Here is a 60948-nt window from a genome sequence, read left to right as displayed (position 1 = left end):
CGCAGAGTAGGCCAGCTTGTACTGTCATCACTCATGACAGATATTTGCATGGGATTGATGACAGAATGAAATCTGACAGAATTTGTGTCAGAAATCCTGGCAAGAAGTTGCTGCCAAACATAGTGTTGGGAACGTATAGGCAAGGCATGAACAACCCGGGTCTGGTGAGGCAGCATCCTTCTTGGCAGCCGGTGCTGGAGCTGCTGCCAGCCGGTTGCAGAGCTCCTTGAGAAGACCAGAAACACTCAGCCAAGCAGCGCCAGCCCGCCGTGCCAGAGCGCAACTCGCACAACCCAGGCGCGCTTCTCAAACCCCACGGTCCTGGACTGTCTGTATAAATAATGGTATTTTTGTTTCCATCGAGAGAGAGCAAGCTTCCAGCACTTGTTGCAAAAGCCTTGGGAGCGTTTTGGGGAGTTCCAGTTGCAACGGAGCCAAACAGCGCACCTGAAGAACTTCTCCACGGGGGGCACGGCAAAGCCTTTAAAGTTTTAAGGCAATTCTATCACTCTACAGGGTGCAGCTCACTTTTTTCAACGCTTCGGACTACTTTTGTGTATGAGGTGGTGGTCGGTTTTTGTTTGTTTGTTTATTTATTTATTTATTTTACAGCAACCAGCCGAGGCCGGCTTCCCGCCCCGCTCCCGTCACCCCTCTTCGCCCCGCCCCACCCCGTCCCGGCCGCTCCCATTGGCCGCTTCTTTTCCCGCGTGACGCGGAGCCGGGCGGCGGATTGGCTGCGGCGCCGAGACGGGCTTGGAGGAGGGATCGCTCGGCTGGGGGGTGGGGAGGGGGGGGGGTAGGGAATAGCCGTGCCGGTTGCCGTGGTGACGGAGCGGCCGTGCCCGGAAATGGGCGGCCGCCGGGAAGCGTCCGAGGAGCGTCGGCGGCCGGCAGGTACGTGCGTGCGCGGTCCCGGCCCCCCTCCACGCTTCCCCCCCCCCCCCCCCCCCCCCTTCCCTCGAGCCGGCCACCGGTTGCCGGGGTGATCGCCTTCTTAAAGGGCCCGCGGCGGCGGCTGCCCCCTCCTCGGTGCGTGGTGCTGGCGCTGGCGGGGTCCGCGGCGCGGCCTGCGCGGGAGGGATGGCCGGTCCCGGCGGCGGCGGCGGCGGCTCTGAGGGGTCCGGCGGCCCTCGCGGGCGGACGCCGGCGAGTGACGGCGCCTTGTGGTTCCCCCGGCAGGAGCGGGCCCGGGATGGCGGCCGGGGGCCCGGCGGGGGGCGCGCACAGCGTCTGCATGGTGTCGGACTTCTTCTACCCCAACATGGGGGGCGTGGAGAGCCACGTGTACCAGCTGTCGCAGTGCCTCATCGAGCGGGGCCACAAGGTCCTGGTGGTCACCCACGCCTACGGCCGCCGCAAGGGCGTCCGCTACCTCACCAACGGGCTGAAGGTCTACTACTTGCCCCTGAAAGTAATGTACAACCAGTCCACGGCCACGACGCTCTTCCACAGCCTGCCTCTGCTCAGGTACATATTTGTGCGGGAGAGGGTCACCATCGTCCACGCCCACAGCTCCTTCTCCGCCATGGCCCACGACGCCCTCTTCCACGCCAAGACCATGGGGCTGCGGACGGTGTTCACGGACCACTCCCTCTTCGGGTTCGCGGATGTCAGCTCGGTGCTGACCAACAAACTTCTGACGGTGTCCCTGTGCGATACGAACCACATCGTCTGCGTCTCCTACACGAGCAAGGAAAACACGGTGCTGCGGGCTGCGCTGGACCCTCGGATAGTCTCCGTCATCCCCAACGCTGTTGATCCCACCGACTTCACTCCAGACCCGGCAAGGAGGGATGACAGTACGATAACAATTGTTGTGGTCAGCAGGCTTGTTTACAGAAAAGGTAATGGGGGGATAAAATGTAAGTTTATTCTGGTTATTTTTTTCTGTAGGGTTTGGTAAGGAAGGTCTTGGTTAAGTGCCACTCGGGCTGTATCTGTGGTATGGATTGGATTTTAAATGGGAGTTGTGAGGTGACAGTTCTGAACTTTTGTATGTCTGCGCGTTCAAGAAGAAGAAATGTACGTTTCCGTTTGTGCATGCTGGGTTGAGAGGTGTATTTTGTAATATGGAGGATATTGGAAAACGGAATTTGTGAAATGGAAGGTTTGGCTTCTGTTAGGGATGTGATTTAGGCCCTGATCTATATATTCCATTAGAAGTGCTTAACTGTTTTTTATTTACTCAAACAACAGCAACTTAAGTGATTATTTTTTTCCATATTTGTCTCCTAATAGATCACAGGTTGTCTTCTTCTCAGGATTTTGTGATCATCAGTGTAACTGTCTTGAAGAGAATTTTTTTTTTTTTCTTTCTTTTGAATAGGCTTATAGCACTAGGCTACATCATGGTAAGTTCTAAAATCAAATACAATAACAGCTTACCCTAAATTTTCTACTCTTAGGTATAGATTTGCTGAGTGGTATAATTCCTGAGCTCTGTCAGAAATATCCAGAGATACATTTCTTAGTTGGAGGAGAAGGACCAAAACGAATCGTACTGGAAGAAGTCCGGGAAAGATACCAGCTACATGACAGGTTTGTTCTGTGCATATTTATGTCCCTTCAATGTACTTTAAGGGTGGGGAAGACAACGGCAACACCCTTTCTCCCTGTCCCCCTCCCCCCCAAAAAAACACCAAAAATTTGAGGCTGGAGAAGATGGGAACTGCTGAAGGCAAGGCAGATAGGGCAGACACTAACTGAAGGCTTATGGAATTGGACTGTGATCCTGCAAGTGAATTCATAGAAATAGACCCCGTATGAGCCTTCACTCGAGTCAGAGAAAAGCTGACTTAGGCATAAATTTATCATATTACCCTCTGAAACTGTGGTGCCTGGATCACATACTACCATACGGCATCAGCTGTTAGCTAGTTCGTGTTGCTGTTGCTTGTGAGCATTACTGCTCATAATTTATTTTATTATTTCAGTATGAAACTCTTCAGGGTAGTGCTTATCTAGTACGTGTTCTTGTGGTACTAGGAACAGGTTCCCTGGTGCTACTGTGTTACCAAAATGTTTGTTTGATACATATGCGTTTGTGTATTTCTTAGGGGTTTTCTTGTTCAAAGAGTTTTATGTAGCGAGGACAGGATTATTAATTTTCTATTTCATGGTCTCTGTTTTCTGTTACCATTCTGTACTTCAGTCAATGATTCTTCTGATAAAGTTGTTTCTTATTATCATTATTAGTTAGCCCTTTTCAGTTTCCCAGAATCTCTTCAAAATAATAGATCCTGATTGTTGTATCCTAAGTATCCTCCCCCTCCCCCCTGACTGAGATTGATCAGACCTCACATTGAAAATTCAGATAATATATCTAAACAAAGAAAGGATGACAAATCTTAATTAACTGCATGAAACCATGTTCTCTGATGGAACTAGAAAGCTCAGTAGCAACATTTTGAAGGCAGTTGCCATTAAAATAAACAGAGCAACTTCTCCCCCCACCTTTATTTTAAGATGTTTCTTTTAGTGTGAAAATGAGAAGCAGTCCTCTAAATTTTTGCAGAAACAAAGAAATAGAAAAAATGGAACAAAGGTATCTGTGTTCCTTCTCTCGCTACGTAAGTGTGAACCGTTGGTATATTTTTCAGAATATGTGTAACACTATACAGTATTATTACAGTCCAAATCTAGTGTTTATCTATCTTCCCTCTTTCCCCTCTCCCCTTCCACCCTTATATGCAGGGTACGTCTCCTAGGAGCCTTGGAACACCAGGATGTTAGAAACGTTCTAGTTCAGGGGCACATTTTTCTCAACACTTCCCTCACGGAGGCCTTTTGTATGGCAATTGTGGAAGCTGCAAGCTGTGGTTTACAGGTAAAAAAAGATCTCTGCTATCTACAACGCATGTATCCATTTTAAACAAAATTCATAATTTAAATAATATATGCTTGTAAGATTTTATTTCATCTGAGGCTCTGTCTTTACAAAGGTGAGCAAATATTATCCCCATTTACAGATCACCTGGAAGCTGAGACAGAAGGGTTAACCGAAACTGCTTAAGCTCCCAGAAGAAACTTGTGCAGAATTGGGAATAACATGTAGATCTGCTAACTCTCAGTTCTCTGAACTAACCAGACTGCCTCTCCAAAATGCTATTTTGTATGTACTTCTTTACAGAGTTTTGGGGTAGCTGATGTTCTTGAAGGTTTACTTTGATACTGCTTTAAGAGGAACTGCAGAAAAATGGCTCATGAGCATGGGTGTTTGATCAGTCAGGCATATTGAATTGCCAGACTAAACCACTGTACTAGAACTATATTATTCCTGCACCAAGAACTGACGTTTGTTTTCTTATGCGAACTGAGGATGTATTTGCCTTACCATTTACGGATTCAAGATAAGGGAGAGAGAGAAAACAGTAAAAGCTGTTTCTGCTAAATTTACAAGTCAGACTGACAATTCAAAGTTAAATCAACAGCCATAAAGAAATTAGTTTCTTACATTAAAATATAAAGAAACTTTTTTTAAAAGGTAGACTGATGAGAGGATCTAATATACCAAAAAAATGCACAGGACTTTTTTTTTTTTACTCCAATATCCTTTGAGTGTAGTTACTGCCTAGTTGTGATAGTTACTCCCCTGCCATCTGTTTTCCTCTCTAGATGTGAGGAAATTCTGCACCTTAGAGATGATTGCATAATGTGAGTTGTAGTAGTTTCTGATTTTGCTTTAAAAATAATGGTTCAGACTAAAATTACTGAACTTCTAAATAAATTATTGTAGAAAGCATATACTGAAGGTGGATGTGGTAAAACTCTTCTCTCTACTTAGAGAGAACAGTTTTCATGATGGACTATGGAGCAAATGTCCAAAATCTGGTTACACACATTTAGTTGTGTACTGTGACAAACACTTTTAGGAAAGATGTGTCATAAACTGCTCATTAGACCAAGTCTTCTGTTTGATCATGCCACCAAAGAAACATTCTGAACATTGTTAAAGGTAATCTGCTATGCTAAGTCTTTTCCAGGGCCTGGGCCTTTAGTTCTCATACAGGTAAAATGTCTTTGCCTTCATGGCAACCACTCTTCGTATTTTTTTTTCCTATTCTTAAGTGCTGCATCTAAACAGTGTAATAGCAGTATCATCACTTGATTTTGTTATGTAGGGTATGTGCTATTTCTTTTGTTTCTTTCAAAGGTGGTGAGTACAAGAGTTGGTGGGATTCCTGAGGTGCTTCCAGAAAATCTCATTATTTTATGTGAACCCTCCGTGAAATCTTTGTGTGGTGGATTAGAAAAAGCGATTGACCAGCTCAGATCAGGAACACTACCATCTCCAGAAACTGTTCATAATAAAGTAAAGACATTTTATACTTGGAGGAATGTAGCAGAGAGAACTGAGAAAGTATGTATAACCACACCTTTCAATTCTCTTGAAGTACATTTCTGAAACAACTGCTTCATTGCTACGTACATTCTCTATGTAACGTTTCAGTGTAATTTTTCGGTGTGTTTCCTGTCAAACATACATGGTTTAAAAAGGCTCAGAAGATACTTCCCCCCCCCCCGCCAAATACATCCCAAGATAGGTGGTTTTTTTCTGTTTGCACTTTTTTTTCTGTGCCATAACTACTGATAAATATTCTGAAGAATGGCCTAGAACTTTAGTTATATTTCTACTCATGTAGTTTTTCCAGCCTCCACATTAAATAATTTTTCTGACATAACTAGAAAACATGCTGTATAAGATGTATGAAAAGGGGAAGATGGAGTTCGTGATGAAGTTTTGTCTGCCACGTGCAAAGAAGTGGTTTAAAATCATGAGAGGTAGTTTAATGCTAATAAGCTGAACATAGCTGAATTTACATAAGCTATGGATGTAATGCAAATAAATTCTCACACTTCTGAAATCATATTTCAGAATTAGAACTGCGCTTCAGCGTAAAAAATCTGCCGGTAGTGAAAAACATTAACTGCAGTAATGTTAGAAACATCGAGATCTCCAGAGGCGTTTATGACTTCAGCCCCTACGTTTTAGGCAGGAGAGTAGCAGCATCAGGTGCCTCTTATTGCATGCAGTTGAAATGAAACATTTCAATTGCAAAATTTTTATAGAAGTTAGTCTAGATTTCAGTTTCCTTTATAGTCCCTTAAAAAAAACCCAAACCACACAACTCTGTGAAAGAAAAAGTTAGTATAATTGAAAGTAGTATGTGTGGAACTTATGTTGTACGAAGGACAGTTGTTTGTTAGCCCATTGTTAAGTTACCCATAGGATGAAGTCTGTAATGTTCTCAAAGAAAAAACTCTGTGTTCTTTAAGCCCTTTCTGAGTTGCGTGTAGTGGGCATTTATGTTCCTGTTCTGTGAAACCCAGGACTATACTTTTTTTTTTTTAATGGTTGTGGTTAATATGTATATTAAGTCACTAGTAGCACGTATTTGCTTTTCACATCCATCGAATTTTAAGAATTTTACTAAGAATTACTAGTGTTTCTTTAAATAAAGATCAGTATCCTATTATGATTTCCCTGATTATACAAATACAGCGATTTGGAAAATTGCCAACTCATTTATGAGTTCATCCATCTTTGAGTTGAAAATCTAGTAATTGCAAGTGCAGACTCTTTTCCTTTAGCTGGTGTGAAAATAAGGTTAGAACCCATTCAATTAATTGAAAAACCCCCAACCCTCTCTATATAATATTACAAGAGACACGAAGATTCTTTTATTAAAGAGCCTTCCTATTTAATGAAATACTCAAAACTCCAGAACATTCCTTTCCCTTTTTCTCCTTAAATAAATTAATGATTGTTCTAGAACAGTACTCATAAATCAACACTTAAAATCTGCAAAGCTTATTTGGAGTAATATTTGTCCCATGTAGTAGTTAGGAATAGATAATTTATTTTGCACACTGACAACAAAGTACTGTCTGATTTTTGAAGTAAAAGCAACATAATTTTAAGATCTTTCTGTCTCTTCTCACTTTAGGTGTATGACAGGGTTGCAGATGAAGTGGTTTTACCAATGGATGAGCGACTTAACAGACTAATGTCTCACTGCGGCCCAGTGACTGGGTATATCTTTGCTCTTTTTGCTGTTCTGAACTTCCTTTTCTTGGTGTTTCTGAGGTGGATGACTCCAGATTCCATTATTGATGTTGCAATAGATGCCACAGGTCCTAAAGGTGCATGGACTAAACAGTATTTTTTGGAGAAAAAAGGAAAAGTTAAAGAAGAACTTCCAAGCTCCTAAAATGCTCAAACGGGGAGGAAAGAACACATCAGTCACTAAAGGTTTTAACGGTTGCTGATAGAGACATTACTCTTCAAATTCTTCAGTTTCTTTCTGAAGTTCTTGGAAGGAAACTCGGTTAAATGTGCTACCTCAATTTAGGATTATGTTTTAATTTAATTTCGGATTCATGCAAATTTATGGACATCTCTTTTGCACTTAAAGTTGGGAGGAGACCATGGGTTTTTATGTGTGTCAAGAGCCTTTGAGGAAAAAAAATACAAGATTTTTCCTGACAACTTGAATATTACAGACAGTGACTGTAAACTTTAGTGGTATTTGGGAAAGAAAGACACAAAAATTATTAGTTTACCATACTCCCTGCTAATTCCTGAGATTTAATGTGATTTTTATTTTGAGACTTATTTAAAAATATTAGGTTAAAAACCCAACAAAACATACATTTTCTCTCCTAAGATGAAAATTATACTTGAAATTAGTCTTGTTCAGAGACTTAGTTCTAGCAGTTGTGTCTCAGTGACAGTGTTTTGCCTGTATAGAGTTACTATTTTGAAGTTCTTCCCTAGTCCAGTTGGTTCATCCGGTTGCTAAACCAAAACTCCATAGTAATTTTTTTATATTTTCAGAGGTGCTATATTTGTCCTGTTCACTTACATGCAGGAAAGTGATGTAAAGCTTATGGCATTTTTTTTTTAAAATAAATAGGTGAAGAAATTATATTATTTAGAGATAATACAGCCTTCAGAAACAGCTCAGGCCTGAAAACTCCTCCAGCAGACTATGCCAAAGTGTGAAGTAACGTGTGTGTGCTTGAGAGAGAGAAATCCATGAAGGGTTTAACAAGCACCATCATGCTTGCTTGCTCTCTCTTCCCTCCCACCCCCCCCTTTTTTTTAACTACTTTTTTTTTTTTTTTTTTCCCCTTACTTATCACTGAAATGGCATTTTAGTCCATCTCTGGGAGGGACAATGTTTAGTGAACTAAATCAGAGAAGCTGTCAGGCAGGTTCTGCAAGTGAAATCTTGGGAAGGTTTCTGTTAAATGGAAATAACCAATAGGTTTTATTTTCAAGCAGAGAAAAAAAGTATACCTTGGACAATAGGTGATACAACATACCAATGTGTGAGAGGGGGCATTTATCTCATTTATGTCAACCACCTCTAAAACCCTCTCCTGTCTAGTGCACTGGGTTGATTTCTTTTCCAAGCATCACTGAAGACTAAAAATCTTACAATTTTATGACTGAGTATTATGTAATGTTGGATACTGTATTAACATTAAAACTCTGCAATATGAAAGTACTGTTTCGAAACCCTTGAAGGGCAGTATTTAAAACACAACTTCTGTCAATATCATCTTGTTTCTGTAGAGATATAATTACCTTAGCATCTGACATTTTATAATTTCATTGAAAATATTTTCACGAAACACAGAAAAGTAATGTGAAATACGTACCATATACAAAGTCTGTTTACTTTTACTAGAATTTTTAGCTTTTGATATGTAACATACGTTATGAATTGTATTCCAATTTGAATTTTTTAAACTCTGCATTAAAAGTGGAGGTCAGCTAAAATGGTGCCACACAGACTGTGGATAAATTAGTGAATTTAAGGTAGTATTCTACTTTTCAAAGTTACTTACTCTTTTTTTTTTTTTTTTTTTTTTTTTCCCAAGCACTCAAGTCCATAACAGCTTTTTAAAAATACTGATTATCATTCCAGGGAAAAGTTTTATATACATATATAGGATATATATGTATATAAATTATATAAGTTTTATATATTAAAATAATTTTTTTTTTCTGGTTTATTTCCTTTTCGTTTCCTGCAACATCTACCAATACAAATTCAACAGGATTGTGAGAATCTATTCAAAATAATTCTCCTTTTTTTGGTGGAACACTGTGTACTTATGAATAACATAATAAAACCTCGTTATAGTCTTGTTTAGAAGACAAATTTACAATTTATCTAAAAGTTTAGTTGCATTTACATAAAGAATGGATATTTTTCATTAATATGGGGGAACATAGAATTAGAAAGTATGGGAATATACTCCATATTGCTGCTTCCTATCACTGGTGGTTGGAATTCTTATGAGAAAGATGGTTATTAAAAAACATCCTGCACAAGCTGCCACAAAAATTTAATCCATAACTGGTTTAACTACAACTAGGCTGTTTCTCAAGTAATGTAACTTGTATTACACATAAGTCTTTGTGGGACTGATTCACTTACCTGCCTTGTGCAGTAGAGTAAGGGATGATGTCACTGAATCATTTGCAGTTTTAAAAAGCATCAGTGGGTAAAATGGAAACGTTTAAAATAATCACAATAATAAAAACATCAAACAAGAGTAATGAGTGTATTTAGAAATTACTAAAATAACTAAAAAAAATCTAAAATGTTTCAGTTGTAGGTAACATTTGATTATTGTGAAATAGTAGGGAAATGTTACCAAAGAGAGAGTGATACTGAGTAATGCTTTGCATAGAGCAGAGCTGCTGGTGTGGAGGAGGAGGGAACACCCAAAAACCTTGTATACACAAGGTGTCTCCTCCTCAGTCCCCCCTTTCATAGAACGGATCATTGATCTGCAATAAAATTCCATCCTGCAGGCACAAGGAGAATTTGTGTTTCCAGTATATTACATGCAGACACTGTGATTTAAGGTGTAGACAGCATGCTGGCAATTGGAAATTGTATGTTAAACCAGAACAAGTATCAAGTAAAGTATGAATGTAGATTTGTCTTTCAGACTTTGTTTTAGTTGATGTGGATAGATCTGTAAGAAGGTAAATACACTGTAATGTACTTATTTTTGTGGTCAAATTTTTCTGCATCTTTTTAAAATAAACTTATTTTTTCCCCTTTTGATATTTATTTCTCTTTGCTAGTCTTTTTTTGTTTATATATATGTATATATGCTTAGGCTTATAAACAAAAACTTGTAGAAGTTCATCTTTTTGGTGCCCTAGTAAAATACAGATTTTATGTAAATCGACATAAGAACAATCAATCTCAAAAGAAAATGGTTTTACAAACTTTTTAAAATTAAAAAAAATATTTTTAATATTTTATTTGCTATCATTAAACTACTCTCATCATACTTGGTGTACATCTTCTGTGACACTCAGTAGTGTGTTGAGTTCCACAGTTTTTTCCTAATTGAACATTGGCATAGCCAGCTAAAGGGAGGATATTTTTTTTTAAGGGAACAAAACTAAAGGCAAGATGCGGTTATGCATCTGAGTTTACCATTGTATTGAAATTACGCTTTTTTTTCTTGTACGCTTAACAGATTGGATTATTTTTGGATTCTAACTCTGGAGATGGTATTTGTGCAGGATTCGTTGAACTGTAACCTGCCTAAGCTGGTTGTCTAGCACACGCTGGTTCTTTAAGCTGGTTGTCGAAGCGGGGGACACGGATGGCACGCTTCTAGAGAGGGGGGGAGTCATCCCCTGCTAGCACAGGCTTCGCGGGCATGCGGGGAGAAATACTCTGCCTGCTGGAATTGGCTGTTCTCCTGCCCAAGCAGCAGCAGGCGTGCAGGCAGCCAGGCTTTACGTGGTGCGGGGGGTGGCAGGGAGCTGAGACGAATCCCACAGCTGCTTGTTTAAGAGCAGCCAGTGAGTCACTATCTGGATCCCTTTTTAAAAGCAAGAGTGTTACAAGTGCGCTGACCTAAGGATGCTGATGAGGTAAAGCTTGGATAGGAAGTTGTGTCATTTAATAGATCAAACTGATAGAAAAGAAAGAGCTAGGCTCTCCGTGCATCTTTGTTCTGATCTCTTTCCTTCAGGAAAAAGCTTGTGCCTCCTTTTTTCCCCAGTTGTCTTACTCTGACTGAATATATTTGATATTTAAACTCTCAACTATATACATCAGAAATACACTGCTGTAATTCAGAGTGTCTAGCATAAGATGAGACCGATACCTCTTAATTTCTTTGAGAAGAGGATCTCTCTAATCGTTATTTCCTTGCCAAATTCTTCAGGTCACACCTGACATTTCACACCGTTGGCTAAAGTTAAAGTGAACTGCAATGAAAATGAGTTGTCATATAAGCTGGACTGCTTTTCTTCTGTGCTTATTCCTTTCATGTTTGTAAATGAGGAACATACAAACATCAGCTTTCCAGTTCTTTGGAGCATCTAGCTGAACTATTCATTCACCATCTCATGACAGTTTTACAGAAGGATTAATATATTTTCTGGACATTTTAATTTGACAGTTTAGTACTCCTTCTAGCTGAAAGCTAGAGTGATCCATGGAGTAGTTTGGGCATCTTGCAGAAGTTCTCAATGAGGCATGCTTTTTCCACAGAGGGTGGATTTGTTCACTCCGTCTATCAATGGAGTTACACTATCCATCTCATCCAACTCACAACGATGCTGCCCAAAACAAGGATGGAAGAAAGATGAGGTTCCTGTTTTCTGCATTGTAGTCGCTCTTCTGTTGTATTATATCTGTTCTCATGTCCACTTTATGTTGCTCACCTTTCTTTAGTTTCAGAAATACCACGTTTCTGTGTGTTCACACCAGATCTTGGTACAGCTCACCTGACTACTGCCCTCACCAGTATTAATACTTCCCACCATGCTGTTCAGCCATCTTCCCACTGACAATTGTTTTCTAATCCACCACAGTAATTTTTCTAGTGCTCTTGTACACTAAGAACAGATTAAAAGATTACATGAGCTTTCCTCAAATGACTCCATCATTTAATTAAAAAACTTCAGCTGTTCTGAAGCCAGGAGAGTGATTTTAGTATTACACAAATGGAGCTTGTCCTTTTGGAAGATGCACGTTCCTGTGGCTGCTTCCAAGTGGTCAAACTTCCTCCCACCTGACAGCTCTTCAGTATTATTGGAATTTCACCTTCCTTTAGGAATAAGAGAATTTCAGTGGAAATCACCTGATCTCCAGTTTCTTGTACTTTTCTGAGGGTTGTGGACTTGTACAATTCTACCTACTATCTGTCAGGCTGATTACGAAAGAAGATCAGTGGATCTCCTTTGCAATCAAAAGTCTGTTTTCTGGTCTTTCTCTTAAAAGGTGCTATTCCTTCTTGCTGATGTCCTATTGAGTGCCAGTTTTATAGATCCTACATGAGAAAGATTTCTCCATCACTGAGGCTGACCTGACCTTTGTAATCTTTTTCTGTTTGTTCTTTCTCTTTGCATCCTATATTCTGTTCTTTACATCTTTTGCTATTCCTCTGGCTTCAGGAGGGGTGTTTTCATTATCTCATGTTTTTCTAGGGCTAACTGATCGTGCCTTTTTTGGTCCACCTTTGTTTGCTAATTTCTCCTTTTTGTTTCACAGTTGAGCAAACTTAACTTTTTCTCCGATTCCTTAACTGAACTTCTCTTGCCATGTAACCTGTGTCTTCAGCTGTCTTGTCCTGTGGCAAACAGTATTAAAGTGACTAAAAATAGTCAATTTTCCTTCTTTGGATTCATAGGTGTTACAGTTTCTACAGATATATTACTCTGGAAGGAAATGTATAAGTAATAATTATGTAAGGTGTTAAGTCATTGGTAAAATGCAATATCTTGGTTTAATTCAGAATTTTAGAAAAATTAGTTCACTTCAAAAATGAGAAAATAGCTTGGGGTGTTTTTTACAGTCTGTCTGCACATATTTTATATAGCATTCTAGCGCACTTGGGAGTGCAGAGAGCTGAAGACAGCAAGGTACTAAGCCAGCTATATTGCTACAAAACAAAACAAATTGCATCTACAATGTCCAGGGAAAAAATCTGCTGTAAAATTTCCTTCTGCATATCCACCATCTCCTTAGGATCTCCAAGAGAGGAGAGTCATCCTGCAGTTTCCCTTGACAGGTGTATAAACTGAAGGGCAAGGAGGGGATTCAAAGAAAGAAAAAAATATCCCTCCTGCTGTGTATATGGGAAAACAGGACTCAAGAAATTTTAGATTAAAAGGTGATGGGATGTTCTAAATAGATTCAGCTAATCACATGTATAAAAATTACTTTGTTCTCTATGGAAGCCATGCCATGTGCCTTCAGAAAGAAAAAAGGGCAGTTAAAGAAAGGGTGCATCTTCTTCAGTTTCAAATATTACACCTTTGAATCAATGATGGATAGTGTAAAAATACTTTCATTCTTCCAAGACAGTAAGATGCTGGTTGCAAGAGATATCAATAGATACCTCTCTTTATCCCTGAGTGATGGAAAATACCAGCATGTTATCTATTTCTGATTACATACTTTCAATGTATTTTTTCCCCTCCTAGAATAACTGACTTCTTAGCCCTGGCTTTGAAAATATGTGGGTTTATTTCAAATTCTTTCATGATAATGTTTTTCTTTGATATATTTGCCTTTGTTCTTATCTGAGTACCAACAAGGCCTGTTACCAAGACAGGAAAGACAGAAAAGTATTATTTTTGCAGTATCTCTGAACAATTTCTACAGCTTCACCTATGTAGCCTTTGTAAGTAGAATTGCTACATCAAATTGCTACATATTGTGGGTATACAGGCTTTCAGGATGGTATGGAGAGCATCTATCTGAATATTTATTCTAATTCATGTGGCTTTGGAAAGGATTTTCTGGTTGTTTCCCATATGAAATGGGGTGTTCAACTATCTTATGCTTAGTATTGTTATTTAGTATCAAATAGCCATACCAAATAAAACTAGAGTGTATTTTTGGTAACTGAGGAACAGCAGGTTCTGGAGGGTTTAAAATAGATGAGATATGATACCAAGAATAGCCCGATCTATTCAAAGAGCAATCCAAAATGGAGGGCAGTTCTGTACTTCATGCTTTCACAAACATTTATTTTGCCATTTTTGCTTTATTTTGCTTCAAGCTTTTAATTAAGATTTCATTGGCTTTGCTGACCCATTTCTATATTGTTAAAGGCAACAGAAAAGAGGCTGCCAGGATAGCAGAAGAGATCTATGGAATAGTCCCAGGTAAAGTAAAAATATGGACACTCTAACATTTAAATGTATATTTGCTACATTTTTGTAACTTGAGGATTTAAATCATTGAGTTGCCATGAAATGAGGAATCTGTTGCTAAATGCAAGGGTGAATGTTTTAACCTGAAGTGCCTTCCATTTCTAGGGTCTTTGCAGTGTCAGTATGTGTTGGCATGATTTAGGTGTGCAAAATATGAGACTCCAACAATTATCCAGCTAGAATGAGGACAACATTTGCTCAAGGCACTACAGTAAATAAAAAGACTGGTTTTGGAAGCAAGGCATTCTTTAGCGGGGGTTAGAGATGGTTTTACTAAATACCTAGCTTTACCACCAGAGAATATTTAGGGAAAAGTTTTAGCATGTTGATTTTCTGAAAGGAGATGCTAGGAGGATATAACTAATGACTTTATGAGTCGAAGCCAAGAACGCCTGTTTTGTTAAATCAGATGATAAAATGAATACAGCTAGAATTATTCTGAAAAATATATGGCACAGGAATATATTGTCTTTAGTAAGCTATTTAGTAGGTCTTTTTTTTTTTTCCCCCCAACTGATTTTACCCCTTCACACCACTGCCATAATGAGTAGACATGCATTTGCAGGCCCAGCACTTCCACTAATTAAAATGACACAGTATTTTAAATTTACTACTAATGAGGGTATATTTTCCTACCTGGAGATTCTTATCAGCATTGTGACATCACAGATTTTTATGTGACTCATTTGCTGGGCACTTTTTTCATGATGAATAGTGCTGCCTTGAACAGGCACATGAACATGAGCAGAACATGGGTGGTGCGAGATGGCACCCAAAGCAGAGAGATTAAGATCAGGCCAAGGGAAACGCTGCAGCAAAGCATTTTTTACAACGTCTTTACACACAGGCATGTCTGGGTTGTTAATTTATTTGTTATTCTCCAGAATATAATTCCAATCATTTGTTACTGTCATTTTTTTCCAAGTGCCTTCACACAATTGTAGTCAGACGTGGCAAACAGAAGTTTCTCCATCATGCAGGTTCTTACTGAAGTGCCTTGAAATTTATCAGACCACAACATATTTTTATTTGCAAGTTGCCATTTGCAGAAAGCCATTAAGGATAACCTTACACAACATAAGATCATGTGATGCTGATGCTGGAGCACTATATTGGATTACAGGCAGAGCTTCACAGCCTTTTTTCTTTGCAGCGAAGTAGCGCAGCATCAGCAAGAGGGCTGCTTAATTTATCTGTAGACATTTAGAAAGACACAGTGTTTTCAGAAATGTCACTCACAACTGTGAAGGGAAGATGTGGCCCATATGGGAACTATATTTGCCACACATTTCAGGGAGGTAGGTTGCTGTGGCTAGCATGGAAGTGTATAGCAGCATGTATTTTCATGGTGAACGTGTATGCATACACATGTGTTATAAATCACATGTGACATGCACTTGCACATGCAATACTATACACATAAAAGGTTAAATAAGGCACTGTATCTCTGTCATCTGAGTTACTTTGAATCTTCCTGCTGTATAAGGGCCCTGGTTTTGTCGCTTGTGGTGTCTTCTAACTTTTTGAACTGAGCTTGCCTATTTGAATCACCAGCATGATGGGGGATGTGGGATTTTTTGTTTTTTTTTCAAGAAAATGTTTCTCAGTCCATACCTGGCTCCTGTTTCCATCATTTTGCCTGGTGGGTCCTTCTTGGTCCTCAGGAGCCTGGTTGTATATTGTGCGACCTGCCTTAGTGCATGTATTGCCAGCTTCCTGCCTTAGGAGCCCAGGAACAGCTCCTTAAATGGAAACAGAAGTGATAACTGCAGTTAAAACTGTAACTCTGTGAGCTGAATTGCATCCCAGTTCTCGGGCACAAAAGGAGACTCCCTTGGCCAAGGCTGAAACCTCTGCTGTGTCCTTGGTATGAAGTCTCCAGGGATGTGTCTGTGCCTCTCACTGATTTGTCTCTGCTTCGGGTATTGCCTGAAATGGAGATAAATCACCCTTTCCATTCTCTCTGGTGTGCGGCGTAGCTGAAAAAATTAAACAGGACAAGGGTTTCAAATGCAGTGCTCATGGGGTTGCTGTACAACAGAGCATGAATGCACACACTGGTATTGCTTCTGTCCTGTGGCATTGTAAATGCAGCCGGCCTTTGGAGAAATACTTACTACACACTGTGTCGTATGGTTATAAATTTTAATATAGGACAAATAAATTTGCTCTTCACTTGAATTTCAGGCATTTAACCTGGGCTGACTGACTATGCCTGTAGGTAGTAGCTAGGCTAAGGACTTTTTTTTTTTTCTTGGCACATGAATAGATTAAGATAAGCAAAAGGGCAGGCTAGCATACCTGAAGGAGTCTGAACAGTTCAACAACTCAAAATGATTAAGGAAGAAAAGTAAAGCCTCAGGCAGAATTTATTTTTCCTTGTCTTTTCTGAAACGTTCCAGTGAGGAGGAGGATGAAATCTGTTACCTGCTAGTCTGAGCTGGGGATATTATTTATGAAATTGTCAGTTCAGGAAATAAAACTGCCAGGGACATGTAGAACTCATTTGATGGGCAAGTCATCCTCGTATATCCCTGCTGTGAGTCTCTTAAGGAAATGCGAGAGAAACTGGAATATGATTTGTGACAAAAGCTCCCTAGAAAAGATAGAGGCTGATAGGGTTTTGAATAGAATTGCAGGACTCTGAAGTCCCCAGATGAATCCCAGCAGCACAATACTCGTGGTCTTTGATGAAGCATGTTTTCAGCTGTTTTTAAAAGTTCTGCCCAGAAGCTTTTGTTTAGGTCCCTTAGTGCACAGCTGGCTTTCTCAGGAGTGCTGAGCTGCTCTGCTGATTTATCAAGCACTTTCACCACTGACCTTACATTGATTTCGGTCCTGGTCTGTGTTTACATGCAGCTGTTTTTCCCATGTCCTCCCAGGACCTGCTTTTGTTGCTTACCCGAACTAACTTCTATGCATTTGCTGTTTCAGGTAGCTGGGCAGATCGATCTCCTCTTCATGACGCTGCCTTCCAAGGACGCCTCCTGTCTTTGAAAACCTTGATTGCACAGGTAAAAGCCCACAGGTAAAGAAAAGGTTGGGAAGCAACATAGTTTCTGTTTCATTGCAACTGTGAGTTGGTGAGCTGGTAATAGACTGCAACAGGGCATAAGGAATGTGGATGAATAAATAATGGATTTGCACTTATGCCTCTGGGCATGTATTAGTTTGCTTAGTTAGGATGCTGGGGACAAGCCCATGACAAAGACTGTTACAGCTTGTAGCTTGCCGTATGATAAACATAGGCTTTTCCTCAATCATAAATCATGTAAACCTAGCTTGGGAATAGGGACTATATATATATATATATAAACTATTTAAAAAATCAGTAGAAAGCTGTAAAAGTACATCTTGCTTTATAAAAGAGCAAGAACGATTTTCCTAAAGAGAGAGGTGTCAGCCTTAAACCCTCTGCTCTAAATGAAACCAAGAGTTCAGGCAAAAGAAGGAGAGGAGGAAAAAATATACTAGAAATGACAAGAAGCTGGATATGAAAGTGGGCAGCTGCAAAAGTTATCGTTCTTCGTGCTTTGTCAACCATCTTCCTTACCACCTTTGCTTAAACTCAGTGTCCTCATCTGGCATGAAGGAGCAACTTCCCCCCACCCCCCAGTCAAGACAATTAATTAATTAATTAATTCCCTGAGTGTAAGCTCTGACTTGGCCATCAGACTTTTTATATTCAAAATAATTTTTTTTTACCGGTGAGGCCACAGCCTGAATGGACAGTATGCTCAAGGAGAGGAGCTGCCAGTGTGGAAGCCTCCACTCCAGACATCTGTCGAGGCACGGCTGCAGCTAAAAGAGGTTGCCAGTTACAGCCAGTGTTCCCCCTCCCATTTCCTGATCCCTCTTTGCTTCACCTGCTGATATCAAATGCTTTTTATGGAGAAGAAAGTGATGGAAGTTAGGGATAAGAAGGGAAAGGGCTTATTCAAACAGGGCTTTGCTGGTTTTCTGACCCCCTCTATCTCCATTTATGCTGATCTTACATCACCTTATTTGTGGGGCACTCGGTGTTGTGGTTATGTACTAGATGCCCCAATTATATACTGGTTATGGTTATACAATGGAGAAGCACCTGGTTTGGGGGTTATATATCATTTAGTTAATCTACCCTTTCTCCTTCTCTGAAGACATTTAATTTTGGGAGTGAAGGATGAGGGTCCTTGCTGATGAAAAGAGATCAAGGCAACAATGTCTGTAGAGGCTGAATTGGAGCTGATTCACCACAGCTTGATAAATGTAGGGACAAAGCTATTCATGGAGCAGCATAATTATTGCTCATTGCCTCTAATATAGTTACACTACTAGCCTAAAATTAAATATGGAGCTATATTTTAGAGTATGTGTGGAACACTCGGAAGGAAGGAAGGACGGAAGGAAGGGCGGAAGGGCGGAAGGAAGGGTGGAAGGAAGGAAGGGTGGAAGGAAGGAAGGGCGGAAGGAAGGAAGGGCGGAAGGAAGGGCGGAAGGGCGGAAGGAAGGAAGGGCGGAAGGAAGGAAGGAAGGGCGGAAGGAAGGAAGGGCGGAAGGAAGGAAGGAAGGGCGGAAGGAAGGAAGGGCGGAAGGAAGGAAGGAAGGGCGGAAGGAAGGAAGGGCGGAAGGAAGGAAGGAAGGGCGGAAGGAAGGAAGGGCGGAAGGAAGGAAGGGCGGAAGGAAGGAAGGAAGGGCGGAAGGAAGGAAGGAAGGAAGGGCGGAAGGGCGGAAGGAAGGAAGGGCGGAAGGAAGGGCGGAAGGAAGGGCGGAAGGAAGGGCGGAAGGAAGGGCGGAAGGAAGGGCGGAAGGAAGGGCGGAAGGGCGGAAGGAAGGGCGGAAGGAAGGGCGGAAGGAAGGAAGGAAGGGCGGAAGGAAGGAAGGAAGGGCGGAAGGAAGGGCGGAAGGAAGGGCGGAAGGGCGGAAGGGCGGAAGGGCGGAAGGGCGGAAGGGCGGAAGGAAGGAAGGAAGGAAGGAAGGAAGGAAGGAAGGAAGGAAGGAAGGAAGGAAGGAAGGAAGGAAGGAAGGAAGGAAGGAAGGAAGGAAGGAAGGAAGGAAGGAAGGAAGGAAGGAAGGAAGGAAGGAAGGAAGGAAGGAAGGAAGGAAGGAAGGAAGGAAGGAAGGAAGGAAGGAAGGAAGGAAGGAAGGAAGGAAGGAAGGAAGGAAGGAAGGAGGGAGGGAGGGAGGGAGGGAGGGAGGGAGGGAGGGAGGGAGGGAGGGAGGGAGGGAGGGAGGGAGGGAGGGCAGAAGGAAGGGCGGAAGGAAGGAAGGGCGGAAGGAAGGGAGGGAGGGAGGGAGGGAGGGAGGGAGGGCAGAAGGAAGGGCGGAAGGAAGGGAGGGAGGGAGGGAGGGAGGGAGGGAGGGAGGGAGGGAGGGAGGGAGGGAGGAAAGGAAGGAAGTGTCTGTCATAGGACCACAGCTTTCATGAAATCCATTGAGTCTTCTGCTTCCCAGGAGATGCCTGGATATAAGGGGACGGTGGAGTGCTGGAGTTTTAAAAGAACTCAATAACTCCACCAATGAAAAAAACCTGATTTTTCAGATATATTGGAAAGAGTTTATAACCACCTGAAAACAAGGTTTAATATGAGCAGTGTTTGGCAAACAGCGATAGTAAGATCTATAACTCAATCTCCATTTCATAATGGGAGGGATTGCTGTTTTGCCTTTCATTTGCAATGTCTGAGTTTCATTTTTAAAATATATATATCTGAATAATGCTTGAGAATATGATTGTATGGTTCTATGAATAGCTCTCCTTATTGGGATTATCTAGAAGACATTTTCCTTGAAGGAATATGCTGATCATTAAGTATGAGACACGTCTACAATTAGAAAATAGAATAACAACAACATTTTTTCAAGGTTTTATCTATTCCCCTGGCACTGATATAATGTATGGGAAATTTTTAGCGACAGCTTTTACATTAATAATGTTTTCATGTAACTGAAAAGCTATTATTTTTCTATCATAGAATTTCTATCTTAAAGTGGGTACAGTGGTTGCTTTTAATGTTCATTGCATGGGGACTGGTGACTTTTACAGTGTTACATTGCTCACAGAGACTTATTTCTACCCATTGCATTTGCTACTGCCTACAAAAAAAGTGCATTGCTGCCATCTTGTGAGCTTCCGAGTTTACAGCACATCAGGTAGAGACCAACGGTGTTACAAAACACAAGACATCAAGCGGAAAATGGATCTGCTTCCAGACCTGTTCTCACACGTGGTGGTGAAATCTTAGTTACCAGGACATTCAGCTACATTCTGGGGAAAACATACATCATGATTGCTTTCTCCTTTGTGAATATGTCTTGTTTCTGCTTGTGCAGGAATAGATGTAAGAACTGTAATTTATGGAAATGCCTGTAATAAGGCAGCAGTTCTTTCTTCCAGTGTAAAACATTTTCTGCATGGTCGAATAAGAGGAACTGATTCGTGGGTGGGATTTGTCGCATCTATCTTAAGGGTTTACCAGGTACTTGCTACCTCTGAGAAAAATACAATGGGTACCCCTTACAGTCAGTGGAGATATCTTTAGGACAGAATTAATTTGACCTACTAGAAACAGCTGGTTTAGCACAGGATGAATCCTACCCTAGGGGAGCCCGTTTCTCTCCACTGAAGGAGCTGAGGGCTCCAGCCAAGCTGCTGATACTCATGCCAGAGGTGTCCCTGTTCGGGGAGGTGAAGCCCACCAGTTGTAGCTCCTGGTGCTGGCTTAGGAGCATCATATTACCAATATATGCCACCCTCATAATTAAAGAAATGCAATGTCTTTCCTGCAATTGTCTGTGCATTGTAAAGAACTAGAAATAGAAGGCAAAGCTTGTCCTTGCTTCCTCTTTAACCCCATCACCAGCTGCCGCTGTTGGGGACGAGCACCAAAGCACTGACCAGCATTAATCCAACCCACGCACCTTCCCTGGACACGCACCTGGTGACGTGTCTCTCCCCCGCCACGGTCTGACCACCCTTTGCTCCCACACCAGCCCCGGGGGAGCCGCAAGGTTCGGGCAGGGCTTTCCCCTCACGCCCCCCACCCTGTGTTGCAGGGTTTCAACGTGAACCTGGTGACGACGGACCGTGTGTCGGCTCTCCACGAGGCCTGCCTGGGCGGCCACGTCGCCTGCGCGAAGGTGCTGCTGGAGAATGGAGCTCAGGTGGGTGCCGCGAGGCCGGCGGGGACGCGGGAGCCTGGAGCAGGGGTGCTCCCTGTGGCAGCGGGGATGTCGGATGGGCTCTGCCCGCGCGGCACGGCCGGGGTGCAGACGGACAGGAGCATCTCAGGCAGGAACGGGGAAAGATAAAACAGTTCTTTGTCTCTGTGGGTGATGTATTTGCCTTCCCCGCTGGCTGCTCGGGTCACCCCGTTGTTCTGGTTTTGTGTTCCATCTGAAACAGTCACAGTTGATGGAAAAGAAATGAGAGACGCTAGGTGAAAATAACCTCGAAGAAAACTACTTATCCTTCTTTTTTCCCCTCCATAACGATCACTGAGATTGCCTCCAGTTTTCTATGGGATGTCTCACGTAAGTAAAAATAGATGTTCTTGAAATAATGAAACATTTTATCTGCTAATATAATAACATTTCCCCCAGTTGGACCTAAGGTAGAATACATGTTAACAATGGACATGCAGGAATGGATGAAATATGTAAGAATATATTTCATTCAGCTCGGTTTTCAAGTACAATTTATTTATCAAGAATCTGAGCAACACTAAAACAGGCGATCAAGCTATCCTCTACAGAAAAAAACCCATATTTGTTAACTTCCTAAACTGTATGCCAAACGTAAATCCCTTAGAAAGATTAAAGGAAAACCCCTCTCTGCTCAGCTTTACTTGATTTTGGTCTATTAATTGAATTGTCTTTTTATAACTCAGAGAATCATGTCTGAACTACTTGTTGCTTTCCTGAGAAATCGGCCTATTCCTGGAGTAATATATAGCTCCGATCATTTTTGGTTTTTGCTTTCCCCCTGCTCTCTGTTCATAAATAAAGTCAACAGGCACTTGTCTAACTTCTGGGAGAAAATGTGCCATTCTACTGCTCTCCTTTCTTTCTGTGCTCTTCTTTATTTCCTTTTTTTTGCCAAACCATTTACTCCAAAACAGCTGTCTTACCATTCTTTCCTCTTCTACCAGTTAAACCAATGCCCAGTGGAGAGGGAAACCAAAGGAGTAATTTTACTTCTTCACTTACCTCCTTGCTTACCCTTGGTTATCAGCTTGCCTAAACCGCTGGCCCTGTTATGAAATGATGCTGATAGATCCCCAGTGCCTCCAGTAGCTCCAGCCACATCTGCCTGATGAGACCAGGGGGAGGCGGGCAGCAATGCTGGCATGCTGGTCTGCAGCATGTAATCTGTCTGAAGCACAGATACCCTCAAGGCATATATATTTCTTCCTTTTTACTGTTTTAGAAGCTGTGCAGAATGAGAGATAGTTTAGCTCAACAGTTAGCAGGAGGGGAGGAAGATCAAGGAAGAGGCTGGGATCTGTAGTGATGCTGCTGTTGAAACAGAGTCTTAGTTGGAGCCTTGCAATTTCAGGAAGAGCAAGCTGCATTTTGGGCTCCAAAATCTGAGCAGACAGATGTCCTCTGTGCTGTGGTACCTGGTATCCCCCCACACCATGCCAGCTTGCTGATCTCCTGGCCCTGCCATGATTATTTTCCAGCCAGGTCCATTTCCCCCACTGGTTTTCCATGAAGGTGAGCAAGCAGAGGAGGCACCAAGGAGGAGGGGCTGCCTTCTCCAGTGTACCTGCCCGATCTGCAAGTGCAGCTTTGGGTGGGGGAGCATGGCCTCACACTGGCTGCTGCACGGTTGGAGCCTGCTGCTGAAGATGGCAAGGACTGAAAGACTGGAAATGTCAAGGACTGGCTTGTAATTTTGGGGAAAAGCACCTTGTGGGAAAAGGGGTTGATTCAAGCAGCATCGTAAACAAGTCAGTAGTTCAAATGAACAAGAACAAATGGTATCTAGAAAGGTATCAACTGCAGATGGTCCACTGCTGAATTACCCAGAAGAGACCAATAGGTTCTTAAAAGTCACTGCCTTTCTCTGCTTTAAAGGCAAAATATCCTGCTAGTTAAATTGTGTGAGCTAAGGTATTTCTACCCTGGTGCTCCGACTACTTTGCAATACAGCTTCTGTGTTTTCACTGGCAAATAAGTCCTCCAACTTCCCCGGTGGCCCAGGACTTCCCTAGCCCTTCTTCTTCCGTCTCTTGCCTCTTCTCCCTGATTTGGAAACAGCACAAATTGCCACATGCTTGCATAATCCGTTGCTCTTCTCCAGTGTGCCACAGAATTAAAGACATGCAGATTTGCTGCATAAGTTGCCTCTGAGGGCTTGCTGCGTAGTTAAACATAACAGTTACGGTGCTTTGCATGACACAAGCCAGACACTCTCCTGTCCCAGTGGAGAATGACAGACAGGGATTCTTGCCAGGTCTTTACATAGGGAGTGGAGGAAGGAAATTCTTTCTCTCTTGCACATATACATACACACACATGCATGTGAATACAAACTCTTTCAAGCTCCTTTTCTGTTTGGGATTAAGACTATGTTTCCGTGAAAACTTCTTTTGCTGGAAATTTGTTTTCAGGTGAAAGTAGTTGTGGTTTGAGCCTGGTCGGCAGCCAAACACCACGCAGCCACTCACTTCCCCTTCTCTTCCAGCAATGAGAAGGGACAAATGAGCCGGACTTGGTATTCGAGATAGGACTGGGAGGGACAAGTAACCCATTATGGTCACGGGCAGAAGGCAGACTCATTAGGGGAAGAAAAAAAAAGAACATGCATTTATTGCAGACACTAACAACACTTAACAGACTAGGACAGTAAGAAGCATTGCCACATCTTGAAAACACCTTCCCCCCACCCCTCCTTTCTTCCCAGGCTCAGCTCTGCTCCCGATATCTCTACCTCCTCCCCCAGTGGCACAGGGACAGGGAATGGGGGGTGCAGTCAGTGCTGCCACTTCCTTTATCTTCAGTGGGGGGAGCTTCTGGAACTTCTTCCCCCTGCTCCAGCGTGGTCTCTCTGTCACAGGAGACAGTCCTCCACAAACTTGCTCCGATATGAGTCCCTCCCACGTGCCGCAGCATTTTCCTACACTGCTCCAGCGTGGGACACCAACTTTCTCCAACTGGATTCCCTCCCACAGGCTGCAGCCCTTCCTGAGCTGCTCCGGCATGGGACTCCCCCACATGCTGCAATCCTCCCAGCGCTGAATTACAGCAGCAGGGCTACCTTTTCCCACAAGACCCCGGCCTTCTTCAGGCACAGCACCTTGATCATCCCGGCGAAAAACATAGGCCATAAATCAGTGTCTGCTCTACCGTAGATCTTCATGGGTGGCAGGGGGGGGCCTGCCCTGCCGTCTCACCACAGGATACAGGGGTGTCTCTGCTCTGGCACACCTCCCCCCTCCTTTCTTCCTCCGTTCCTCCACTGACCTTGGTGTTCACGCAGCTGCAGCAACTCCTCCTCACAAGTCCCACTGCTCGTCACCACGTCCCTTCTTAAATACGTTATCACAGAGGTGCAGCTGATGGGCTCAGTTTTCGAGCAGAGGTGGAGCTGACTTGGAGCTGAGGGAGCTTTGAGAATCTTCTCACAGGGGGCCACCCCTATAGCCCCCTCCCCTGCTACCAAAAAAACCCACCACTCACTCAAACACAGGACAGTAGTAAACATGAAGTAAATATTTTCATTTAAAAAGCAAAGCTATTTTCATTTGAGCATATTCTGGCTTTGGATTGGTGCAGACTAGATGGTCATGAAGATAGTCAAGTTCTCCACATAAGAAAAACTTAAACCTACATTTTCTGAGCAAGTCTAGGAGGAGCATTCATAGCAGGCAGTATTGCTGCCTTATGGCACTAACTATCCGGGAAAGAGGGCAGACCTCAAACGAGGATGTTTTATATGCTGTATCACAACATACAACTCTGACAGTTGTTAATAAAATTGATTCTGAAATTAAACAAGACCAGCGTCTTTTTCTGGTGCATTTCTGTTGTGCACATGAGGCACGCCGCAAGGGCGTTCCTCTTAAATCAGATTATCCTGAGTGTGTCTTGCTGTTCCAGGTCAACGCCATCACCATCGATGGGATCACTCCTCTATTTAATGCCTGCTGCAGTGGCAGCGTGGCCTGTGTCAACATGCTGCTGGAATTCGGAGCCAAGCCACAGCTCAGGAACCACCTTGCATCGCCCATTCATGAAGCAGTCAAGAGAGGTAACGTTCAGGCTGTGAGTGAAGCTAACAATAACTGAATGAGGAAATATTCTTTTATTGATGTTAAAATATTTTTCTGTTAAAATCTTGTCTGTACTGGTATGGATAAATGGGCTTGGCTTATTCCCAGCTCTTGTGCCTCATTGATTGTCTCTGGGTGTGTTCCGCTCTACAGCACTTCAGCGGTGGTGATTCTCTCCACAGGTCACAGGGAGTGCATGGAGATCCTTCTGGCCCATGAGGTTGACATTGACCAAGAAGACCTGCAGCATGGGACCCCACTCTACGTGGCTTGTACATACCAGAGAACAGACTGTGTCAAGAAGCTTTTGGAGCTAGGTACACATGGAAAAGGGTCCAGGGGAGAGCTATGGTGGTGTGAGACATTGCTGCTGGTCTCTCTGGGCTGCCTCTCCACTGCAGACATCGCGTGTTATTTCCATAAGAGGTGTTCGGGCAGCCCATGACTGTGATACTCGTATGAGCCTATTAAAAGTTTTACCTGCATTGATGAAGAATTTATGATTTCCTCAGTAAAAAAAACCTTAATTACAGAAACTTCCCTGAGACTGTCGGAATGTAAAAATAAAATACTTCTAGTTTTCTAGAACAATGACAGGAAGCACAGACAATGCTGGTTAATGTTAGTGACCAAAATCAACTCTTGATTACAATAAACTGCCATGCTAAGCATTAACTTCACCTCCTTCTCAGTGGATGATGAAGACGGCAGTAAAGCTGCTTGAAAGTATAATTACTGCAGGTCCAGGCACAGCCTATGAGCTAGCATAAATTTTTGCTGTCAGTATACACTGGCTGACTTATACCTGCTTGAATTGTGGCCCTGCTGTGCCTGGCGTGACTAGGGCAAGCCCTTCGCTTGCTATGCTCCCAGAGTTACTACAATGTGATACCTAAGGGTGTTTGGGGTTTTTTTTTGTTGTTCTTTTTTCTTTTTTATTTTAACCCCGGTAATTATATTAACATAATCTCTGTTAGCTTTTATGTTATTAACAAATTTACAGAGCATATGGTAGGCTTTGAACATCTATTGGGTTGAAGGTCAAGCTGCTTGACCAAGTTCTGTCCATCGCAGACAGGGTTCAGTGGCTCAGAGGGCTTTTACACAGCAGATATTTGACCCACTGAGTTTTGCACTGCTGCTATTGAGAGAAATGAGAGAGGCCTTGCCATCCATCCCCTTCATTTATTGAGGCTACTGGTGGAAACCAGCCCATGTGATGCAGGTTTGGAGAGTTCCTGCTGCTTCCCAGGTCTAACCATGCATTCTTGTTTGCTCAAGGAGCCAACGTTAACATGGGGAAGCGATTAGACACTCCCCTCCATGCAGCAGCAAGGAAATCCAGTGTGGAGGTAGTCGTCTTGCTGACAGACTATGGTGCTAACCTAAAATGCCGAAATGCTGAACTCAAATGTGCCCTGGATCTTGCTGTACCCAACAGCAAAGTGGAGCAGGCGCTTCTGCTTCGGGAAGGTAATGGTTTCCTTTCTTCTTTTTTTTTTTTTTTTTTTTTAAGTAGAACAGTATTTATTTACTCTACCTAATTACATTTTCTTAACTGCTTTTATAAGTAATGTTCTATATAAGTTCTCTTATCTTCTCTACCAATTTCAAACCTGCAGCACATGACACAGAAATGAGTAAGAGATATCTGCTTTGTTGTTAGATCTGCCACCAAGTGTCTTAGTGGATAGATTGGTCAGTTATTGTATGCTTTCTTTTCCTGTCTACTGAAGGAAAATTATACATATTTACCTATCGGGACTCTAAGGATTAAAAACTGCCGTGAGAGTTTATTCATAGATAATATTTTACTATCACCATCTTGTGTTCAGCCTAGCACTGTGGCTCAATGTCCTGCTTCCTGCAGAAAAAATGACACGAGTGTGCGTGCCCTTGGTCGCCAGGAGAAAGCAGAGCTATTTGCCAGGTGGCTCTTCGGCTTCACGGCTCGCAGCTCTTCCGTGCGGCTCCTGGGGCTGCAACACGAGCATGAACCAGCAGTGCCCTTTGCAGCTTACTTTTCTCTTTCCTACAATTATTTATATTTCCAGCCTATTGGAAGAGACTCCTGAGCAGAAATTAATCTAGATCCTCTTGTGCTTTTTCCACCTGCACCACATATAACCAGAGCTTTATGCATCCAATGGCAATACGCCTGGTATATGGACATGCTGAATTAAGTGCCCTCCTCCTCTAATCTCCGTGTTTTCCAGATCACTGGTACCCTATTAGTCAGTCTATGTCCCACCAGGGCTTTGCTAACATGGAGGGTGAATGGTGCTCCCCCCCCGTGCAGGCAGCCTGCTCGCTCCCCAACAAGGAGCAAAGCACGGTGCGCACAGAGAGCCCGCCTGCAGCTGCAAAATAGCTCACGGATGGTAAATTAATATTGTCAATGTTGTACATAGGTTTTGTGCTGGCCCTCTGCATGCAGGTGTATTTCATGGAGGAAATTAAATATTGGCTTAATAACCTTCTGTCCTGCTCCCTTTCTCCATGACTTTTCATGCAGATCTTTAATTTGTCCTGTCTAAAACCTTCTGGGAGGATTTTTGCCTGAATGCTTCACACCTCTTGTGACTTCTGTCTCCGTATCTAAGATGTTCAGGGCTCAGCAATGTCAGGCTGCATGAGCAGAGGCAGTACTTGCAGTTGTCCTTCTCCAGTCACCCTGTGTGAATGAGAGTTTCTGTAACTAACGATATATCCCAATATTAATCATTTTCCCCTTCCTGAACTTTGTTTCTGATTTCTACTTTCAGCTTGTCACCCTCTCCTCCCTTACAGTCAGAGGGACTATAAGAGCACTTCAGCTCCTGCTGGCTCTTCACTTTTCAGAAATGAAGTTTCCTCAGTTTCCTCACCTGTCCATTCAGTCCCTTTGTTCTCTTCAATCCCTTTAGATATTTTGCGCTATCTAACACTTGCAACTGTCCTTTTCCCCTACTTCTGTGTTTTCTGAGGTCCTTCTGTTTCAAATAAGCACCCCAGGTTGAAGAGTTTTCTTTCTACTCCCTGACATTTCTGCTGTGGTTACTTAGATGGTTCCCTTTAAACGCTTATCTTCCTAGCTATTAAGAGATGTGAAATATAAAATGTTTCTGTTTTCATAACTGCTTTGGGAGGTGGTAGCTTCTTTCTTCACTTCCAGTGACAGTAGTACAAGTGGTCTTTTCTATACAACCCATATTTTTCTATTAATTTCTTCTCAGAGGGGCCATTATCAGCCTGTTTAGGTTCCTAAATTTTCCTGTAGTAAAAGCGCAGATTATGAAGCTTTCATGGAATATATAAAAGCAGGCTTTTAAGCACACATCTCTACCCCTTGCTTGCCAAACACTGCTGTGATCGCTACTGTTTGGCCAGAAACTGGAGGGGCAGGGCTGAGACAAGGCTCCAAAACTGAACACCTCCGATCAGGCGTGAACGTTCAAGTTGGAGCAGCTCGAGCAAGAGGAAAGCGAAGGGGAGGCAGGGACTTGTTCACTACCAAGTTGCATTTGCACATGCAAGGGCGCAGCGGCAGAAACAACGGAGCCTCCTTTCCAGTGGGTTTGTGCCCCTTGGCACCTGCCTGGCCACCCTGTGGGGAAGCCACCGGGGCAGCACCGCTGCGTGCAGCACCGTGCCAGCCACTGCCCGCGCCCGCCTCACCGCCACCCCTGCCAGTCCTCAGTCAGCTTCCCGGCCGCTGGACTCTCCAGTGTTTAACAAGAGTTTTCCACCTTTCCCCCAAGACAAGGGAGGGCAAAAAGGTCTCTCTTTTTTTTTTTTTTTTTAATTATTTTTTAAGTCTTTTTACCCTAGGTGCCTTTTTTCACAAAACTTTTGGAGACTTTCTATCTTGAAGATATTTTCTCCTGTCAGACTTAATTAAAATTGGATGACACATTAAGAAATTATTTTGAGGAGCACTGATAGACTGACTGACATGCATAAATATTCAGAGACAGTGGGGTCATGTAAAAAGGCAAAGTTGCAGTCACGACTTGTGCTGAGACACCAGCAGTTAGAAGAAACACGTCCTGTATATATTAACAGCTAACTGTATTTCCTGTATCCACCCAGTTATGGCTGGTCCACACTGAGCATCCCTGCAGCTCCCCGTAATCCCTCTTGACTTTATGCTCACAACACTGCTGGGAGTTGTCTTATATCCAGAGCAAGGGCTGTGCATCCTGGCACTCTCTCTCCAGTGCAGACACCTTTATGGTATTTGCTCAAGAAAAGATGCAGAAAAGCCTAGCCATGAATGCAGAAAAAGGTTTTTAGTGCTTATAGTTTTCAAATCACTGAACCAACTTTGACAACAAATTAAATATGAGCGATAATGTATTTAGCACTCCCTGACTTCAGCAAGTCATTGTGTAGTGCTTGATTGGATTTGCAAATCTTGCTGGTGTTTGTTGCTTTCTGACTTATACCTGTGGTGGGGTTGGGGGGTGCTTGTTCTTGTCCTTTTTTTTTTTTTTTTTTTTCCCAGGTCCTGCCAGCCTTACCCAGCTGTGCCGGTTGTGTATCAGACAGCGTCTGGGTCGGTCATGCCTATATGCAGTCCACAAGCTACACCTGCCCGAGCCACTTGAGAACTTTCTCCTTTATCGATAAGTCTGTGACTATCTTTATACTGGAAAAGAAAGAGGAACAAATGGTTGTTTACTGCAAATTTATTATATCAAAGAAAAAAAATCAAAGACATCATTTACTGTCTACTGTGGATACCAAGCATTAGCTGCTATGTGACAGTGCAAACTGAAAGCACCTTTTCACAGACAGTGAATGATATTATGGTTACATTTCCCTCACAGTCTATTGCCACATTCACTTACACCAGCCTGAGAAGTTGTAGTACATGAACAGCTCAACTGACATGTGTTTGTAGATACATATGTGCACCTCCACCCACCCACAGACACGCACAGAGGCTTCCCCTGCATTTAGTCTTATATTTTTTTATGTAGTAACTGTGCAGCTTCTTCCTCTTGTCTATCCAATCTCACTGTCAAAATCAAGGTAGTGGCTGCTATTCTTCTGCTAGAGTGAGAATGAAGGCCTTCAGTGCCCAACATCAGCCATATATATGATATTGCACATCTTTTGTCAGCTTTGACTTCGCATCCTGCCATCTCTTTCCTATAGTCTGGTGGAGCCATAGCAATCTCCAGCAGGCTCCGGCTGTCCAGCCACTGTATGTCCCCTTGCCCTGAGCCCAGCTGCCCTCAACGTTAACACATCTTGTCCCCTGAAGTGCAAGTGATGTTACTAAATCATGATGTTACCAGGTGCAGGGGTTTGGAGTAAGCCCACAAAAATATGGGAAAGTCTTAAAAAACCCTTAATCACTTCTAAAAATATCCCTCCTAAGCTATATCACCTAAGATCTGGATGTGCTCATTATGTGAAAATTTTTTCTTAGCTTAATTCCAGGACAGAACTACAAATGTTTTCACAGGTACAGTTTGTCAGCTTTCACTGTTTGTCCTTTGCAAGGCTTGAAGAAAAGCAAAGGAATAAGTTACTGCTCTTTGGGCTTTTCATGCTTTGACATTTCTCATGATAAGTCCTTGGACTGTAGAGCAGGAGAGAAGCAGGGCCCCTAGGGATGTTTGTACATCACTCAAAAGTTCTCTTTTGGATATTATTCACCAGGGGGACAAGTTTGCAGACTTGTCTGCTCCCTTGTCCCCTACTCTAGAGGCCTTTATTACCTCGCTGAGGGAAGGGATTCTTAGAGTATTATGACTTTGGCCATTGTGGTGTTAGTTTAAATATCGTCAGGGTTAGTAGCTTGGACTCAGTAGAGATAAAAACGTGTGCCTCTTTAAGCTGAGGAACAAGGGATCCAGTGACTGGTGCAATGCCTGCGTGGCTCTGTAAAAGTTTTCATATGGAGGTTGTTCTGAGGGGAGAAATGTTTCTTCAGACCTCAGTTTTGGTAAACGTCTGCCATGAGACAGACAATGGTGTTTCGCTAGTTGTAGTGAAATGGGAAGTAGAGTTAAAAGGAGAGTCTGTCTCCACTTAGCTCAACTTCACAGGTCCAAGAAGCTGATGACTCATTTTCAAGCTATGAGATGTAGTGGTTTCATTATGAGCAATGCATGCTGGTACCAATTTTCACTGCCCATACATCTTAAGTCAGGGGGAATTGGCCCATTGGAGCCTGGATATGGGACTGGTTTCCAGCAGCCTTTGAGCTCCTGTCCCTGATCCAGCAGCAGCAGCTTCTCTGGTTTGATGCTAATCCCGTAATTTCACCGCAACAGTTTCCCTCTCTCAGACATAGGTCTAATGCTTCCCGTACTTTCTTACAATTAATTCAGTGCAAGTGAGACAAATTGTGCTCCCAGAAGTTCATGAGATTGGACTTGCAATGTTAGATCCAGAAATTAATGTAGTTTTCAACCTGTGTTTGCACATATTGAACACTATCTGACAGCAAGAGCTATTATCCATAAAATTGTCAGTGACGTGAGTGACCTTGTACAGTACAGTATATAATGAATCTCAGAGATTTGAACTCCAAATTCTCAAGAGCTTCTGAAAATCAAATACTATCAAGAAATAAATGGCTGTATTAATCTGATGTCAACAGATCTCTCTGTCTTATCTTTACTGCCAGCTCACTTGCTCTGTTTGCAAGGTGGCAGTCAGAATGCTGTCTGCTGTCTAAATAGAGACACAGAGCCTCAGCTGTGTGAGTTTTCAGACTTGCTTTGCAATCAAGGAGTTAAGGCAATTTATGGGATCTATTTCACAATGTGTAATACTGAATTGATTTCCTACTGTGATCATCAATGAAAGCAGTATTTCACTTGCATAAGAGTTTAAATTGAAAAAATGTACCTCCATTAAGGAAATGCAAAGTCTATTCAGCCTCTTAGAAAGGTTTATGTTAAGAAGCAGCAGAAGCTGCCCTATATTTATTGCTGATATTAGCTGCTGATCAAAAAATTGCTTTCCCTTTGCTGCCTTCTGGAGATATCATTCTTCCTGAAATTCTGTATATCAGAGAGTCTAGAAGGCACAGAGCCTTAATGAATCAGAAGAGAAGCTTAGAAGTCCTAATGTTAAGAAATTCCATTAGAAACTTATCTAGACTTTCTTGCTCTTACCTCAGAGTATTAGGTTACCCATTTAATTATCATTGACTGTACTTTGTGTTGTAACAATGCTTGGAAACACTACTGAGAAAATAGCTGGAGGAGGTATTTATTTTTTTTTATTTTTTCAAACATGCCATCTCATGTGATGATAGGGAAAGACTGGGACAATTTTCTAAGAGACTACTGACTCTTGTTGGTGATTTTTCAGAATGAGTTTGAAAACATCTATCAGGTGTGGATACAGCTGCTTTTCCCCAGGCAGGAGAAGGGCTAACTAATCTCACAAGGTCTCTTTCCTCAAAGCAGGTGGTATCTTCTCTGTCATTCCACTATCATTGACAGAAAACAGTTATTTGGGTAAAATATGGTTTTCCTGGGGACACAGACATTTTTCTGTGCTGCAATGTCCACTGCTATACCACATTCCTACGTCTTTGCCCCCAAGTGCCAGTGCTATCTGCTTCAGTGAAAAGTGTTGCATATCTCAACAGGAATGATTACATTATATGCTGGCTATTAGAAAAGCTTTTCTGAACCACAAACACTTAGTGATTCTGAGTATAGACACTGACTTGCAGCGTAAAGCATGTGCTTGGTCTACGATTGCTCTCTATCCATAAAGTCCCTGCTCCTGAGTGTACTTTGCAGGAGTGGCTTAAAAAGGTTACTGATGTGCAATGTAAACCCAAAATACTTCCTTTTATCATTCTCAGTCTGTTGGGCCACTTTTCAGTTTTCTTATCCATCTGTTGTGAGAGATCAGAAATGCCAGTGATGAGGACCTCACAGATCTCAACCTAATCAGATGTTGACTTCAAGTCATCACTCATTTCTCAGTGTATGTCTATCATTACTGGTGATTCAAAGCAAAACAAAATTAAATGGGCTTTGTATCAGCCCTGTCTTTATCTTTAAAATAAATAGGTTTCATATCAATGTTCTTTCCACCAGTAGCATTCCCATGTCTCCAAACATCTTTGCAATCTTTTTTTTTTTTTTTTTTTTTTCTTCCCGTTGTATCTTTTCTCACACCACTAAGCTCTTGTTCATAAGCATGTATTTCCTGATCAACGTTCTCCTGGATTCACATGTTTCTTCTCTGTCACTAAGAAAATGGGTTTTCATTTCCTTCTTGAGAAATCTGATATTTCAACAGCGGGTATCTTAGCAAGAGCTAGCCTGTCTCCTTGTTGGATGTGTTATTTCCCTCACTCACCAGGCTGTTGTGTTGGGGTCCCCACCACCAAACCTGCAAATCTCAACCCTCAGTAACCCCGGAGGAGGGCTTTGGTGTTCAGAGAGCCATCACCCTTGTGGCACGTGTCCTGCTCATGGGCTCCTCAGCTGGTGCATCCTTGCAGGAGCAGAACTGTACTGGCCACTGTTTTCATGCAGAGCTGGAGCAAGTCATTTTGCTGTGCTGGGTGCTGTCTGGGCTACCTCGAGGCACGGCACCTCTCCTTGCTGGCTGGCTGGTTTTCTCTGTGTCTGATCACAGCAGGAGACATCCCACCGTTGTTCACAATTTCCACTAATTTGTAAATACAGTTGTGGCAATACTGTTCTTGCTCCCCCCTTGTTGTTATCCCAGCACTCCTGCCCAAAACCTGGATCCATGGGTTTTCTTGTAGCTTGAGAGCACTTTTCCCCAGTCTTATCTGCAGGCAGTCTGGCTAACGGGCCACGTCCTCAGGGACAATGAAAATAAATAGACTAGCACATTTTCAAAGGGTTTAATGAACAATGTTTCCCACGGTAGGTAGAAAGAGAAAAGTCACATTCTAATTTGGCCCCTAAAAGATCTCTGTTCTGATCTCCTGACCAACCTGTTGGGTTCAAAGTGACCTCTGTCTCCTGCACCACAACTCTGCTATTGGTATTTAACAACCCTTCAGTCTGTATTGGATTGAAAATACTGGTGATATGTCCCAGCAGGGCATCAAGGCAAGTCTGATAATAATGTAAATGAAATACATTCACTGACTCCTGGTTGAAAAATCTGGAATCTAGCTGACCTGTATGATGGGGTGATAGTTCATGATGTCTTTGTGCATTTTTTTCAGAAATTAACTTTTTCCACATACCAATTGCTCCTCACTGTGATTTTTTTTTTAATGTAATGCAATAGATGCATAATATATTAATGTCAAGTACAGATTATTCCACACAGACCTTCTATCTAAATTGATTTTTATTTCTTGAAAACTCCTTTATCCTTAAATTTTATACCATTTGTAGAAACTCATGAAGCACATTGTAAGCAATCAGAAAACTATGTCAGGTCTGGAATTGAACAATCTTCAACAAAAGGTACAAGGAATTGTGGAAGAAAGCATAATTTTCATATTCAGTTGAGAATAACACCTGGAAGGAGGGGAGAGAGATGAATCAACAGAGCATGTCATTCTAGCGTTTTGTTTAACAAGTCAGCCAAAGCAACACACTAGTCAGCAAACCATTGTGACTAATATATATACTTACTAGCAATGGATGAAGTTTCACATGTGTGAAAGGTTTTGAACTTATTTTTCAGTGAATTATACTTATATATCCAGAACTTTCATTCACAGCAGTCAAAACAAAACCTCTGTAAATGCCAAAACCCAGCACATAGTCAATATAGCAATTTTTTGTCATTATGCACCTAGTCTGTGCTATTATCTTCTACAAGCTTGGGTTACCAGAATCACAAGCACTAACTTGATTCACTTTCATTCAAGCACAAAAGTGAGGTCTGAGAAATACAATTATGTGCCAGCTATGTAAATAAATAAATTGATTTTGGTTTTTATGGTAATGAGGTACTTAATGCTTTTAGCTACAAGGTGTACCAAACTCTGTGGTTACCAGGAATGGGAAAAAATGAGACTCCTAAACCAGACTTTGCACAGAAGGGAAAGTTTGGGTTTAAACTCATGTTTTCTTCAAACAACCTAATGGACAAATACACAGGGCTTTCTAGTTTTGGCTTTTCCCCTAGATATAGAGATTCAGTGGAAAAGATCTGAAGACGATGAGAGAAGAATTATCCTGCCCTTTAATAGCTTTTCAGACCTGGTGGCTGTGGTTATTTCATCTGATCTCCTTGGTAAGCCAAGCCACGAGGCCTCACCCAGTAACTGCCCTACCCAGGACCATGCTTTGGGCTACAGCATCTTTGACAAAACATGGGTGCCCAGCAGGCTCCCCCGCCCGGCCTGCCTCCTCGGGGGCTGCTCCGCTGCCGTCAGCACCCCAGCCCCGGGGAGGTGGTGGGAGGAGGGTGGTCTTCTCCTTTGCAAACATCTGCTCTTGCCCAGCACCAGGAGCTGCTGCCGCCACCGCCAGCAAAGTGGTGTGCCGTGCCGGAGGTCAGTGCCTGGCTGAAGGCTGATGAGTTAGTGCCTGCAATTCTGGTAACACAGACTTGTAGAAAATAAGGTGAAAAGCAAGGTCAGTAAGGACAAAAATTGCTGTGTTTGACTATGTGCTGGTTCTTTGGCATTCGGTATGTGAATTTCTCAGCATCCTGACATACTTTTAGCTGTATGTTACCAGGGACTGGCTAGCAGTATGGGTTTGGGGTGGATGGTTCATTTTCTGCCAGGTCTCCCTGCAGGCTATTGAGGTTAACATGCCACAACAGTGTAGAAATTAGGCAAAATGGGAAGGGAGGGAGATTTAGAGATTTCCAGAGAAAACTTGTTCTAACATTTATTTTCTGTCCTAGGAGTGTTTGTGAGTAAAATGTGCTTTTTTTTTTTTTTTTTTTCTCCTAGGAAGAGGAGAATTAAAGACTCCACAGGCCTTATGACTTAATCATTTAATGATGTCCATGTTGGGCTCCACCAACTTCACAAACATTAATCCCAACTTCTTTTTTTGTTTTCCTGGGGTGGCAAGGAACATGCATTATGCTTTCTATTTGGAGAAGGGGGATGTATGAACTTACTGAATCCCATAGAAAGTTTGTTTAGAGCTAGGAAGTTAGTAGTCTTTGTTGCACTTTTCTCACACTAGATGTGGACTAAATTCCTGTTTTACTGTAGTCACCGTGAACAAATGGTTATAAGTAGTGACAATGACCTTGTGTTTCTTTGAAGGCCAGTGTAGCAATCCCCATTAGCATGATAGGGTTAATTAACACTGGAAACAAGGCATAGCTTTTTTCACATTTTATGCATTAACAAAAAAAAGTATACCAACTAGCTATGGCAACTGAGAGAGAAGTATTAAATGAAGAATATTAATAGTAGTGTAACACTGTCTGAGGACAGTGAATATGGCAGGGGCACAGAACATGCAGTGACTAAAAAGTTCAGCATTTTACTGCATTTTCAAATATTAAATCAGGGTATAGCTATCCCCAGATATGTTTCAAAGAATATGTCGACTTTTCAGTTGGACCTGTATGAATTGCTACCTGCTTTAAGATTATCCTCATACTCTGTGTAAACACTACTCCTTCTTTTTCATGCTGTCTCCATCACAATGTAAGCTGAAATATTTTTAAGGACACTGGCCCAGAGGCACATCCTTTGCTTATTATTTGTATCTCATTATCCTGCAGAGAAATGCTTGATTTTAACTGTTTCAGAAAGTGCGTTCCTGCTGCCTGTAGCCTGAGATGTATATAAAGATACTTTGGCTTTGTCCCAGGAGCTTTGTTCCTTTCATCACTGAGTACCTGTCGAAGACCACTCATCCCCAAATATCCCAGAATGGTTCCTAATTAATGAGTGGGATAATTTATTTTGCTACTCGCTTTCAGTGTCACTACAGATTTACAACAAGGCATATATAAGAAACATGTCATCCTGAGTAACTACAGTGACTGAGGAACAGATTTTTTGGGTCGGGGTTTTCCAAGACTTCAGTGAAAACGTTCCTCTAAAACGAGGCCAACAAGTAGCGCCAGCTTGTTTCCACAAGCAGGTTCCCACAAGCTGTTGATGTAGAGAATGCCCTCAGCCTGACACTGCCTTTTTGCTTGAAGTGCTTTCCAGTTTTGCCCCCAAACCACTCCCCTCCCACCCGCTGCGGGCAGCCACGGGAGCAAGGCACCACAGCTGCTCTGATGGGTGTATGGGGTGACGGCAGCTCGTTTGACATTTATTAAAGTCTTTGAGCTGAAATGACTCACTCTGTGCAGAAAATTTCCCTGTCTGCTACTCGCCTATTGTAAATGGATGAGAAATACCTGAGCTTTTCATGTGTGCAGCAGCTTGTGAAGAAATACATTTTTGCCACTGACCATGAAATCACTTGTTATGGATTTTTTTTCTTTTTTTTTTTTTTTTTTTTTTCTGGATGTGTCTCAGGCATAGCAACTAAAAGGGCTCATCCTTGGGACATTTTAACAGATAATTCTCTTTGTCAGTATAAATCTCCAGCAAACTTTGTCATCAGAAGAAATTGTAAGCTGAGTGAGGGGGTTGCCCCAGATCTTCAGATGCCTGCCCCAACACTGCCGCAAGGAGAGATGATGAGAAAATAATATCTGGGTGCAACCCACTCACCTTTTCAAGATGCAGAATGATTTAAAGAGCTCTTGTTTTGTGGTCTGCAGCTGCAGCCAGCTTCCAGGTCTGCTCTGAAGAGGGCGGCTGCGTGGAGAACTGTCCCCTCCAAGCAGTTTGAGGGGGTGTGCAGGCTGGGAGGATGAAGGAGCATGAGGGTCTGGACCCCACCACCTCCCTGCACCCCAGCCAGTGTGAGAGCTGGGTGCAGACCTTTCCCTCCCCACCACCAGCCAAAGGGCAGTTGGGGTCCCGGGGCGGCTCTGTCATTCCCGGTCTGGGACATGGGGGATGATCCCTGGACATGATGTGGAGTGGCCCACATGCCAGGTTAGGTGCAGCCCTGGGAGAGGTTGGCTGGAGCCTTCCGTGCACCAGGGATGTCCCCACAGTGGGGGGAAAGGGAGGGCCAGGAGGTCCTGGCACATGCTTTGGTCCTTATGCTTCAACTTCAAGTAAGCTCTGCATTCTGTATGTCGGTTTCCAAAGGTGGTTTCCCTTCTGCCACAACATCAGTTATTCAGATAAGTGGCCAAACTGGATGGATGGTAATTAAAACAAGCTTATATACTTGTCACTGTGCTCAGATCATAATCCTTTAGGAAGGGAAACTCTTTTTTCTACAATATCAGCATTATGAATCAGCATCCGTTAGCTGGTTCAGAGGATTTCCAGCCTCATGCAAAACAAAAGCCAAGCTGTGCTTGGGGACAGCAAAGGAAACAACTACCAAGGCACGCTACTGCTGTAGATGGCTGCTTATTGCAGTCCCAACTTTGCATTTTCAAGACAGAAAATATGGATAGCTGATGATCTGAGCAACTAATCTGTCTGATATCAGAAGTCTGGATTTCTTAGGACTGAAGATAACATTGGGAACAGTTCAGATCCTATGAGCTTGACTTAGGCTGTTCTACAAACCCTCTTCTCCACAGCACCGCATGCCATCTTCCAGGAGCCAGGCAGGGAGACAAGTATATTGTTCAGGAGAGTCTAGTAATTTCACCTACTTTAGTAATTTGTGAATAATCTTTGCCAAAAGAAAATGAGAGTATCTGCTATGCCAGCAGGATGCTGGAGGGAAAAGAACCAGATGACAGGTCCAGGGATATTTTTCTCTCTAGGCCTTTTTGCCCAAGCAGTTGAGCTGGCAGCATAGCTTTCTGCAGGCCATTTTTGGAAGCCAGCAGAAACCCCAGTTCAGGACAAGCATTTGAGGGATCATGGGCTAATTTTTGTGCAAGCCCACAAATTACATTTTGCAGTAGTGACAAAGTGCTGGTAACTTTCCCCATGGAGAAGTCCTGGGAGACCGTGGTTGTGAGAACAGCTGGAGCATGCTGGCTGTTCCCCTCACAGGCAGAAATGTGGAAAGATATGTCATGTGAGGGAAATTTCTAAAGGTAAGCTCCAACAAGGTCTGGAAAGCAGCCCATGAGTGTGGGTGGAAGAGCTTATTGAAGTGCAATGTGCTAGATGAGCAGTGAACATTTAACCCCAGTGCAACTGGGGAAGAGAAGCACTAGAACAAAGGAGCCCCTTAATTAGATCCCTCCATCCATTGAGCCCTTTTATCACCCTCCCATCTGCCATGAACCTTTTATAGATTTGAAGTAATTAGCTGTGCTGTCCTCTTACCTCATACTCTTACCAGAAAGATCCAGAGCCAGATGAGCACCTAATTTTGGGTAGAATTGTTACTGAGACTATTAATACCTGAAGAAATACTTTTTGCACCAAAAAATGGGACGGCTACATTCCAGGTAAGGGTTGTTTTTCCCCAGTATGTCAGCAGACAGATAGAGTTTCATAATGTAAGACTTTTCCAGGTTGGAACAAAGACGGGGGGATCATACCAGGAGCTGAAGATACTCTGACTAAGCAAAGGCTTCAGGACCAGCCCAGGGGACAGGTGTCTAGTTATTTGGGAATATACCATGATCCGAAAGAGAAATCATGCCCAAAGAGTGAAATGACAGAGTGTGGCCCCATAGCCCTGAAAGAAGCCCCAGTTCTGCAGAATGGATATGGCAACTGGATCCTGCACTTGTTGTGGCTTTGCCCCAGTCTCTGCCTCTTTGCTGCTGGCAGAAGATAAGCGTGATCAAACCCGAAACTCCTTTTGTGAACCCTGTGTCTATTTACTCCATGAGATACAAATACATGTAGACCAGGATAAAGTATGTCTGAGGGCTACCAACCTGCTGTGGGGATCTCAGAGGGCCCCCCTTCAGAAAGAGTGGTGGAGGACAAGGATGTCTGCCCCCATGGGGAAGGCCGCAGACTCATTGGCCCCGTTAGGTGCTCTGTGTGACCTTATCAGCCTCCGGGAAGACCAGACTACAGGTCATGTGTCAAGGCAGAGTTTTATGCAACACAAAATGACCAAAATATGCGTAACAAGTAACAGACTATTCAGACAACTCCCCTAACAGTCAGCAGGTGTCTTGGTCAAAGCATAAAATTGCCAAAGTCTTCCTGTCTGTGGGTGAGTAGGGACTAAGGGATTTCTGTCTTGTAGGCTTCTTCTTAGTATGGTTGAATTTAAAGCTCTTAGTTAATGCTTTTTTGCTTATAGCCTGTATCATTGCATCTTTGGATGCATATGCCAATTGCTTTTAGTGGTGGAATTGCTGACATGTTTAATACTGCAAAAGATATGATTATACATAATATGCAGAAACCTAGCCACTGCACTTAAGCAATATTAATGGGGAAAAAACGTTTTTCCATTCCTCATTTTATGTGTTAATCATCAAACCCAATATTTATTTATATCAATTTCTCTATTTACACATTTTTTTCCCACAACATTTTTAATGTGGAAGTTTCAATGGCTAAAGACACAAATGTCATTTTCAGTCATACTCAAGTGTCAACTTGCATCCAGGATGCAGGGGCAAAACTAGGGGCCAGGAGGCATTCGGCAGGGAGAGCCCTGGAAGGGGCTGACCCTGTCCTCATTTGTATTTCATCAGCAGTTGTGTATCAACGAGTGCCCAGGTTGCCTTCACAGATTCCCTGCTGGCCGGGTTTGTGAATGACGTTCAGCTGCTGTTTGTATCTTTTAACATAACTGATTATTTTTGAAGATATGGACAAAGAAATCCTAACTATGATTCCATATCTCTTGCATGTGTTACAGATAGGAATAAAAATGAAACCAAGTCACCTAGGCTCAGATGAGTTAGGATTAGAATTAGCCCAGGATTTAGCAACTTGGCATCTCCAAATACACAAATGCAAATTCTGCTTTAGTAGATAAATTAAAAAAAAAAAAAATCCTACTTAATTTTTATTTACACGGGTTAGACTTTTGCATGGAAGTTCTGCCTACTTGCACCTGTACACAAATGGGCAAATATTCAGGGACATACACAAGATTTTGCACTTGTAAATTATACTAATTTGGGAAAAAAAAAGTGCAAATAGAGATGATCTGTGAGAACAGAATTTTTACAAACAGACCCAGAGAAATGAGGCAGAGGTCCTCCTGAAAAAACATTGACATTTGTTCGCTGGTATGTTTGTTTTAGACCGAGAAATTGCTTAGAAATAAAAGGGCAGTGCTCAGATACAAAACTCCTGGTGTGACTGCGAGTCAGTGAAATCAATTGAGCCGGGGAGGGGGTGTGTGTGTGTGTGTGTGTGTGAAGGAAACGAGCCCGCGCAGCGCTGCGATTTCCACGCCATGCAGACAACGCTGGGCCTCCAGTGGGGACGGCAGCTCCCCAGACATGTGGTTTCAATATCCATAGGGTATGTGGTGATCACTGCTGCACAGCAGGCGTCCAGCTCTCCGTTTCTTGCATACCGTCAGGGCTTGGCAGATAAGAGGGGTAATTTTTGCACAGCGCACACCGCCCAGGGAGGCGCGCGGCAAAGTCCTCTGCAAACAACTTGCTCAGGAGTGGTGCAGATCCGCGTGCGCTCATATATCTGCGGGTTTTCCTTGCAAATCCCCTGCAGGCAGAGTTCGCTCAACTAGTTGAACTGGCTCTTTCTGTCTTGTTTTTTTGGCAAACTCAGAATTTCCTTCCTGATAAAAACGGACGGCGGGCTCCCCAATTGGGCGCTGCGTTGGAGAGGATGTGACATCAGGCACATCTCTCGCTTCGCCGGATCGCTGGCAGCCTACCAGAGCAGCCAGGGAGCTGTTTCGTTAAATCTCAACCCAGGTACTCGAGTTTCTGCACGAAGTGCTGCCAGCACCACGTCCCGGTCTGCTGCAAGGTCTGTTTGACTTGTCCGTGCAGAGTTTGCTTAATAGATCACTTCCACTGCTGGGGGCTTGCCGGGAATGATGGAATTTGAACTCTCGAGAACAACCGCGAAGTGAAAAAACAGAAATCGGACAGACGAGGCTGAGATGGATGATGAGGGAACAAATCAAAACTCCAGCAAATTGCAAGGAGCTGGAGGCCAGGCGTCTGCAACATCTCCATCAAACCCACAGATGAGAGGTAAGTAATGCTTCTGCTTAGCCACGAGCCTTCACCTCTGCCAGCAGTGGCAAAGGGCAGGGTCAGGCTTTGGTGGCGTGCTGTTCTTGATGTCCTGCTTCCAGGGCAGGTTCGCAGGCAGTCCCACAAAACATCCCCATGGTCTCGCACTTCAGAAGGGATTTAAATGGGCTATTCCTATTGGATACTGAATTTTTTGTTGTTTTTTTGGTTCATCACAGAAAAGTGTGTCTGATTCTGTACCTCACTTTGTACAAGCAGAAACAAATGAAGCACTTGAAGCACAGCACGCTGAAAAAGAAGCTGCAATGTGGCATGTTTGACTTAGATTAGTGCCAGCTGGAAGCTCAGCACTGGCTCAGTTCCTCTTTTCTTTTTCTTTTTTTTTCCATTCCCTTCCTCCTTCTTTTCCTCCTTTCCTTTCTTCTTCCCCTTTTCTTTTTTTTTTTTTTTTTTTTTTTTTGTTTTGTTTTGTTTTGTTTCCTTTTTCCTTTTTCCTTTTCCTTTTCTTTTTTCTTTCAGATGAGCAGACCCAGGTGCTGTTGCCCAGGCTGTGCATTGTTGTTGCCCAGTCTGTTGCTTAGGCAAGGGCATTGTGGTCAGTTGTGACCAATGCTGCTGTGGTCACCAGTGGGCAGTTATTCAGAGAAATAGCCTCTGATCATTGCTCTGTTTTCAGGCCCAGAGCCATTGAAAATACGACATGGCGACAAAAGACAAGTAATTTAACTTCACATGGCAGTTTAGCTGGACATGTTCCCTGTAGCTCTACTTTCTGAAAAGCTACTCCTTCAGCTCATGGCAAGTGCAGAATGAATGAGATAAATTAAGGTAATATGACTTTACACTGTCCTCACTCCCTTTCTGGGCTGTTCAGGATGCTTCCATTCATACCAAATAGAAAATTAAGGCCCTAAAACCACAGTGCAAAGATGATCTGTATACCTGCTGTGTTGTCTGCCTCTCCTCATGCGTGTCGCTTATGTGCATCCTGAGGCTGGCCTGGGAGGGAAGGGATAGTGATTTATTAACAGTATGAATCAAACCAGGTCCACACTGGAGATGAGCTCCAGCAAAATGGAGGCTGGAAAGAGGGGAGCCCACACACTGCACTGCTTTACACAGATCATTTGGTCCTTTGAAAATCAGTTCAGTCCATTCCTCTTGTGTCTGCCTGCTCCTTAGGAGAGTCAATGAGCTCTGCTGGTGACTTACAGCAGAAATGTATTTGACTCAGGCTACATATATCACAAACTTCAGGGGAAAGCGTTAGGATATGAAAAATATCATTTGTAATACTGTTACCTATAATGCCATAGGCATATGTGTATGCAAATATGTATGCAAGAGCATACCTCTGCCAAAAGCATTTCAAAGCCCCTTGCAAGCTGCACAGTGTGTGACCAATGTGGAAGGAAACCAGCCTGGGGACAGGCATGGAGTGTGCAACACCCTCCATGTGGTCAGAGGCTGGAAAATGTACTTTCAGCCATCACCACAAAGACGAGCGCTCTTCTAGAAAGGTCTTGTGAAAGCTCTGTTGTCCTCAGGGAGCAGTCAGGGTTTGCATCTTTGTGTGGTTATTGCTATAAGGCTTCCTCTGTATATGCCACCCTTCCAACACTCACGTGCCCAAGTGATGTCAGTGCAAGCAAACATGACCAGAGGCTTAAAGTAATCTCTGGGCTGACTGGGATTCTCAGTGGTAAAAAGGGGGCTAGGTAACCCAATGCCACTGAAAGCAAGGAGGTTTTGGATGTCTAGATGACGAAGCTCTTGAGGCCTGCCTCATCTTGCCTGTGGACTAAAGTGTGGGTAAAATTCAAATTTGGATAAACAGTCTCGTTCCCCTGTGAAAGAGCAGTTGTACATATTTTTGGCAGAAATCCTTGTTCCTGTGGTAGTGCATACAGTGAACACAGCTGTACCACCCACATACACCGGCCTTGCTCCCTCACAGGCGGCTCTGGCTGGCAGTGCTTTGAGGGCTTTCCCGAGCATCACTATTTTAGGATTTTAAAAGTCCATGGCCGGTTAGCACTGGCATTTGCTTAGGCTTTAAACAAAAGCCTGTGTATGGTATAAATACTGATCATTTATATTGCTGATGGTGTGCCTCCTGTGCTGTGCAGAAGGGGGAAGTGAGACCCTACCATCTACTGCAACCTCCCTTCTCCTCCAGGTGAGAAACACGAATTCCAGCCTGGAGCAGGCTGGAAATAGAATCTGTGGTTTGCCTGAGGGTAATGTCCTGGGTGCAGGAACGGGCAAATTTGCCTTCCCCTGCAGGGAGGTTGCCTCCCTGTCATTGCTTCAGGGTGAAGGCGTTTGCTGCAGATGGAGACAGGGCAGGAGAGATGGCAGCTTGGGGCCATGCCGTTCATGGTAAGAGATTTGGAAGTACGCCATGGCAGTTAGTCAACAGAGAGGCCCTTAAACCCCTCTTCCCAATGCATCCAAGGCTGGTGTGAAGCTACCTTAGGTATCTACTTCCATTTAGGATAAAAGCTTTGGTTCCCCTCAGTACAGAATTTCCAGCTGGATTACAACATGTTGACACACACCTCTTTTTATTTTCTACCAACATTTATTTTTGATGCTTATGTAGTCAATCTTTTAATTTGTTGTTAAGACTTGGCAAAATTGCAAGCTAGTGGCCAGTCCATAGTTGACTATGGTATGGTCTGGCTCTTCTTAGAGCCTCAGTAGAAATCTGCTTTTTCTCAAGCAAGCACTGAATGAATAAATACTGCACATGAATGTGATGGCTTAAACGTGCATCTTCCTCTTTGTCAGAAAGAATGCTGACATGATGATATAACAGCTTGGTAGTTTTCACAAAACTGTGCCTGTGTTTGTGTGGCCAAAAAAAGAACAAGCTGTAGCTCAGAAAACTTGTTCCTCAATCTAGATTTTTAGAATTATTATAAACATGCTTCCCTTGCAACTCATGCAGGTTGGGCAATGGCATTGGTTTCTTAGTGGGAAAATCTAAAGCTTTTTACAGAGCCTGGAAAAACAACCAGTAGTAACTCAGGCAGGATCAGCAAGAACGACAGCATGGTCAGATAAGCATCATTTGACATATATCACTCAAAGCAAAGCTGTTTTATTCAGTTAATAATACTGTCATTTAATAATTGTAGCGTAGTTTGACTCTCCTTGAGAGAACAGAACTGCAGCTTCTGGAAATGGTTGTCCATTTGCTAAAGCCAAAGGATGTTTGTGAACTTACTGTAACTACGTTTGTTGTGGGACATGGCCCATGGAACAAAGAAGGAGGCAGGCAGACCTCAAATGACGTTAATAACAAAGAACACAAAAAAAAAACCAAACCAAACCAAAACCCTAAATGACATACATTACCCAGATTTCCTGAGTTTTTATCTCTGTTCAATTCATGTACTCAGTACCACCCATAAAGCTGTACTGTGGTTCTAATTCTGGCTTTCTAATTTTGAGGCTTCTCCCAAATATGAATCACATCTGAGTTGATGAATCTTTCTGTGCCTGTGAAGTTTGAGTTGCTTCTCAGTTTCTCTTTTTTTTTCCCTTTGACTTTCATAGTGAAAGTAATACAAGACTGGAAAAGATCACTTGACTCATGGAGTCTTGTCTTGCTAGTTATATCCTTCTAAATAAAAGAGATTGGGACCATTTCTTTCTTTGAGACCAAATGGTGCAGATTGATTTGCCTTCACATCTTCACCTGCTTAAACCTCAATGCTGAACTATCCTCCAGGATTTCTTTACTTGGCAGTGTGGATTTACCTACCAAGTCTGCACAGTCTCTGACAGTGTCTCAAAGTCACAGGCAGCAGTGAAATAGATGGCAGGTTTCAAAGTGTCCACCAAACACCTAGTCTGTAGGGTATGGTCAATAGGTCACCAAACACCTTCCCAGTTCCCTGGCAACGAATTTACAATCTGAAGGAAAAGACCCAAAGCCACAGCTGTAACAAATACATGCCAAGAGCAGGAGAAAGCACCAAGCTTTCTCCCTGGGGAGAGTGCAGGAGAGGGACTGCACCCTGCGCTCAGAGGAGGCACAGTCCCAGGGCTGATAATCCCCCCCAGCCTGTTCTCCAAGACATCTCTCCTTCAGAATTCAAAGCTGATTGAAAGTCATTTTAATTGCACCTATAAGCAGGACATACTGACCGGGTAACAGAAGCTCCAGCCACTGGATCTGTGTCCTGTCTGTAGTCATGGTTAGTCTCTGGTGGACACAAAATAAACCTCCTTTCTAGTCCAAGGGATGCCCAGTGATAGCTTAGATCAAGTAAATATAAAACTAGTGTAAACCAACAAATTACCTAGCATTTTCTAGAAGCCCTCTCCCTTTCCCTTCCCCTAACTAGGTAGGAATCATAACCAGAGGCAGGGAAATGAGAAGGAATTGTGAACATTGTGAATCAGCTGCCTTTCCAATCATCCCTTATGAGACTTCTGTTCCTGGGGGCCTTGTTCCACAAGCTCACCCCTCTTCAGGCTTCAAACCCACCCTGAGGTTATTTTCAGGATGTCACTGAGATTGTCCTGTGAGTCAGAAGCACGCTGGACAACTGTTAGAAGATTCTCACAAGAGAAGGTGAAGCCTTGATTATTCTACTAGATTTTTTTAAATTACTTCATTAAAATAAGAGCTACCACAGGGACCAGTTGAGTTCCCTCTTGTGATGTGTGTGGGACTACTACCAATCTGACTAGCTGTTTGTTATGGAGACCCACATTTTTGGTGTCCAAGAAGGGAAACACTAAAATTTACCCTAGTTTAGTCTATCAGTGAACCATTGCTCAGAGACAATAAGGTGCAATAGGTACATATTCGCAAAAGTGTGCTATACAGGTAAGTGTTGTGACGGGCATCAAGTGGCTCAAGAATAGTGTATGGTAGTAGCAGAAATATCCTTTTGCCTATATGAATGACTTTAGACAAATGTATTTCACAGTGATAAAAGAGTCTTGCGAGAATAACTATAAATCTATAGCAGACCTTTTGTGGCCACTATGCCAGCAAAAAATTACCCTCCTACCTAACATAGTTTATGCAGGCAAAGATCTGCTGTGTGTGATAAACAACACATTTCAGATACCACCATCTTCATGTCACGATTTACCTATCCCAGAATTTTTCGATCACAAAACCATTGTGAGTCTTGCTATACCAGATCTTGTTTAAATTTGATGCCCCTTACTGAGCACGCTTGAAGGTGAGAGAGCAATAGCTCAACAGGCTGGGAGATGGCTGACACAGTTGGTTATCACTCCGTTCCAGCACACTGTGGCATAGCCAGAAGTGTCAGGGCATTGGCCATGAGGGGTTCAGTTCTCCCATGCATGTCCATACCTGAGACAAGATCTGCAGATCTTGTGTAAGCACTGACATCATCAGCTGATCTCTAAAAATGATTTTAAAGAATTATAGTGGTTTATTAGCTTTTGTTGCTGAAGGCAGACTTCTTACTGTTAAGCATCTTGTTCCATGCATGTGATCTAGGATAGTCCCTGAAAATCTCAGCCACTCGTTCAAGTCGGCCATTGGGGTTTTCTCTGTAGTTAGTGGAAGGAGAGTGGGACATCTCCAGGGAGTTGCAGAATGTGTTTCAGAAAGAAGCTGAGTGACATGCCCTCTGGAAATACTTCTTTTCCTTCCCAGGGGGAACCTGGGACATGGATGTAGACCGGACACTATGGTTTGAGGCAATGAATGTTGAAGCAGGTAAATGTCTCCCAGAGGGATTATTGCTGTCAGCTGTGCCTGAGCCATAAAACCTGTAATATTGAAGATCCCCTTCTATTAATAGTTGTATGATATATATGTGCTGTACCTCACTTTGTGGTTTGGACAATGTGGAGAATACAGCTATTACTTAAAATGCACTGCTGCACAGGCCAACACCAAACACTGAAAACTGAAAGGCAAAATCAACAGGTAACACGATTTACCTGCTTGTACTTTGGTACCTTGTCTTGTTAGGCATTGTTGACTCTAACCCAGCTCTGAGCAGGGGTAAATGACTGAGCAGCCATACTCTGCAAAATACAGTCCTTTTGAGCTAATTGGTAAAACGTAATGAAGTTGTGAAAACAAAGGCACTGGAAATAATTTAAACTGAGGGACAAGCTCAGTCAGAGCAAGGTGATATTCTGCAAATCCCTCTCTTGTCTTCTGAAGGGGAGCGCAGCTGCTCAGCACCAACATGGGATGAGTTAAAAACACCCTCAGAGAGAAGCCGTCCTCTTGTCTCACTCCCTCCCAGCAGCTGCTTCAAGGAAGCCTTGGCAGCTCAAGTAATAAAGAAGAATAAGAGACATTTACTGAGGTCATGCAGTTGAAATAAAGTATGCTAATGAAACAGTTCATGGAGTTTTTAGCCTTTTTCCTGTCTTTCTTTTTATACAGACTTTGTTTCAGACTGGTCTCCTTTACACGATGCCTCTATCCATGGGCGTCTGCTTACTCTGAAAAAACTCATCAAACAGGTACCTCTCCACTGGGTTGATATGATCTCTGCTGGGTTTGTTCAGTGTTTGAATGCAGCCCATGCTTTACTGTGAAACCTCCAGGGTTTTGGTAGTTGGTTGTAATGATATTTTCCATTATTTCACCAGGGGAGTGATGTTAATCTTGTTACAGCAGACCAGGTGTCTCCTCTCCATGAAGCCTGCCTAGGGGGTCATGCTGCTTGTGCCAGTATCCTATTAAAACATGGTGCTCAGGTGAGTACATGGTGGACAGATCATTGTCACTAGTGTTAATATGTTGTATTATTACATTTTAATGCTAGGTGATGTACTATTTCATGTCAGCATATCACTGTCATTTACACTCTGTAGTTAGCTCTGCTTAAGGTATGTATGTTACAAAATACACTTTTTAATAAAGCAATCCAAAAAGCACAGATATAAACAACAGTTATTATTGTTCTTCAGATGAAGGTGTAATGTTCTCATCATTTACTGAAAGAATAAGGGGAAGTTCCTCTTGCAAAAGGTTTATATAAGGGTATATTTTATTTTCTGCATGCACTAATCTTACTGGTGTCAATATGCAGAGTCTTAAGCAGATGTGTAGGACTTTTAGGATCAACTGACAATGAAATGGGAAGAAAATGGACACAATGCACAAGTAACATGGTGAAATGGGTGTGTCTCATGATCTCTGCTTTTCAAGATGTCGAAATCATAGTGAATAAGAAAATTAACTCATTATACATCTATTACCTTTCAACCTTTCATTTTAAATTTTTTTTTTAAAAAAGGCTGCACACTTTCAGCTAAAAATGAGCAGTTTCATGAGAGGGCTACAGGCAGGTGTGTTTCAGCAGAGATAACTGAGAAATGAGCATGCATCTAACTTGGTAACTTGGTAACTCCCGAGAGCCCCTGGAGTGGCACTGGTTAAACATTCTTTTGCAAGAGGAGAGGCTTGGGGGAAAAATTTTAAAAAACCTTTTTTAATGATCTTTTTAATAAAAAAAAAATGTAATCTTCAGAAGCAGTAGGCAGTTCTTGCAAGAAATTGAATAAAAAGTGTTGCGAACCCTATTTTCTGCCGAGAAACTTGATAATTTTCATCAATCTTGAAATACTGAGAAGACAAAAAAAAAAAAAAAAAAGCGCCTGATTGTGCTATTTTCCCCCCAGGTGAATGGAGTTACTGTCGACTGGCACACTCCATTGTTCAGCGCTTGTGTCAGTGGCAGTGTGGCTTGCTTGAATTTATTGCTGCAGCATGGAGCCAGCCTACAGCCACCCTGTGACTTGGCATCCCCCATCCATGAAGCTGCTAAGAGAGGTAACCTCACAGGCATCTGCACTCCGCTCCCTGTTACTAGCAGCGTGTTGAAGTGGAAGAGAGAGATGAAGAAGATAATTTTCTTGATTTGGGTCATGTGAAATACCTTCCTAGGTGGTCTCATCACGAGTGGTGCAGTTCCTCCCACCCCTGGTGCTCACTGAGGGCAGCTCAGCTTGGCTCTCGGGGCCTCTGAGTTCATGTGGTGACACCTGGAAGGGGATGCGTTGTCCAAGTCAGCCACCTACAGTGTGGACATCTGCGGGAGTCAGATCTGGCTACCTTGAATAGCAGTGGAGAGAAACACAACGTGATTCATCGCATCTTCGGTAGACATCTGAAATGAGTCAGATAAAATGCAAGGGCTTTAGCCTGTTTTGCTAACTGTGGCTTTTCAGCTCCTGCTTTCCAGGTTGGAAACACTGGAATGGATGAAAGTATTACTCTACCATCCCTTGACAAAACATTGAATCGTTGCCAAATTACACCACTGCAGTAGAGAATTTGCTGAAAAAACACCTGATCTCTGTCAGTTGACTCTTCCTTTATCCCTTTTAAGGTCATGTGCAATGTGTCGAATTTCTCGCATCCCATGGGGCAAATATAGATCACAACATCAAGCATCTGGGTACTCCCCTTTATGCAGCTTGTGAGAACCTGCAAGTGAACTGTGCCAAGAAGCTGCTTGAGTCAGGTAAAAAGAAAAATAAAGGATGGTGTACTTTCTTTTCCTGCAACATCTATCTTTGGATTTGTTTGCATCAAAGATTTAGAGGAGCTCCTGCTCTGGGACCTGGAGATGTTTCACTCTTAGCGGCAGTCCTGGGTTAAATGGGGTAGCAGGTTAAATGGGGAAGCAGGGTAACTTCTTGACCCAGGAACTCAACTTTACAGCTCTCAGCAAAATGATGGGTGATCCTGGATTTCACATGGCTGGTGGTTCCTGGAACAAATACCATCCTTTCCAATGTCTGTGTGTGTGATGCTGTAGTGTTTCTGCATCAAACAAACCTAGCTATAAGTCTAAACACTTGGATAATCATACAAGACCATTTCTTGTTATCTGCAGTAGTACAACTCTTCTAACCAAAAGGGTCGTATAACCTAAAGTAGCCAACAAAGCCCCTTTGGAAAAAACAAGAAAACATCATGTAAATCACCTTTTAGGTAGGTCACTATTTAGCATAGTGATCTTTATTTGGAAGAAGACAAATACAAATTAATCTAAGTATTTAATATTTGGCTATTATTTTGTTTTCTGCTGTTGTGTTTTTGTTGTCTTCTGTATTTGAGAATGTGTACTATAAAAACATTATAAATAGTTTTGAATTAATTCTGCAGCTCACCCTTCACCTTCTGCAGCTCCTTTTAGGAGCCATTAGCCCAAGATTACAGATGGGGGAGCACTCATCAGGGGTGCTTGCTTATACCCTCCTCTACCAAGGGCCTCTAGAACTTTTCCATCCTCACATTTTTTTTTCCCAAGAGATACTTTGGCATTTGGAAATCGCATCAGCTTAAGCCTCTGGTACAGAGCAGGTTGAAACCTTGCCTGTATTTTAAGGAAATGGGGCTGTGAGACCGGGACCTGACAGGGGCACTGGAATAGGGAGCAAAGGTGGGCTGTAGGTGGAACTACATCTTTGTTCTGCTTCAAGATATCTGTGGGCTGGGCTGTGGATGAAGGACTTCCTCATACACTGTTCCTCTGGGATCATTTTCTTATTCACAACCCCTCTCCTCGACTACCAGTGTGAGTTGTACATGTGCAAATTGTAGTACCAAGCCCCAGCATAAGGAAAGCCACCTCTGGGTGGATGCCATAGCATTTATGGATTATTCAGAGAAATAGCAGCTAGTGCAGGAAATGGAAATAGACCACTGTGTAGTCATTGTTCTTTGTCATCTCTTGGTGTTCAGGAGCAAATGTGAACAGTGGCAAGGGCCTGGACTCCCCTCTGCACGCAGCTGCCAGAAATGGCAGTGTGGAGCTGGTGACACTGCTGATTGACTTTGGAGCGGACATTTGGGTGAAGAATGACGAAAGCAAGAGGCCGATGGAGCTGGTCCCACCTGGCAGTCCTGTGGGCCGACTGTTCCTGCAGAAAGAAGGTGCCCCTTAGCATTTGTTTTATTCGTTCACTCGGGATTCGTTAGGGATAAAACAAGCAAACTGCTGCAAAAGGCTATGCTATTGCACGCTACTAGAACTATAAAACTGAGAATAACTAAGTTTACCTCCATTCACTGTTATATGGATGCGATGTTTTCTCATGTCAGAATATAGTGGTGCACTAGCAGCGATAACAGTAACAACAGTCACTCAACTTTTGACTTCCAGGTTGTGAATCTAATGCATTGGGGAGAAATTGTATGGAACTTGCAATATAATGCAAAATAGAGTTTAGGTTTAAAAACAAGCAAAGCTCTCCTTAGAAATTAACAGCAGCTTTTTCTGATTACCTAAAACACTGAAGTCTGTGGGAGTCTCTCAGTTCCCTTGTGTCTGAGACGGGAGTAGACCGAGGAGGGTTATCTGGAGCGTGCCAAAAAATGCAGGCAGCAAATAGTCTCTGATGGGATTTGAGGTTAGCTAGTGAGCGCCAGGACTGGGATTTTTGATTATATAGTATGCTGATAGTCAGATGTGTGCCAGATACTGGTCTCAGCATAAATGCAAAATTACATCCAGGAAATTTTTAATGCATTTGATACTGAAAAAAAAAAAACCCAAACCATATTGGAAGATTGATCTTCTAGCTCTTTGCCCTTTACTTTTATTACTGGTCCAAGTCCTTATGTAGGTGCAAAAGTATCATTAAAATGAGACTTTATATTAGGTTTTTTGTGAGGATTAGGGAAGATTGCATAAGAATGATATAATGAATATGTATGTAAATATATATATACATTTATACACTAGGCTCTTTTTAAAGGCCAACATTATATGCTGAATAATCCAGCAGTATCAAATTGTAAGCTTAACCCTTAGGAAGTGTTTATTTTGTACCCGTAACTGAAATAGTTCCAGATGGTTTTATTTTATTGATTATGAATAGTTTAATGAATGATGGAGAGAAATTTCACTTACCATTCTTGAGGAAAATTAGAATAAGGTCTTTAGTGTCTATTCATTAGTGTACTTGTGTTCTTCTTTAGATGTTCCCATTCAGTCAGTAAACTGTACACATTACTAAATAATCCGGATTTTCTTTAGTTTAAACAAGTTGCTGATGATGTGGTCCATGACTCTATTATGCCAGTTACATGTTGATGAGATTGTTGTCATGAAAAAATTTGCATCAAGGTAAAATTGGAATAACAAAGTGATGAATCAGGCCCTGCTTGAAATAGTAACATAAAAATAATATCATGAAAACAACTGTCCTGTGCATGTTATGTATGATCAGCTGATATTTGGTTTCCCAGCCTAATCTATGGTGCACAGAGTGGTGACCTTTTTGAGCTCCATCCTTGCTGTGCTAGACTCCTGACTCCCGTGGCACCATGTGTGTCCTGTTTATTTGAGATAGAAAAGTATTTCAGGCACACCCTGCGGAACTGGCCCAAGAAATGCTGCTTGGGCTGAGCTGACAGCTCAGGCAGCAACGAACTTTTCTAAGTGAAATTCAGCAATCAAAATCAGAAATGATAAATGCCTGAAGGGCATTTTGCTGCTGAACAGTGTTTTTCTGATGTTCTCCAACATGCCCTTCTGTGAGTAAGGTCATGCCTGATGGACGGCTCATGCCTAACTTCTTTGGCCAGCTGAATGGTTGCAGCCCGTGCAAACATAACCCCTCTGGTTTCGCACAGAGGTTTGGAATTGTGCAGTGGGGATCAGTCGCATCCCCAGCCCCACGGCCCCTCAGCACCATCACGGCTGAGCTGCTGCTCTCCTGCCCCACTCCCATTCGGGGCTCCTCTCCCCATGCCGCAGATGGTGGGGGGCAGCAGCCCCATGCCCATGGCCAGGGCATGCTGGAGGGTTTGTCTTTTGCCACCAGAGAGGAGTTGGTGAGAGTGCTGACCCAGTCGCCCTAGGATTAGCCCGGATCGGGTGTAGAACGTGTGGTGGTCTCCCTTCCCAGGACCTTGCCATGCTGCCGGACCACCGCATACCCTGCTGGCAGCGCAGGGAGAGTCCTACGTGTGGGTGGGAGAATTGGCCAATGATCCAAAAAATGCACTGTGTTTTTGAAGAACATGCTTACTACATTTGCTAAATATGTTGGAGTGTAGTGACACTGCTTGTGTTTTGATAAGTTTTTCAGGGTTTGGGGTTCATTTTATTTTGTTTTGATGGAAGCTTTTTAAATGAGATGTTTACAGGCAGGGCATCTATCTGTGGGATCAGAATGGCCAAACACATGTGGCAATAGCCAGTTTAACTTGCCCCATATCGGCTTGCCTTGTTGTGTAGCCAAACATAGGGTAACTAACTTGTCTGCTGACTCCTAGCAGGAGGGTGCAGCCCTTTGCACAGCCCTTCCAATAGTGCAGCAGTTTTCAGCCTTGCAGAGCTGCTGAAAATGCGATGTCCTGCATGAGGGAATTCTCAAAAGCTTATGAAAGCTGCCACCTCATCGCATTTTTGCTGCAGACCCCGTTCCTTTTCCCTGCACTGCGCTCCTCCAGCAGCACTAACATTTCAGCTCTCTGGTGATTGCCATCTCACCCGCCTGGCAGGCAGGCATGGCTGGTGGCACTTAAACTGTCCCCTCCCAGCTCACTTACCTCCCTCTAGATTTCCACAGCATCTTCTTACCCCCTCCCAGCTCCCCGCACCCAACACCCCCCCCCCCCCCCCCATCTGTGCTCACTCGCTCACAACGAGTCTGAACATTTAGAGGTGCTGCAGTTAAAACATCACACAGGATCTACCTCTTCCTGAAAAGGCTAGGTGACCCAAATAAGCATGTAATGCCATTATACTTAGATTTTTAAAAAATCACCACAGATTCTTCTGCAGGACTTGTATTTATCAGCATGGGAGCAGTTAATCTGGAAGGTCTAAATCAAGGTTTATATAATATTTCTTCTGCTATGTGTTTGTTATGAAATAAGTCTCAATAAAGCAGTGGGCTGCAAACTTGGATCTCACTGCGGGAGTCGGGAGGGGGAAGGATTTTGAAGGAAGCGTCGATCACCTCTTCTTCTCAGACAACACAAACCACTTCACACTTGTGCAGCTTAACAGGGAAAGACTGACGCTGTTAATGCTAATTGTGGCTGTGTAATGACATAGTGTCTAGGCAGGCTGATGTTCTTTTGTGGGTGCAGGTCTGGTTTTTCACTGCTGAGTGTTCTGGGAGCCATTTACCCCTGGCACAAGGTGGGTTGCAGGAGGTGGTGCTGCAGAGCTGCTGTTTCAGCTTTACAATTTTGGGGCAATAAAGCCACACGTGTAACCTCTTCCCTGGCTCTTTCTCCAGGGCCGCTGTCCTTGATGCAGTTGTGCCGCCTGTGCATCAGGAGGTGCTTTGGACACAAGCAGCATCAAAAAATAACTGGACTTCTCCTCCCAGATGAGCTGAAACATTTCCTTCTCCACGTTTAAGCCTTTCATGTTCAAAACGGTGCCTTTAACACAGCAAGGTTTGTTGAGAAAAGACTTTTCTCATCAATAGTGTTACCAATGCCTGCAATGTTAATTTATGATAGTTGTTGGTCTCTAGTAAAGTCCTGGGTCCAAGGAGCACAGGACTGACCATCTTGCTCAGTCCTCACTGCCACTGCCTCCAGCAAATCCGTCATCTGGAAAGGAACAATTCTGCATGGTTCCATGGTCAAGCTCGGAAACGTAACTTGGAGCGCCCTAGAAAGCGTAGAAAATGAGCATAGCGTTTTAAAATAGATCCCTTTATTCTGTGGCAGAGTTTCAGAGGGCTCATGGTTGGCAGCCCCTTACAAAGAAAACACATATCCCATCCCAGCACTAATTGCACTTCACGTATATATTAAGGATACCAAAGATAGCTACTCTTTTTCTGTAAGCAGCGCTCACGTGCCTGTCATCTGTGAGGACGGTACCCACACCACTGTATGGTCAAGGGAAGGGAACCCAACTGAATCTACTTGCAGAACAAGCGAGGTCCTCTGGCAGAAGTTATTTATTTTCTAAGTATATAACACTAGTGGATAGATGAGCACCAACCAACAATCATCTGCATTTAGGCCAGCATCTGAAACACACATTTCTGCCATGACAGCAAGTAGGTCACTGCTGATGACAGCTCCCTACAGTGCAGTCATAGTGGGGGAAAAGTTTTTAATCAATTAAAATCACTTATTCCCGATGCTTTGAAACATATGGGAGCCACACTTCAGAACTACATATTTTCTCCATGTAGCATATTATTTTTCAAGAACAAAGTCTAACAGGCTATCAGCTGCAGGCATTGAGTGCTACCCCTGTCTGCACAGAAAATTAGGTGATATTTCCTAAGCATTTCTCAGCATGCATCAGAAAAACAACAACTTCTATCCCCTTTCCCACCCAAGAAAAGAGATCATTTTAAGACTGAGATAATTTTTTTTTCTTGGAGAGGCGCTACCTCATTCATAGTATTTTTCATGGGAGTGGTAATAATAACACCTCTAATATGTGGTTATAAAACAAACAATAAAACCACTGAAACTAAAGTCCATTCCAAATTAAAAAGATAATGGATAATTTCTGTCCCTCACTTGGTTGCTGAGCTGCTGGCTCAGTGTATGCGTCTCTCAAACAAACATGACATACGTGGTTTGTATTCCACTGAGGTCATAAGAACAAATATTTCCTCCAGCTAAACTTTAACACTGCGTGTTTTTCTTTCCCTCCCAGAAAGAAGTCCTGCTGCCACAATCCAAAGTGTGGTTACAACCGCTCTGTGCTCTCCCGGGTGCTCCCCTGGGAATACCAGCTGCCTGGTACATGTGGGAGCGCGGATGCTGAAGCTCCGGCTCTCCTGCCTGCTGCCCTGCTCCCTCTCCAGCTCTAAACAGTGGTGCATCTGCATCACCTGGGAGCAGCAGCGCACCCACCGCCTCCCCTGAGGGGCTACCACCACATCACCCCTGCATTGAAGGGGCAGGCCAAGCACTTCGGCGCTCTTGGGGACCGTTTTCTTTTTCCTTTTGCTGTGGAGACTCCTGCAAGAGTGGGCTTGGTGTGCAAAAACCGTGACGACATCGTTAACGCCAGCAGTGAGGTATACAGAGTCCTCATCTTGTAAGTGGAGAGGCTGGCAGCCTTCAAATACACTGACTTATTTTGATTTTTACTAGTGTGCCGGTGTGTGTGGTGCAAGCCTTCCTTTCGCACAAGAGAAGTTAAAGAGGATGGACCAAATGCTACCTGGATGCTCATATTTGATGTAAATTACAATTCAGATCCGTGGCTCGACAGCATAACTGCTGGCTATAGGTATCCAGTATGATGGTTTGATTTTTTTGTGCTGACCAAACACGGCAAGAGCTGTTCTGTTGGTTTTGTGGGACACTGAGGTGTACCCTAACAGGACAAAATGACAAACACAGTTAGGTCCGTAACTCCCCTTGTGATAGAGAGGCCTAGAAACCTTCACTTATCTGACTCAATTCATCACACATAATTTGAGCCATGTGAAAATTCACTGGTTGGTTTAAGATAGCCTTCTATGTTCTTTCCTTCCTGCTGGGGAAGGAAAATAAACAGCTGTCTTCATAGGATGAATAAAAGCAGGCATCTTGGATGGGAAAAGTGAATCATTCTAAAATCAGTATCTTCCTTAGTCTGAATCTGCATGGAACAGGCAGGGAACAGACAATGAACTTAGTGCTTAACTTTTGAAGATTAAAGTGTGAAGAATCCCTGCTTTGGTGACAGATTTTAAAGCTGAAGATCCAGTTTATTATATTTTAGATGACGAAGAACCTCTTTTTTATGTACTCATTTTATCATTTACCTTTAAGCATCTTATGCTGTAACTTCAACCAATGGATTTATAGCAGTAATGCTAATACCAGGAGAAAATTGCTCTGAGAAGGTGGTGATAGTGTTGCTTCTAGATAGCTTTTCTTCTGGAAATTCTGTAGTGTGACTGTTTACTCAAATCTCTGATCAAGTGTAATTATGATGAATTTTGTATGCTCAGCTTCTATCATCTCAGTATGTTTGCTTATTTATTTTAATATAAATTGTGATCAATACCAGTGAATTGCAGCTTTATACATCAACACTTATCCAGTTATAAATTGTAAAAGTTGTCCAAGATGCAAACTGAATAAGCTTATTATAGGTGAGGTTTGGATCTTTTTCTATATTTAAAACCATTCCAAATGTAATGCAGGATTGAAAGATTGTCAGGAATATATTTTACCAGATTCTTTACTATGATTTTGTTAGCAGTCTAATGGTAGTCAAATTACAATTGTACAGACTATTTGCTCAAAAGTAAATAGTTTATACTCTTTTTGATTTTCAGTCATTTTTAAAATAATAGAACTAATTTCATGGATTGTCTGATAACTATGGAATTTCGAACTGAACTCTAATTGTTTGCAATCCTGTCTACAGACAGAGAGTGTACAGAATAATTCCTTCAAATAGTCCTATAGTAAAGATAAGACTAAAATTCAAATACTGTGCAAATCTTGTCTTTTGTTGATGATTTAAGGTAGAGTTAGACTCTTGCAATTCTTTTTCTGCTCACTTGAGGGTTAGTGAAACAGAGCCATCGATTTCACAAAGTAGGAAAAGATGTAAAGTAAAATGGTCATGGTCTTTAGTTTGTTTTTCTGTTGTTTTTTTGTTTTTGTTTTTATTTTTCCTGATTTACATCAGTTTGTTTCTCCTGTCTCTTCAGCAAGAGGCACGTGTAATGATCTGGGTACCCTTGTGTGTGCCTACACCACAACAAGAACCCTTTACTGGGAGTGAGCGTGTGGAGATCCCTGTACGGTCAGAAGTCCAAGGGGTGTCTGCCAGCACGCAGTGGGTCCATGGTGGGGCTGGAGAGGTGTGGGAGGGCAGTAATTCCCTCTCCATTAGATGCATATCTGGAAGCTTCTGCCCACAGAGACCAGCTGAAAGAGAGAAGGCGATGCCAGCAAATTGCTTCCCAAGATGTTGTTTCTGCTAGACACAGGTCTGTTTATGAAAACTGTGGGACTGAACAACCAGCACCTCAACAAAAGAAGACAACTGATTCAAGCAATAAAATTATTTCTTTATTTATTGAAACATGTCCGATGCAACAAATTGTTGCAGTTATTTTGTCTGTGCAGTAGTTTCTAGGTGGGATCAGCCATGGTCCAGGACTCAGTTCTTCATTCTGCAGTCATGTACAAAGGACCACAGCTGCCCTGCCCATTTCTCACCATTTCACTTTTTTTCTCTTAACTGGAAACTGCAGACATCTTAATCTAGTAAATGTAATATACAGCTTTGGAATGTATGCAGAGAATGTCCTCTTGCCTCTGCACTGACATGAATTCATTTCAAGATGACTAATAAGGAAATAAATTTTACTTTATTACCTTAGCAAAATGGGACAGACCAGCTGCGAAATAGCAGATTAGTGGTGCTAGAAGAGAGAAAAGAGAGTGCTTGTATCTCTAAATTGGGATATACTCAATTCTCCTCAGACTCATTTTCTTGAGATCCACAGGTCCAGGACTTGATACTCCTGAAGCCACTTTTTCTTGCTTAACACATGCACTGTATCTGTCAAAATGGAGACTGCCTTGCCCTGCAGTCCCAGCCTGTACCCTGCTGGCTTTGGATAAAAAATCCTGGAAGTTATTTCTCTGCATATAGAACAATTATTTGTCATTCCTTGATACACTGCTCAGCTCACTGCTCCAAGGGATACTCACTTTCAAGCACACAGGCGGCATTTGATGCAAAAGTGCTCTCTAGGATGCCCTGGGGAATCCACGTTTATTTGAAATGACAGCAGTGAACTATCACTGGGAAGAGAAATGTTTCAAATTCTTACATCCCCCTTCAACATGGTAACCCTTATTCCAGCCCTACCCGAGTGCTTGGGTAGCACACCTGGACAATACCTGGGTGAGTCACCGTGCAACAAAGTCTTATTTCTTTTCTATGCCAGGTGAAACACTTCCTTTCTGAACTACCTCCCTTTGCATTCTTAAAGGGCTTGAAACTCATTAATCATCACTGATTCAAGAGACACAGGGCTAGATTTATGGCTTTAGTGCCTGTGAAATAAAATGAAGTTTGTAATCTGTCAGCTGTCTCACTTCACAAATTAAACTAGAGTCTCTGCCGAGTCTGAGGTTTATGAAATCCCTAGAGCTTTTCTTTCTATGGTCTGAAAAATACAGCAGTAGCAGTTAAAGCAGCTCTTTGTCTCATGAAAGCACTCTGACTCTGAATCCTGAAGGTTCATATAGACACTGAAAGATGTTATGAATATGACAAATATAGGGTTGTCTTGTCACTGAAACTGCAATTTTTATTAACTTATTTTTGGGAATGGGAATTGTGTTGGTTTTGTCTTTGATTAAGTAATTATCCCAAAACAGGAACTGTTGGTGTTGCGAGCTTCTGCGTGGAGTGAAGCTCCCAGCAGCTGCTTTGCTCTCCCCAGTCCTCCCCAAAGGTGCAT

The 60948-nt window shown here is 42.8% G+C and overlaps 3 protein-coding genes across 5 annotated transcripts; all 3 read left to right on the top strand.

Annotated features, from left to right (window-relative positions):
* The first annotated feature begins 820 nt into the window (after nt 1–820).
* PIGA (phosphatidylinositol glycan anchor biosynthesis class A) lies at nt 821–8914 on the top strand. Its single transcript, XM_042789051.1, has 6 exons — nt 821–897; nt 1183–1847; nt 2409–2541; nt 3697–3829; nt 5156–5362; nt 6951–8914. Exons 2-6 carry the CDS (start codon nt 1196–1198, stop codon nt 7212–7214), a joined length of 1389 nt encoding a protein of 462 aa, XP_042644985.1. The 5' UTR covers nt 821–897; nt 1183–1195; the 3' UTR covers nt 7215–8914.
* A 5078-nt stretch (nt 8915–13992) lies between these two features.
* Nucleotides 13993–30095, top strand: ASB11 (ankyrin repeat and SOCS box containing 11). Of its 2 annotated transcripts, none has more exons than XM_042788780.1 (8): nt 13993–14170; nt 14442–14445; nt 17157–17232; nt 21305–21361; nt 25304–25454; nt 25659–25793; nt 26758–26949; nt 29963–30095. In XM_042788780.1, exons 1-8 carry the CDS (start codon nt 13993–13995, stop codon nt 30085–30087), a joined length of 918 nt encoding a protein of 305 aa, XP_042644714.1. In that variant the 3' UTR covers nt 30088–30095. The 2 variants fall into 2 exon arrangements, with proteins under 2 accessions (XP_042644714.1, XP_042644713.1); XM_042788779.1 differs by having other exon boundaries at nt 21254–21361.
* An 11835-nt stretch (nt 30096–41930) lies between these two features.
* Nucleotides 41931–59100, top strand: ASB9 (ankyrin repeat and SOCS box containing 9). 2 transcript variants are annotated; one of them, XM_032983899.2, is made up of 7 exons: nt 41931–42546; nt 48953–49032; nt 49162–49269; nt 50197–50347; nt 50907–51041; nt 52268–52459; nt 57177–59100. In XM_032983899.2, the coding sequence occupies exons 1-7, from the start codon at nt 42453–42455 to the stop codon at nt 57386–57388; spliced, it is 972 nt and encodes a 323-aa protein (XP_032839790.2). In that variant the 5' UTR covers nt 41931–42452; the 3' UTR covers nt 57389–59100. The 2 variants fall into 2 exon arrangements, with proteins under 2 accessions (XP_032839790.2, XP_009968405.2); XM_009970103.3 differs by lacking the exon at nt 57177–59100 and adding an exon at nt 55783–55945 and having other exon boundaries at nt 41932–42546.
* The last annotated feature ends 1848 nt before the right edge of the window (nt 59101–60948 follow it).

This window comes from Tyto alba, unplaced genomic scaffold (assembly GCF_018691265.1).
Source record: "Tyto alba isolate M040663 unplaced genomic scaffold, T.alba_DEE_v4.0 Super-Scaffold_14, whole genome shotgun sequence".
In the NCBI taxonomy this organism is placed as follows: Eukaryota; Metazoa; Chordata; class Aves; order Strigiformes; family Tytonidae; genus Tyto; species Tyto alba.
The sequence above is the reverse complement of the archived record's forward strand: the minus strand, read 5'-3'. Positions and strand labels throughout refer to the sequence as shown.

Bases quoted from the DNA above. Each gene is read 5' to 3' on its own strand.
- PIGA (XM_042789051.1), top strand. From the start codon at position 1,196: ATGGCGGCCGGGGGCCCGGCGGGGGGCGCGCACAGCGTCTGCATGGTG. The intron at 2,542-3,696 runs GTTTGTTCTGTG...CCTTATATGCAG, and splicing joins AGATACCAGCTACATGACAG to GGTACGTCTCCTAGGAGCCT. The intron at 5,363-6,950 runs GTATGTATAACC...TTCTCACTTTAG, and splicing joins TAGCAGAGAGAACTGAGAAA to GTGTATGACAGGGTTGCAGA.
- ASB11 (XM_042788779.1), top strand. From the start codon at position 13,993: ATGGAGGGCAGTTCTGTACTTCATGCTTTCACAAACATTTATTTTGCC. The intron at 25,794-26,757 runs GTACACATGGAA...TGTTTGCTCAAG, and splicing joins CAAGAAGCTTTTGGAGCTAG to GAGCCAACGTTAACATGGGG. The intron at 26,950-29,962 runs GTAATGGTTTCC...TTTTTTTCCCAG, and splicing joins GGCGCTTCTGCTTCGGGAAG to GTCCTGCCAGCCTTACCCAG.
- ASB9 (XM_032983899.2), top strand. From the start codon at position 42,453: ATGGATGATGAGGGAACAAATCAAAACTCCAGCAAATTGCAAGGAGCT. The intron at 49,270-50,196 runs GTGAGTACATGG...TTTTCCCCCCAG, and splicing joins TATTAAAACATGGTGCTCAG to GTGAATGGAGTTACTGTCGA. The intron at 51,042-52,267 runs GTAAAAAGAAAA...CTTGGTGTTCAG, and splicing joins CAAGAAGCTGCTTGAGTCAG to GAGCAAATGTGAACAGTGGC.